The sequence below is a fragment of the Mustela erminea genome, chromosome 5 (assembly GCF_009829155.1).
Source record: "Mustela erminea isolate mMusErm1 chromosome 5, mMusErm1.Pri, whole genome shotgun sequence".
In the NCBI taxonomy this organism is placed as follows: Eukaryota; Metazoa; Chordata; class Mammalia; order Carnivora; family Mustelidae; genus Mustela; species Mustela erminea.
In genome coordinates, this window is record NC_045618.1 from 91,870,670 (window position 1) to 91,942,758 (window position 72,089).

Genomic DNA, 72,089 nt, shown 5'->3' on the forward strand with positions numbered 1-72,089 from the left:
GATAGCCATTCTAACAGGTGTGAGCTAATACCACATTTTGGTTTTTACTTGCATTTTCCCAGTGTTGAGTACTATTGAGCATCCTTTTATATGTTTGCCATTTTGATGTGCTCTTAGGAAGAATGTCTATCCAGTTCTATTTTTTAATCAGATTTTTGTATTAAGTTATGTAACTTCTTTATAAATTTTGGCTATTAACATCTTATGTGATATATGGTTTTAAAATTTTTCTCCTATTCTGTAGATTGCATTTTCATTTTATTAATTCTCTTACTGTGCAAAAGTTTTCAAGTTTGATGTAGTCCCATTTGTTGATTTTTGTTTTTATTGTTTGCACTTTTGGTGCCATGTCCAAAGATAATCATTGCCAAATGAATATCTAGGAACTTCTTCCACACATTTTCTTTGAGGAATTTTATGGTGTCAGATCTTATGTTTAAATCTTTGGTCCATTTTGAGTTAACATTCATGAGTAGCATTAAATAGGAGACCAATTCTATTGTTTTGTATTTTTTCCTGTATTCCCAGCACAATTTGTTAAAGAGACTACATTTTCCTCATGATTTTCTTGGTTCCTTGATAAATATTAATTGATAGTATATGCCAGGGTTTAATTTAGGCTCTCTATTCTGTTCTGTTGATCAATGTCTCTATTTTTGTGATAGTACCATACTGTGTTTATTACTATATTTTTGGAGTATAGCTTCAAATCAGAAAGTGTGACACCTTTGGCTTTTCTTTTTTTTTCCTCTCAGGATTACTTTGGCTATTTGGGTCTTTTGTGATTTCACACAAATTTAAGGATTGTTGTTATTGTTGTTTTTGTTGTTATTTTTTTATTTCTATAAAAAATGCCTTTGAAATTTTGTTGGGGATTGCATTGAATCTGGAGATGGCTTCAGGTAGTTTGGAATATTTAACAATATTCTTCTGGGCTATGATCATGGGATGTCTATCTATTTGTGTCTTCTTAGATCTCGTTCAATGAAGTCTTATAGTTTCCATTTTCATATATTTCACTTCCTTGATTAAATTTAATTCTACATATTGTTTTTGATACTATTGTGAATAAGATCGTTTTCTTCATTTCTTTTTCAGTTGTTTCATTACTAGTGTAAAAAAGGCAACTGAGTTTTGCCTGGGTGGCTGAGCTAGTTAAGTTGCCCACTCCTGATTTTGGCTTAGGTCATGATGTCAGGGTCCTGGCAGAGAGCCCCATGTTGGGCTCTGTGCTCAGCGGAGAGTCTGCTTCAGGATTCACTCTCTCTCACTCTGGCCCTTCCCCTCTTACTGTCTCTCTCTCAAGTAAATAAATCTTTTAAACAAAAGTGCACCTTATTTCTATTTTGTATCCTGTCACTTCACTGAAATTGTTGAGTAGTTTCAAGTGTTTTGATTGATTCTTTGAGATTTTCGACATATATTACTAGCAGATAGGGGTAATTTTACTTATTCCTTTCTGATTTGAATGCCTTTTACTTCTGTTGTCTTGACTAATTGCTCTCTCTAGTAATTTCAGTATAATAAGGAATAGGAGTGATGAGAGTGGGAACCCATGCCTTGTTTCTGATCTTAGATGAAAAGCTTTCAATTTTTTCCTGTTGAATATAATGTTACATATGGGTTTGCCATACATGACCTTTATTATAATGAGGTATGTTTCTTCTTTACCCATTCTGTTAAGGATTTTTAATATGAAAGTATGTTGTATTTTATCAAATATCTTTTGTGGTGATCTTGTGATTTTTATATTTTGCTGATGTATTACATTTATTGACTTACATATGTTGAATCATCCTTGAGTCCCAGGGATAAATCCTAATTGATCATGGTATATAATACTTTTAATTTATTTTTTAATTCAGTTTGCTAATATATTTGCATGCACACACACACACAACACACACACACACACACACACACACACACACACGGCTAAGTCTTATCACAACAAAAAAGAAACAGAAAGAAAATACATCCATTGGGCAAATTCTGTGGAAAAAAATGTAGGTTTCTATGTTCTTTCATGTCTGGTATTGGATAGAATTCATTTTTCTCTCTAACCCTGAAATTCAGGGACAAATGCAATGTGTCACTTCCCGGGGAAGCATGTTTGAGCTTGATTCCCTGGTGTTCCTGTAGGACAAATCCCATAAGCACATGCTGCTATGTGATCAGCCATAGTAACTGAGACTCAGGACCCTCAAAATGAAACCTAGTATACATCCTTAACCTTGGTGTTAATCAGATCAACAATACCTTGTGCAAAGCAATTCTAACAAGTTGATCAGAACAACCTATTACTCCAGATTTAAAGAATTATTAATCATTAACATAAAGAACTTTCTAAGGAGAACATTCTCAGGTATTAGCCAAGGTCCATTGTGGTTCCAGGGAGTTTTGAGGACAAGCAAGAACTAGAGTAAACAGATTTGTTACCTTACTTCTTTCTTCATGGGATTCCTTCCTCACACCAAACATTAATTTCTAGTAGAGTGTAGGTCTAAATAGGAAAGTAAAGTAACCAAACTTACAGCAGATAATAGATATCTCCTTTATCATAGGATTAGGACAGATTTCTTAATTGGGGAACATAGTGTATAACCATAAATTGGAGAGTGATAGGTTAGATTTAAATTGATAATTTCTGTTCACCAAAAGATGGAGTTAACATATATAAAAAGAAAGGCACAGATTTAGGGAGGCATTTATAAGACACATTCCCAATGGAGAATTTGTAGCCAGTATATATAAAGAATGCCTATAAGTAAATTATAAGTCCAGTAGAGAAAATGCAAAATACTCTGGCTTCACAAAAAAAAATATCCAAGTAGGCAGTAAACATGAAAGTTTATTAAACCTCATTACTAATCAAGAACTGCAAATTAAAATCACAGTGAGATATTACTATTTATCCACCAGAATGACTAAAGTTCAAATGCTTAAAATTAAGAAATATTGGTGACAGTATGGACATATTAGAATTCTTGGGCACTGCTCATTGAAATGGGATTTTATGCAGCCATTTTGGAAAGGTAATTGTCATTTTTTACTAAAGTTAATATATTAATGTCCTTTGACTTAAAAATTCTATTCCTGAAACTATGGCTAACATAAATGCATGCATTACCAAAATTCACACACCAAAGAAATATCCATATGTATCCATATGTAGCAAAAAATGAAAAAAAAAAGAGGTACATCAGTTAGAAGAATAGGTAAAGAATTATGGCTTATTTATGCAATATAAGTTTACACAACAATAAAAATAAATAAAGCCCACTTGCATGTTTCAGTGTGGGAGAGAATTTCACAAACATAGTGATGAGTGTAAAGGTAGTCAGCTAGGTACAAACATATGTTATGTAATTCAATTTTTATAACATCAAAACAAGTAAAATTATTAATGCAATATCGATACATGTTTACTGACTGCTTTATGAAGGGAGAAATGATAAGTATTGGATAAAAGAAAGGAAATTTAGAAATGCTAGCATTATGTTTGTTACACTTCACAATAGAAAAATGTTTAAAACATTATTAATAACATTAATTAAAATACTAGTGACCATCTTTTACTGAGCACGTTGCCTGATTTATCTCATTTTATTTTAGAAATACTCCGGGAAAGTATATATCCATGCTTCTTTAAATGCAGGAAATTCAAAACAAACATAGTTATTTTAATTAAAAATGAAATTCATTATGAGTACATGAAGTAGTTTGAAATGCTGCAGGAAAAACAACCAGACTTTGGAAGGCACACAAGCCAGAACAACTATTAGGATTCAGTTTTCGGTAATGAATCAACATGTTCTTCTGAAGGCAACACTGGAAAAAAAATCAGCTCAAGTAATTTCTTTCCTTTTGTCACTATATTAACTTCTTATTGCAGCTGTAACAAATTACCACATACTTAGTGGCTTCAAGCCACACATATTTATTCTCTTATAGTTCTAGAAGTCAGAAGTAAAAAGTGTCTCTACGAGTCTTTGCTCTTGTACAGGCTAGGGTGGGAACTCTTGTTTTCTTACCTATTCCAGTTTCTAGAAACCACCTACATTCCTTAGCTCAAGACCATTTCCTTCATCTCTAAAACCAAGAGTATGCTTTTATCTCTCCTCCCTGACATCTACTTCCATCCTCACATATTTCCTCTAACTTATCTTCCTGCTTCTCTTCTAGAAGAAATTTGTGATTGTATGGGGATGGCCCAGACAATGGAAGATAATCTCTCCTTCTCAAAATCCTGCAAGTCTCTCAATTTGCAAGACAATATATTCACAGGATTCAGGGATTAGGATATAAATATCCTGGGTGGTAGGAGTGGGGTATATTTTCAACATGCCACAGTCATTTTGATTAAAATGAGCCTTTTAGAAAGAAAATGTATTATGATTATTTTATATGCCTAAATTTTTGGCAGGGCAAAGTGCCATGATTGAACAGGCCATCAAATCCATATGATGGTATTTCAGGAATTGCTGTTATCAAACAGAAAATATTAGGTTAAATTCAGAGCAGATCAACAACACCTGCACAAATCACAGATTTTTATAGGGTGTGATTTGGATAATATTGGGTATTATGTTATGGTCATTTCAAAGTAATATGATAGTCATACTGCACAAAATTTAGTATGGATATCAAGGCTGATGCCACCGTTCATGCTTTAAGAGGGTAGATAAAGGTCTATTACTAACTAATGAGGTTTTCTGGGAGAAGGAGTACTGACTCCCAAGCAGGTCTGAAATGGATTGTGATCCCATGGAAGAGAGATTGGCTTAGATTTTACTGTGGTTAGAGGGTAGGAATGTGTTGATGATTTTCATGTATATGCTGCTTGTGATGAAGTTCTAGAACCTAGGTGAGGTTCAGTGGGCTGAGGTCTGGAGCCGATGAACAAGAAAGAATTCTTGAGACATCTTTGGTGCAAAATGGTGGTTTATTAAAGCACGGGGACAGGACCCATGGGCATGAAGAGCTGCTGCCCAGGACCTGTGAGGAGTCGCTGGTTATATACACAGGAGTTGGGTAGGTGAGGACAAAGGGGTGTTCAGAAGTGCTATAGGGGTAAAGAAGACTGTCAGGATATTGAAGGCCTGGTTACTATCAAGCCAAGGCCACTTTCCCTCTAATGAGGCACTAACATAAAGACAATTGGAGTCTCCTGGTAGAATGTTATATTCCTGCTATCAAGCGTCCTTGTTAGTGAGATTTAGGTTTAGAAGAAATTTAACTTTATTTACTTTCCTTTCTACCTCCGCCTCCTTCAGTTTTTTATGGAGGGGAGGGTGACGTTAGGGCTTGAGGAACTGAGTTATGTGTCTTTGGAAATTGGTCTATTGATAAGGTAACTTCTTTGTTGTAAATCTCAAGGACATTTGTAAACCAAGGGAGACTCCTGCCTTACAGGACTGTGATCTCTGCAAGATAACCATTTGTTCTTCTTTTAGGGCAGTCAGGGTTGCCGGAGGAATGTCACACATATTACCAAGGGGAGTGAGTGGAGAGGGGGTGCAAGGCACCAGCCGCTGCTGCTCCCGTTCTCAGCCAGCCTCTTGCTCCCTCTTTACCTGGGGCCAAAGGAGAGAGTATGCAGGGTCTTTTATCAACTTGCCCAGGTATAGGGTGGAAGGGGAAGGTGAGTATAGGCTTGAAACCTGTAAGAAGTTAAAATTAACAAGTAAAGTCACATGCTTTATTGCTTATAGTGACATTTTCCCAATAATACCCATGTCTTCTATTATATTAAATTCCCTTCTTCACGAGATCCCTGAGGGAAATTTCTACACAGAGAAATAAGATGCAAGTTAGAAGTATCTTATTAGCAACAAAAACTATCCTGGTGATAATGTGGTGACAAAATACTTAATCCTAAGGTAAAATATTTAATGTCACCCTTACCAAATATTTTAGAAATAAAAACAAGACCATATTAAATATGCATCATTAGACATTACTGGGACTAATTCTTTTCTTTGATTTTGCTCTATTGACTTCCCATTAACTTTTCAAATCATTCGTTGATGATTTTACTGGTTGATTTACCAGTTGGTTCACAGACTTGACCTTTTCATTATCAACAGCTACTCCACTTTGGAAATCTGATTTCAAGTTTTCAATGTACAAGTAAGTCTAAGATTGGAAACTACAAAATGTCTAAAAGAAAAGAGGAAAAGCTTCATGACAATGGTATTTGCAATGAATTCTTGGATATCAAACCAAAAGCACAAGCAACAAATCCAAATAATTTAGTAGGGCTATATAAAACTAAAAAGCTCTGCACAGCAAAGGAAATAAGAGATCCTCTAAGAAATAGAATAAAGTATTTGCAAATCATGTATTTGAATAAAGGCTACTATTCAGGATATTAACTCCTACAATTCAGTAGCAAACAAGCTACTAACCTGGTTAGAAAATGGGCAAAGGACCTGAGTAAACATTTCTTCAGTGAAGATACACAAATGGCCACCAGGTATATGAAAAATTATTCAATGTCTCTACTCATCAGGGAAATGCAAAAACCACGATGAGCTAGCACCTCACATGTGTTCGGATGGCATATGTATATATGTATGTTTGTGTGTGTGTGTATATATATGTATACACATATAGATATGTGTATATATTTACATATAATGTATATATATATATATGTATATATGTATAACTGTATTTGTATACAGTATTGGCAAAGATGTGGAGAAATTTGAACCCTTGTATGCTTTTGGTGGGAATGCAACAAGGCTGCAGCCATTATGGAGAATAGTATTGAGGCTCCTTAAAAAATTAAAACTACCATATGATCCAGCAATCCCATTTCTGAGTAGACAGCCAGCGGAATTGAGATAAAGATATCCAAGAGGGGTATCTGTATCCCTGTGTTCATTGCAGCATTATTTATAGTAGACAAGATACAGAAACAACCATAACATCCATTGATAAATGAATGGATAAATAAAATGTATTATGTACATGCAAATGGATATTTTTAACCTTAAAAAAGAAGGATATCAACGTGAATAAATCTGGAGGACATGCTAAGTGAGAGAAGACAGTCGTAGAAGAACAAATATTAAAATTCTTTTTATATAAGGTGTCTAAAATAGCATTATGGGAACAGAATAGAATGGTAGTTGTCAGGGACTAAGAGGATGGGGAACAGAGGATTTGCTGCTCCATGAGTATAAAGCATCAGTGATAAAAAATGAGTAAGTTATAGAGATATACTGTACAAAATTATATCTCTAATTAAAAATATTATATTGCTTCCATAAAAGTCTGTTGAGGGTACATCTCATGTTAAATATTCTTAGCATAGTAAAAAAAATGGACAAAAAAGTTAATTGAATATTAATAAAAGGTAGAATGATAAAAAAAAAAGCTATGAAAGTCATGAAATGCTGAGCACAGAATAACAGCAACATTGTATGGAAAGTTAGAAATACAAGTAAACACATGAATGGTACTTAAAGTTCATGCATTAGTGTAAGTTAGGAAGATAAAAATAAATAACATGAAACACTTGAATTATTTAATGTTTGAATAAATGTCTAAAGATTGATATATAACCTTATGCCTTAAGAATAGAAATGCATCTTCTCAAGCATGATAGATCATTTATAATTATTGATCATAGTCTAGAATATACCGTATTTCAGTTCATTGCTAGAGTAATAATTTTACAACTCTTATTTTTAAATTCTACATCTTAATATTGGAACTTTAAAGGAAAAAAATTACTTGGGTATTTAGAAATAGTTGTATAAATGGCTGAGTTAAGCAAACTAGAAAATAATACAGGTAAGAACATTAACAAAACCCGTAAGATAGAGTCCAAGCTGTTTTCTGTAGTCTATTCATAAGTTAAGTGCTTTTTAATGAAAAGAATAAATAGGGGGTGCCTGGGTGGCTCAGTTCTTAAGTGTTTGCCTTCAGCTTGGGTCATGATTCCAGGGTTCTGGGGTTGAGCCCGACATCAGGCTCCCTGCTTGGCGGGAAACCTGCTTTCTCCCTCTCCCACTCCCCCTGCTTGTGTTCCCTCTCTCACTGTGTCTCTCTCTGTCAAATAAATAAATAAAATCTTAAAAAAAAGAATTATTAGAACTAAGCATTCCATTCAGGCATGTAGAAAAAATAAAGAAAGGTGGAAGAAAAATAATATAGAAATAGAAACATAGGAAGATAAAAATAAGTCAAATTTCTATAGAATTGATAGCTAAAACCAAGAATAGGTTTTCCAATAAAACAAGTCTTTGTCCAATTTAATCAAAGAAAAATAAATTATAAGATATATATAATCACATAAAGAAAATTAAGACAAAGTATTTTATTTGAATAATAAAGAAGAAAATGTGGTGAAATAGAATTATCTGATAACATTGGAAATATAGCTGTTTTCTTCACTGAGAAGAAAACCAGAGATAAATTGGAAGAAATTGAAACACTTTAAAACAAACAGAAAAACAAAAACAAAAACAGCTAAACAGCTAAATGTTTTATTATATATATGGTAACAAAATTTTTAAGAGGTCAAGGTAGAATTCCACTTTTAACTCTAAATGTCATGCTCCCAACCACCTCACTTTTGATTTGGGATCCTCACCATTACTATTGAAACCAGATAAAGTAAAATCATCCCAGTCAGAACCAACATTTTATATTAAGTAGTGGAGGACAAAATGACTCTATCCAAGAAATAATAAGCCAAATTACAGGAGATGACTCATACCTGACAAAGTTTAGCCAAATATTGAAATTCCATAATTAGTTCCTAAAAACTGGAAGTCAAATGTTGACTATTGGGTGTAATGGATTGTGTTGATAGGTTACCTTATACCAAGCCACACTTTTCTGTAGTAAATTCTTTGATCAGAAATTTTATTTTAAGTTTTGCCTCTATAAGGTTGGACTATAGTTGTTTTGGAAGATTATCATAGAAAATATTGATTTTAAGTTGTAGTAGTTATTTTATAATATGAATTTTTATACTTGTGCTGAATTTAGGAAATTAAGTGGCAAACATTTCAAACTTTTATATGATAAACATTACAAGATATTCACTATTCCTGTTTAACGTTCATAAGTGGTCATTAAGAAGGTCGTTTGGGAGAAAGAAAGTTACATTTCACAAAACATTTTCTACCTTTTGCTATTAAAAACTATCTAATTAAATGTCCATTTTGCTCTTCCTAAGAGGCCTTTTACACTTTTGTAGGTTTAACCCCCAGATCCCCACTAGGTTCTGAAAGTAAAGACTGGAGAGAAATCTCCCTCCTGTTGCCAGCAGGAGACAGGAAAACTGACCACCGTTAATATACCAGGATGTTAAAGGTCTGGCTTCTAAGGGAAATTATTTTAGCCAGACTTCTATGACCTGGGAGAAAACAGACAGCTCCTGTCTCATTCAGCAGTGTTGGGTGTGAGAGGTGACTCTAGGGAAATTTCTGCAAGTCACAGTTCACAAACTTGGGCCCCCTAGAAAGCTAAGATTTATTCTTAAAACTATAGTTTGTTTTCCATTCCCTTACACCTCACTGCCAAACCAACTGTTAGTGGATTACTGAGAGCTGCAAGACACTATTTAAGAAGTTCTAATGAAACCCAAAGACAACAGGGGAGGAAAAAAGAAACATGTGAGGAAACTTAAGCCTTGGGCATCTATACTTATTCATCTACCGTTGCATACCAGCAACAAACCACATTAATGTAAAATCTCATATTAAAAACCTAATCAACCTAGTTCTTACTTCCTGCTGTATTCTGTTCAGCACTCACCAAAAATGTATAAGGTAAACTAAATAGCAAAGAAAAAGCCCTGGTGGTTTCACTAAGCTGAGGACCAAGTACACTGGACTACTGGAGCTGATCCGCTTCAGTGCACAATGAACAGAGTGTAGTTGTCCCACTCCTTGAGTAGATTTGTTGGTCATCTCATATTTGCCTCGATTAACTTTGGCTGTTTTTCCGCTGATTCCTAGGCTATTCCCAATTGTCTCACTGGTGTGCTGCTTAAAAAATAAAAGACTGACAAATAAAGACAGCCCTCTTTGGGTCCATGAAATGTGGAAACAAATCATGGCTACTTACGAAAATGTGGAGGCCAATCAGGTGGGAGTCCACAGTAAAAGATGTCTCTTGGATGCAGCTGACTGTGATTAAGTTGCTGATCATGTTTGTACTCCTCAGATCAGTGTCTAGATCAGCCATCACAATGGACATGGCAACACATCCACCCTTATAAAACTGAGCTACAGGGGTGCCTGGGGGCTCAGTTGGTTAAGCATCTGCCTTTGGCTTGGGCCATAATCTCAGAGTCCTGGGATCAAGTTCAACCTCAAGCTCCTTGCTCAGCCGGGAGCCTGCTTCTCCTGCCTGCAGCTCCCCATGCTTGTGTGCACTCTCTGACAAATAAAATCTTAAAAAACAAACAAACAAACAAACAAACAAAAAACAACAACTGAGTTACCATTGTATGATAGACCAGTGACTCCTACTAAAGTTTACCAAGTTGCTCATGTTGGAGGATATCTTCTTGTAGTAGCTGTTTCCCATGCTTGCTCCACATCTGCAATTGACTACCGCAGGTCTTGGACCCTAGCTCAGGGATAGAGATCATGTCTTACCACTGCCTGTACTTTGCCAGGTTATTATTATTACAGTCTGACCAACTGACCCCAGCCTCAAAATGGTGCCCCTTGAAATGAATCTTTATACTTTTTCTAGTATATTAATGATTTACAGTCTGACAGTGGTACTCTTTTATCACAAAAATGATTCAACAATAGGCTGATAGAGGATTCAATGTTCCTTCCATACTTCCTGCTGTCTACTGGTATCTTTTATTGTTGCACATGGAATATGTTTCTCCAAAATTAACTCAAAAATATTTCTTACTCTACATACTTAACCCTCTTCTGGTCCATACACTTTGTTAGCCGTTTGCTCACTGAATGCAGGTGCTTTCAGAAAGTCATAATCTCTTCTCGGTTGCTTACTGGGTAATGATATATATAATGTTGGAACATTATATAAGCCTATTTTTTAAAAAAATCATTATTTCAGGCTCCCTTCTTTCTGATAGGGAAACCAGTCTTATATTTGTTCCAGTTCTTATTTTTTTCTTGGATATTCTATTAAATAATACAAGTAAGTGGTAATGAAGAACTTTATATAAGCCACTAAATGAATAGATCTTTACAAATTAAGCACAAATTATTACAATTTTTTGTAGCTGTTTCTCTTGATATTTTTGCTTTTTACTCTGATTGGAAGTAGTCTTCAGAAAAATATCACACATATGAATAACAGTTTAGATTTCTGAACTCTACCAAATGGTGGAACAAATGGGCACATAAATACTTGCATTTTTAGGATGCAGAACATAAAGCCAACCACAGAGTAGACACGACAGGCCATTAGCTTCTACAAACATCAGTTTCCTCCTTTGGACCCCAATATTAAATATAATTAAATAAGGTGGCCATTAGTCATTTCCTCACTTTGACATAGATATGTGCCCCATCACTACTGACAGTGACCCTAGATTTTAGAGGTCTATTTCTGTTTGGACGATGCATATTTTTTTCTGTACTCATTACCAATTTTAGTTTTTTAGAAAAACCTGATTTATTCCAGTCTGGGTCCTTTTATTTCACTTACTTTTTGTTGGCTTATTGCCTTAGTTTGGCAGTTAAGATTCTGGATCAAGTTGTGTGATTCTTAACTAGATATGAACTTGTAAACAGCATTTGAGTCTCATTATTTCTTGGCTTTGGTGTCCTGGTTACACCTGTTTGGATTCATCCCGCCATATTTCCCTACTTTTATGGAAATAGATTAAACAGTGCTCAAAAAGCCATTTTCTTAATGCATTAATGAGTTAGTAAGAAAATCCTCACAGGTGTTTGACCTTCTTTCTTTAATTTTTCCCAATTAGCATGACTGAGAGGCTAGAGTCTTATTGTCCCAGGAAATGATTGGACCCGTAACTATGAAGGAGGAGAGTAGATTTCAAGGACGTTAGTTTTGTTAATAAAGCTAAATCTGTCAAGATACTTTTTTTTTTTTAAATATCTTGGCATTTGTGCATCCCTTGTGCACTTCAGCAAAATTATGTTTTGATGATAGAGAATAAGAGGACATAGAGTCATTTTCTGTATGTTCCTTAGTTCATACAGAAAAAAGAGGGAGCATGTTTATTTACCAGTCAGTATCCTTTGTAATGCTTTATTTCAACAATGCATATATGCTTGAAGGTTTATAAGTCAGTATATCAAAAGTTAAAGGTATATGAATTGATGATGTATTCTGTTCAAGGATGATCTTAATAAACTTTGAAAATTAATCTTCAGACTCTCTCTATCCTTGGGATCCCACTCTACTAAAGTACATAAATCACAGATGAAATACAGTCTGATATATATAGCAAGGGGAAAACCCTAATATAGATTACTTTGCAGCGGTTTTCCATATTCTATTCCCTTTTATTTGTCATGATTTACCTTAGTACAAACACTGAGAGTCTCATAATTTTTTATAGCAATTTAAACATAAATTAATTTATGAAAATTTGCTAATAGTTTCTTTCCTCTGATGATATAATTACTTTTGAACAGGGTCATTTTAGAGACCTAGTAGCTTACATCACAAGAATAAGAATAGCAGGGAATTTACCATCTTACAGTGGATCATGTAATATTTTATTCTTTACAAAACGTGTCCCATAATGAGAAGTTACTCTGTATCTACAACTGGTTCTTTTCTAACCGCATAACAAATTTCCTCCTATTATCCAACTCTTGTAACTTGAATGGCAACTGTTTTGTTTTTCTAGGCACCTTGATTCATCTCTCAAGACTTTCTCATAAATTATTTCCACATAAATATATATATATAGGAAGAAACATTAATGGCTATAAAACATTTTAAATATTAACCATTAGGCAAATTAAAGACATTACATAAAATAACAAATATATTATATTTAAAATATTTCAAAAATATTTTTAATTGTTACCAAATAGTGAAGACAACTGATAAATTTCCACTGAAGAGACACTCTCCTCCTCAACATTTTTTCTGAATTTTTATAAATAACAATGCTTCTAGTTAAGTTCCTACATTTTAAAATTTATTAGAATATACTTGACATACATTGTTGTATTTCAGGTGTATGATATAATCCATAGTTCATTTTATGTATTAATGCTCACCATGATACATGTAGTCCTGTATAAAGTTATTCAATAGGATTGATACAGTCCCTATGCTTTTCCTGTCATCTCTATGACTAATTTGGAAGTATTTACTTCTTAATTCCCTTCACCTATTTTGCTCATCTTCCCCATCCACCTCCCCTCTGGCAACCATCAGTTTTCTGTGGTTTTTTTGTTTGTTTGCTTTTTAGAGTCTACATATAAGTGAAATCATATGATATTTGTCTCTCTCTTACTAATTTCAGTGTAATTCTCTTTAAGTCCATCCACCTTATCATAAATGGCAAGATATCATTTTTTAATGGTGAAGTCATATTAAATTGTGTGTGTGTGTGTGTGTGTGTGTGTGTGTGTATGAATGTGTACCATATCTTCTTTATCAGTCCATCAAATGGACTCTTGCATTGCTTCCCATATTTTGGTTATTATAAATAACCTTGCAATACATAGGGATGCATATTATCTTTTGGATTGGTGTCTTTAGTTTTGGGGAGAAGGTAAACACCCAATAATGGTGTTACTGGATCATATGGCATTTCCATTTTTAATATTTTGAGGAAAATCCATACTGTTTTCCACAGCGATTGCACCAATGTAGGTTTCCACAGAAAGGCTTAAGTTTCCTTTTCTCTACATCTTTGCCAACACTTGTTATTTCTTAACTCTTTGATACTGAGTATTCTGACTGGTGTGAGGTGATACCTCACTATGGTTTTATTTAGTATTTCCCTTATGATTAGTGTTGTTGAGCATCTTCTCATGTGTCTGTAGACTCTATGTCTTTTTTGGAAAAATATCTATTGAGGTTATCTTCCTATTTTTTGTAGGGTTTTTTTTTTTTTGATGTTGAATTCTATGAGTTATTTCTATAATTTGGATATTAAACCCCTTATCAGATATATCACTTACAAATATCTTCTCCCAGTATCTTCTCCCATTCAGTGGGTTACCTTTTAGTTTTGTTGATGGTTTCCAGTGCTGTGCAAAAGCCTTTTATTTTAGTGTAGTGCCAGTAGTTTATTTTTGCTTTTGATTCCCATTCCTAAAGAAACATACCATAAATATGTTGGTAAGGCTGATGTCCAAGAGGTTACTACCCATGCTTTCTTTTATAAATTTTATGGTTTGGGGTCACACATGGGTCTTTACTCCTTTTTAAGCTTATTTTTGTGTATGGTATAAGAAAGTAGTCCAGTTTTCATTCTTTCATTTATTCTTTTGCATGTAACTGTCCAGTTATCTCAACATCATTTATTAAAGCGACTGTCTTTTCCCCACTGTATGTTCTTGCCTCCTTTGTCATAGAGACCTGTTTTATTCTAACCTTTAGAAGATATAATTCATATATAAAAAATCACATGCATTTAATGTATACAACTTGATTAATCTGGTCTTGTGATACTATTACCACTGTCAAGGTACTAACCATATCCATAACCCCCAATATTTCCTTTTGTGCATGTGTATGGTAAGAATATTTAATATGAGATCTACTTTTTATTTTAAAGTACACAATACTGTATAATAAATTTTAGGTAGCACTGTGGTGTAGCCCATTCAGCTTGGTTTGGTTATGTAATAGAGTTCTCATAAATGATGTGTGAAGGCAATCGTGATGATCTGATTTTAGTTAAGGCTACTAAAGGTAATATATTAGCAAAGTTCCCTAGAAAGTACTCCTCTCCGTTTGTCCTTCCTTCTTGCAACCTGGAAAATATATGTAACATGAGAAAAGCCTTCTTAAACTTGAAGATGATACTCAATAAATCCTAGGATATTATAGCTGTGAGAACAAAGGTGTCTGTGTTTTTGATAATCAAAGAGGAGCCATAGGAGCCTTGTGCTTCTTCAGGACTTTTGTTAGTCTTTATTTACACACATGCATATATAACATTTACATGTTAATTATACTTTTCTGTAGGCTTTTTACTTTCTGCAGCTGCCTAATTCAAATGCATGCACTAATTCTGGACAAATAGATTAAATAATCTCACTGGTGGGAGTTTCTGTTTCTGCGTTTAGGGACAATTAATCAAATGTATTAAAATACCTAAAAGTTGTGCATATTAAGTACCCCTATGCACACATGTAGGTTGTTTTCTTTTAACTCTTTAACTTCTTATCCCCTAGACTTTTTTCTCCAGTTTCATTGAGATATGATTTACATTAAATACTGTTTAAGGTGTATAACATGTTGACATGATATATTTACATATTGCAAAATGTTTACCAACACAGTGTTAGTTAACACCTGAATCATATCACCTATTTGCCATTTCTGTTGTGTGTGTGTGTGAGGATATTTAGTATCTATCTTCTTAGAAACTTGTTAAGTATAATCTTTATGATGTACCTTAGATCTCCAGAACTTATTAATCTTATGGCTAGACTTTTATACTCTTTCACTAACATTTCCACTCTTCTACTAGCCCGCGGCTTTGATAACCACCACTATAGTCAATTTCTATGAGGTGGACATTTTCAGATTCCACGTATAAATGATACCATACAGAACTTGGCTTTCTCTGACTTATTTCACTTAGAATTATAAACCCAAGCTCCTTACTGTTGTAAATGACAGGATGCCCTTCTTTCTCATGGTTAATGTTCCATTGTTTTATATACCATATCTTCATCCCTTCATCCACTGACTGACAGTTTGTTTCCATGTCTTGGCTATTGTGAATAACACATCAGTGAACATGGAATGCAGATATCTCTTCAAGATCTTGTTTTTCCATGTCATTTAATAATTATTTTGGCTTCTCCTAGTAATACATTCAAATACCAGTCCTTCTTTATTATGTTCCATGCTGCCACTCTGATTTAAACCCAAAACCACCATAATTTTTCTCCTGGGCTAGTGGAATAAAATAGTAAGTGGTCTTCTTTCTCTTATTTCTGCCTTCTCTTATTCATAAAGTTTGGAGATGTTGGAGTTGTTATTTTAAAACAGCTCCCCCCAGAACTGCACACTTGTTTTTATTTTTATTTGATTGCCCCCTTTTCACTTTAAATTTAGTTGTCTCATACCTCTCTCCCTTAGTAATTATTAGCATGTTATTACGAGGACTCATTTCTATTTTGTTGTTGTTGTTTCTGAATCTAAAATCTTATTATAGCATCTGGCACATAGGAAGTACTTAATATACATCTGTTAAGTGGGTGAATGGATCTTAAAACTTAGAATAAACCTGTATATTTAATTTTTGCAGAGTGTTTAAATTATGGGGAAGCCGTTTAATAGACACTTCGTTGCTGTATAAATAATTATGTAGAATCTTTTATTTTATATATACTTTCTAGAAGAGTTTTACTTTCATTAAAAAATTGTGAGGATTGTGCAGGGTTTTCACATAAGCGACACACAGTTTGGACTATTAACATTATTCCATTCATACGGTATGGTACATTTGTTATAAATAATGAATCTTTATACATTATTATTAACTAAATATACTTAACTCAGATTTTTAAAAAAATTACTGAATGTCCTGTTTTGCTTCCAGGACATCCGGAATACTACTTTATTCATATTATTCATCATTCAAATTCATTCATCATTTCTCCTTTGACTACATTTGGCTGTGAAAGTTTCCCAGATCTTCCTTGTCTTCAATGATCTTGACAGCTTAGAGGAGCACTGGCCAGGTACTTTATAGAATGTACTTCTCTTGAGATTTGTCATATGTTTTTCTTACTATGATTCCAAATTTATGACTTTGGGAAGGAAAAACACAGAGGTTACCTACTATTTTCATCACATTATATCAAAGGTATGTATGTACTATCAAATATAGTGTTTTTAGCAGCACTGATGACCTTGAATACTGGGCTGAAGTGGTATTTGTCAAACTTCTTTACCACAAAGGGAGTCTTTTTGTTGTTTTTCTTTTTATGCTCTACTCCTTGGAAGGAAATTACAATGTGTAGCCCACATGTGAAAAAGAGGGAATTATGCTTTGCCTCCTTGAAGAAAGAATACCTATGTAAATCGTTTAAAAATTTTCTATATTGTAGATTTGTCTTTTCTTCTCCACTTTTTATTCAAGTTATTTGTTTATGTTAGTATGGACCTGTGTACTTATTTAAAATCTTGAGTTAGAATTCGATGCAACATTATTGATTTTGCTATTCAAATTATTGAATAGCTGTGACCTTGGATTTTTCACTTATTTCCTATCCTTGTGGGTATTGTTTTGTTTTGTCCTGAGTGCTTCCTTCCTTTCTGATCCTATAGGATTATCCAAACTCATGTTGTATATTCCCTATCTTCATCCAGGTATCAGTCATTTCTCCAAGGATACATTTTCTTTTTCTTTTTTTTTTTTTTTTTTGACTCATTGAATGATGTTAGAAATCAAAATTTAGTTGCTAGGTTTCTTGTTAGCCATGTGGTTGTAATTGCTTTTAGATTTTCTCAGCTAGCAGAGTAAGGAAATGTGTATGTATACCAACCTGTGTGTATACACACATATCTTTCAATATATCTTTATGTAACAATCAGTATTTATGTTAAGCTAAAAGTGAGGTCATAATGATTCTTAAACTCTAATGAATCTATTATCAAATGAATCATTCTTGTCCTCTCTCCTTGCTTGTTTGTAATTTCCCACTTCAATAGTGAGAAACCTGGCTCGTCATCTGCCGAACATATACTTAATGTGTCTCTACGTCTATATGTATATATGTATAGTAGTATCAGAATTGTCAGTCTATACTGTCTGGGGTTTAACTTTATCAACTAGAGTACAGTGTTTATGAGCAGTTTATTTGTTTTCTGTTTTACAAACCACTCATTTCCAAATGTAGTTTGGTACCTTTTTTTCTTACTTTCTTCACTGAGATTACTTCATACATTTATAATATATTTTGGTTCTTGCTTACATCATAGAATGAGTTAGAATTAGGAAGAGTTCGCCCTGCTTCTGTTTTTTTTTTTTTTCTGAGTTGTTCTTTACATTTGTAAAACAATCTGGGCCTGTTTATTTCTTTTGGAGGGTGTATTCATTACTGAATCAATTTCTTCAGTAGGTATTGGACTGTTAAGATGATATATCTTTTATTATGTGCTATTTGGTCACACATATATTTCACAGAATGGGTTCTTTTTACCTAAGTATTAAATTTGTGGACATTGTGTTGTACACAGTATATTTATTGTCAATTATTTTTAATAAATATGTACAATTGATATGTACGTTGAGGGGGAAATGGTCAACACTGTCTTTCTTTCCACTTTCAATTGATGCATTAGAAGTGACGGAGGAAAATGTCTCCATTGGATTATGGAAAAACTAAGGTTTAACCTGGATTCTAAAACAAATTTTGGTCACCGGTAATTTTAAGAATGATAAAAAGCTCATATGTATATATTCATTCTTCTAACAGTATAAAAAATTAGTAGGATTTTTAAATTAAAGCAAAGTCTTTCAAAGGTGTCTCTGGCATTTACATAAGGGAGTAGTCACAAGAAATTCATGTTTAAAATTGTAACTCCTTTACTAAATACAACAATTGTCAATATGGAAATCCTGCTAAATTGTTTTCATTCAAGACTAAGCATATACTGCATAAATTAGAGTGATATAATATACTAACATAGCAGTGCAAGAACTTATGTTTTGCAGCTGAATTTCTAAATTGAAATAATGAAACTCAGCAGTCATTTTAATTTTCACAAAGTGGTCAATAAGATTCTTATATTTCTTATTTGCATATAACATAAAACCTACATTTGTGTGTGTGGCAAAAAGTCTTACTACATTTTAGTTAAGTAGAGACAGCATAAATGATGAAAACCATCAAATACTCAGAAGCTTTCTTGGTTAAGTTTAGAACCATCTCTACGTGCAAGTGTGTCAGTTTATGTTTCTAAATATACAGCTATCTATAGAAAAAAAAAGAAAAATGCTTACCATTTATTGTGTACTGACGGAGCTGAATATCATCTTGTTTATTTGAGAGATCACTTTTAATATTATCGGCAAAGATTTATGTTAGAGATTATCTCTATAGGCTTAAATAAGTATGACACTGAACAAATTCGTACACTAAATAAATCTATGAGCTCTGCTTTAAATTCAAGTATGCTTGATTTCAGGCACAAATTATAAAGCACTATGTAGTCCCACCTAATACAAGAGGTTTTCCAATGGTTCTGTAGTATATATTCACATAAAATAGGAATTTAAAAATTTATACATATAATCTTAAAGTATAAAGCTTAAAAATTCATTATAAATGAGTAATTAATGTGACATATTACTATTAGAATTTGGAAAACAACTTTTTGAGAAAATTTTTTTATTAAAAAGGTAATATTTTTTAAATGTATATTCGTATAGAAGATTTGTTTATAGAAGACCATGGCTGTACCTTTCAACAAATTCTATGCTCCATTCCCAGCTTTACCACTTACTAGTTAGGTGATATGAGACAATTTATGCAAATATTTTTTTCTTAGTTTCATCAACAACAAATATATACATACATATACAATAAGCATATACATATATATACACAGAAATATATATATATAACACAAAAATACACACACATATAATAAACACAATAAACATATGGATATATATGCACACAGAAATATACCTATAATGTACAAATTCACACACACACACATAAAAAATCTAGAAAACTGTACAATTTTCAGATCGTGGTCTTCAAACATTGAACAAGAGTCTGAGGGAACTGTGATATATTACTGAGAAGAGGAAAACAAATGATGGAAGAAGGTATAATAAATCCTTGGCTTTTTGCCTGGAAACAATTTCTAGAGATCAGAACTAGAAAGGAGGAAAAGATAGAGTCCAGCAGTCATCTTGAATTGAAGAACTAAAGAACAGTGTTAAAGGAGGCAGGCACAATGAGAATTTTTAGGGCATAGTGTTGGGAAGGAGGACTATGCAGAGAAAGAGCAGAAATGAGTAAAACATCGAGTCCCACATCGGGCTCCCAGCTCCTTGGGGAGTCTGCTTCTCCCCCTGACCTTCTGCCCTCTCATGCTCTCTCTCTCTCAAATAAATAAATAAAATCTTAAAAAAAAAAAGAACTAATCACACAGCTAAGCAGAAAAATATCTCCCTTAAAAATATAGACACTATGGAAAATACAATGGTTCAAAATCTGTGGGACACAACAAAGGCAGTCCTGAGAGGAAAATATATAGCGGTACAAGCCTTTCTCAAGAAACAAGAAAGGTCTCAGGTATACAACCTAACCCTACACCTAAAAGAGCTGGAGAAAGAACAAGAAAGAAACCCTAAGCCAAGCAGGAGAAGAGAAATCATAAAGATCAGAGCAGAAATCAATGAAATAGAAACCAAAAAGACAATAGAGCAAATCAACGAAACTAGGAGCTGGTTCTTTGAAAGAATTAATAAAATTGATAAACCCCTGGCCAGACTTATCAAAAAGAAAAGAGAAAGGACCCAAATAAATAAAATCATGAATGAAAGAGGAGAGATCACAACTAACACCAAAGAAATACAAACTATTATAAGAACATACTATGAGCAACTCTACGCCAACAAATTTGACAATCTGGAAGAAATGGATGCATTCCTAGAAACATGTAAACTACCACAACTGAACCAGGAAGAAGTAGAAAGCCTGAACAGACCCATAACCAGTAAGGAGATTGAAACAGTCATTAAAAATCTCCAAACAAACAAAAGCCCAGGGCCAGACGGCTTCCCGGGGGAATTCTACCAAACATTTAAAGAAGAACTAATTCCTATTCTCCTGAAACTGTTCCAAAAAATAGAAATGGAAGGAAAACTTCCAAACTCATTTTATGAGGCCAGCATCACCTTGAACCCAAAACCAGACAAGGATCCCATCAAAAAAGAGAGCTATAGACCAATATCCTTGATGAACACAGATGCAAAAATACTCAACAAAATACTAGCCAATAGGATTCAACAGTATATTAAAAGGATTATTGACCACGACCAAGTGGGATTTATTCCAGGGCTGCAAGGTTGGTTCAACATCCGCAAATCAGTCAATGTGATACAACACATCAATAAAAGAAAGAACAAGAACCATATGATACTCTCAATAGATGCTGAAAAAGCATTTGACAAAGTACAGCATCCCTTCCTGATCAAAACTCTTCAACGTGTAGGGATAGAGGCACATACCTCAATATCATCAAAGCCATCTATGAAAAACCCACCGCAAATATCATTCTCAATGGAGAAAAACTGAAAGCTTTTCCGCTAAGGTCAGGAACACGGCAGGGATGTCCATTATCACCACTGCTATTCAACATAGTACTAGAGGTCCTAGCCTCAGCAATCAGACAACAAAAGGAAATTAAAGGCATCCAAATCGGCAAAGAAGAAGTCAAATTATCACTCTTCGCAGATGATATCATACTATATGTGGAAAACCCAAAAGACTCCACTCCAAAACTACTAGAACTTATACAGGAATTCAGTAAAGTGTCAGGATATAAAATCAATGCACAGAAATCAGTTGCATTTCTCTACACCAACAGCAAGACAGAAGAAAGAGAAATTAAGGAGTCAATCCCATTTACAATGGCACCCAAAACCATAAGATACTTAGGAATAAACCTAACCAAAGAGGCACAGAATCTATACTCAGAAAACTATAAAGTACTCATGAAAGAAATTGAGGAAGACACAAAGAAATGGAAAAATGTTCCATGCTCCTGGATTGGAAAAATAAATATTGTGAAAATGTCTATGCTACCTAAAGCAATCTACACATTTAATGCAATTCCTATCAAAGTACCATCCATCTTTTTCAAAGAAATGGAACAAATAATTCTAAAATTTATATGGAACCAGAAAAGACCTCGAATAGCCAAAGGGATATTGAAAAAGAAAGCCAACGTTGGTGGCATCACAATTCCGGACTTCAAGCTCTATTACAAAGCTGTCATCATCAAGACAGCACGGTACTGGCACAAAAACAGACACATAGATCAATGGAACAGAATAGAGAGCCCAGAAATAGACCCTCAACTCTACAGTCAACTAATCTTCGACAAAGCAGGAAAGAATGTCCAATGGAAAAAGGACAGCCTCTTCAATAAATGGTGCTGGGAAAATTGGACAGCCACATGCAGAAAAATGAAATTGGACCATTTCCTTACACCAAACACAAAAATAGACTCAAAATGGATGAAGGACCTCAATGTGAGAAAGGAATCCATCAAAATCCTTGAGGAGAACACAGGCAGCAACCTCTTCGACCTCAGCCGCAGCAATATCTTCCTAGGAACAACGCCAAAGGCAAGGGAAGCAAGGGCAAAAATGAACTATTTGGATTTCATCAAGATCAAAAGCTTTTGCACAGCAAAGGAAACAGTTAACAAAATCAAAAGACAACTGACAGAATGGGAGAAGATATTTGCAAACGACATATCAGATAAAGGACTAGTGTCCAGAATCTATAAAGAACTTAGCAAACTCAACACCCAAAGAACAAATGATCCAATCAAGAAATGGGCAGAGGACATGAACAGACATTTCTGCAAAGAAGACATCCAGATGGCCAACAGACACATGAAAAAGTGCTCCATATCACTCGGCATCAGGGAAATACAAATCAAAACCACAATGAGATATCACCTCACTCCAGTCAGAATGGCTAAAATCAACAAGTCAGGAAATGACAGATGCTGGCGAGGATGCGGAGAAAGGGGAACTCTCCTACACTGTTGGTGGGAATGCAAGCTGGTGCAGCCACTCTGGAAAACAGCATGGAGGTTCCTCAAAATGTTGAAAATAGAACTGCCCTATGACCCAGCAATTGCACTATTGGGTATTTACCCTAAAGATACAAACGTAGTGATCCAAAGGGGCACGTGCACCCGAATGTTTATAGCAGCAATGTCCACAATAGCCAAACTATGGAAAGAACCTAGATGTCCATCAACAGATGAATGGATCAAGAAGATGTGGTATATATACACAATGGAATACTATGCAGCCATCAAAAGAAATGAAATCTTGCCATTTGCGACAACATGGATGGAACTAGAGCGTATCATGCTTAGTGAAATAAGTCAAGCAGAGAAAGACAACTATCATATGATCTCCCTGATATGAGGAAGTGGTGATGCAACATGGGGGCTTAAGTGGGTAGGAGAAGAATCAATGAAACAAGATGGGATTGGGAGGGAGACAAACCATAAGTGACTCTTAATCTCACAAAACAAACTGAGGGTTGCAGGGGGGAGGGGGTTTGGGAGAAGGGGGTGGGATTATGGACATTGGGGAGGGTATGTGCTTTGGTGAGTGCTGTGAAGTGTGTAAACCTGGTGATTCACAGACCTGTACCCCTGGGGATAAAAATATATGTTTATAAAAAATAAAAAATTAAAAAAAAATATAGACACTATGGAGACATAATTCATAGTTATAAATTCATAAAGATTACAGATATGCCCAAAGGTTTAAATAACAATAAGTACAATGAGAGAAATGTATATATAGAAAAGAACCAAATATCTGAAAAGAAAACTATGTTGTGGTTTTAGAGTAGACACCGTAGAGTAAATATCAGTGAAATGGAAGATTTATAAATAGAAATTATCCAAATAATAGAAAATGATAACCTGACCTTAAAATGCTGAAATATAAATACAAGCTTTGTTGACTTGTGCAACATTGTTAAGTGTTCTAAACCATGTGTTATTGGAATCCAGAAAAGTTGAGGGAAAGAGAACATATTTGCAAAATAATCACCAAAAATTTTCCAAATTAGGTGAAAACTTTAAACTTATAATTCTAATTTAGATAGTAAATCCCAAGACAGATAAATATTTTTAAGAAATGAACACATACAAATCAATAAGGATCATAAATGAGTTCCAGGAAACCACTGATAAAGAGTATTTTTTTTTAAATAACTGTTAAACAGAAAACATTTAAAGGCACATGAAGTTCAGAAACAGGTAACAAAAACAAAATATTCTTATCAGAATCAATGCTACTATATTCAGAAAACAGTACAATCACATATTTGAAGTACTTAAAGATTAAGGAAAAAGCCTAAACTTATCTAGTATTCTATGGTTTAATGAACATATGGTACAACCGCATTATGGAATAGTACTCAACAATTAAATAGAAACTAACTTTTTTTTTTTAAAGATTTTATTTATTTATTGGACAGACAGAGATCACAAGTAGGCAGAGAGGTAGGCAGAGAGAGAGAGAGGAGGAAGCAGGCTCCCTGCTGAGCAGAGAGCCCAATGCAGGGCTGGATCCCAGGACTCCGGGATCATGACCTGAGCCAAAGGCAGAGGCTTTAACCCACTGAGCCACCCAGGCACCCCTAGAAACTAACTTTTAAAACACATAACAAGTTACATGAACCTCAGGGAATTATGATATGTGAATAATAATTTCAAGTGAATACATGGTATATGATTCCGTTTATATAGTATTCATGAAATGGTGATATAGAAAAGGGGAGTATATCTGTGGTTGTTAGGAATTTGAGTTGTGAGTGGGTGGAGATGCCTGTGAAGAAAAACCATGAGGGGAGGATTTGGTGATGGTAGATTGGTATCTTAACTGAGGTTTAAGTTATATGAAGCCACACATGGAATAGCAGTACTCCACCCACCCCGCCCCATCATATACACAGGATTGACTGTATAACTAGTGAAATCTGAACACACTGTGTGAATTCCCTGGCTTTGATGTTCTACTATAGACATGCATGATGTTAACATTGGTAGAGCCTGAGTGAAGGGTGTATACAACCTTGTTGCACATTTGTTGGTTATTTCCTTTGAATCCATTATTATTTCAAAATAAAATTTTTTAAAACTGAGGCATGTAGAGATGGAGGGGGAAAAAAGTCAACCTAGATTTCTATATGCAAATAAAATCTTTCAAAATAATGAAATATCAAAAGTTGACAGAATCTACTTTGATCACTAGATCTGAACTATAAGAAATGTTAAAAATATGATGTAGCTCAAACAAAAATAATATCAAGTAGAATCTTGGCTTTATGCAAAGAAATAGAGTTCAGAGGTAGAAAGTATGCCAGTAAATCTAAAAGATATTTTCACATTTTTAATCTCCTTGAAAGATAATTATCTACTTAAAGCAAAAATAACTATCTAAGTTTTATAGCCTAGGTATAAGAAAAGTGTATGCTAAAATTAGCACCCCATTTCAGATATACTGATAGAAATCTGCAACAATCTATCTCTTATATGGTTGTTTTTAAGTCCTGTCAGCCCTACTTTCAACTCTCTTTCCATTGCACTCATCTGTCTTACCTGTATATATTTAAGGAGTAGACAGTACTGTCGGACTCTTTCTTTTCACCCATACAAATCAGAGTGTGTAATCAGATTTGGGTCATTTGTATATCTAAGCCTCAGCTTCAAATGGCCAGGACCCATGATACCTTGGTTTTAACTGCTCTACTTTAGGTGATACCTTAATCAGGTAATCTTTGATTAGTATCATACTAGAGTTGCAAATGATAAATTAAGTGAAATTATTTCTGGTTGTGTGTTAGAGCCAATTGTTTAAGGAGAGGATGGTGAGGACCTCCTGAAATAATTTCCAGGGTGACATTTATTATTTACTGATAATAAGGTTTGGTGAGATGAATATACCAGAACAACTTTCCCCCAGTAAGAAAGTCTCAGGTTATAGAAAGGGAGGGGGGAAAACAATATAGAAAAGTTGTAACAATGAATGATTGCCTTGCCATTTTTCTTATGTTTATATATTTTCTTAAAGAAAATGAATGCATCCTACATTTTAATTAAGAACGATGGTAAAAATAACACAATGATAATTATTTAAAAATAAAATACTAAGCTGTATGCTCATTTTTCTTTCTTCTTTCATCTTTTATTTTTCTCTCTTTTTTCTTAAGATTTTATTTACTTGTTTGAACATGTGTACGGGTGTGGGGGAGGAAAAAGGGGGAAGAAGAAGGAGAGGATCTCAGATAGATTCCACACTGAGCACAGAGCCTGACTTAGGCTCAATGTCATGACCCTGATGACCTGAGCCGAAACCAAGAGTCAGACACTGAGACACTGAGGCACCACTCTTCTTTCTTTCTCTCTCTTTCTTTCTTTCTTTCTTTCTTTCTTTCTTTCCCTCTTTCTCTCTTTCTCTCTTTCTCTCTTTCTCTCTCTCTTTCTTTCTTTCTTTCTTTCTTTCTTTCTTTCTCAAGATTTTATTTATTTGCCAGAGAGAGAGAGAGAGAGTACACACAAGCAGGCAGAGAGGCAGGCAGAGGCAGCGAGAGAAGCAGGCTCCCTGCTGAGCAAGGAGCCTGATGCGGGACTTGATCCCAGGACCTTGGGATCATGACCTGAGCCGAAGGCAGCGGCTTAACCAACTGAGCCACCCAGGTGTCCCCCCTCTTCTTTTTCTTAATTTAATTTGATATATATATCAAATTAAATTTTATATATATATATATATATATATATATATATATATATACACTTTTTTTTCTTCTTGGAAAATTGGAAGACCAAGAAAGTTCTGCTTTACTTCAGACAGTGAAAAGTTGAGTTCATAAGAAAGGTTGGGTCTGAGGTTTGAGAGAGGTGATGAATAGTAAAGAGATCAGAATGCTTTTGAAAAAGAATTTTAGAGAAGAAAGGAGTGATTTGGGGATTGTCAAAAAGAGTAGAACTTTGAAGACAGATAAAAATACTTTCCAACAAGATTTGCTGCTCCTTATTTTGTGTAAAGTCCCCCAAATCCATAGAAGAATTTCAGTACAATGTTAACAATGTTTGTTTTTACAATGCTTATTATTTTTTCAGGCTTAATTTATATCCACTAAAATTTGGGCAGAGTTTTAAAAATACCGAGCTATAAATTTTGACAGATGTATAAACCCATAGGATTGTGACCAAAATCAAGATACAGAATATTTCCATTAATGGCTTAAAAAGATTTTCAAGCTCCTTTACAATAAAATCAACCATAGCGAAATTTGATCTACTTTCTATTGCTATAGGTTAAGTTTGCCTTTTGTAAAAATTTAATTTTGATGAAATAGTGCTGTTTCCTTTTTTGGCTGACTTTTTTTCCTTTGGTAATGATACTGAGATTCATCCAAGGTATTATATGTTATCAGTAGTCCATTAATTTTTAATTGTTAAGTGTATCTTCATTATATGCTTACACTATTTCTTTATCCATTTCTTTGGTAAACATGTTTTCTTCTCCCTGGTTTTTAACCGCTATAATTTCTAAATTTAAACAATATGTATATAAAAACAATTTTGCTATTAACTATATATGTACAGACTTGTTACATTATCAGTTTACATTAATAAATAAGGATGCTATAATTAGAATGTTATTTTTAAATATATGTATTGGAATAATTTAACTTGAAATGCTGTAGGTGTCAATTGTATGCCCTTGACCTATACAGAAGCAGAATTTTGAGTTTTACATAAACCATTGAGGGAGTATGAAAGAAGTCAATAGACTTCTTGAACAGGGAATTCTCATTGGTATTCCATTTTGCAGTTACTTTACTTGAACATAGATTAGAGAAGATTCTGATGTGACTGTTAATCACTAACATTTTTTTGTTTTAGCATAAGGTCTGGTGATTCTTCACACCATGAATTTCATGAGTTGAATGATAATTGACACCTTGACCTCATTATATTGAAAGGGCTATCAATAAAAATAACATTGCAGTGTTTTCTAAGAAAATATTTAAATGCAGCACTATCTGCCTAATTCTGCATTGAACCATCAGAACCATTTTGGTCCAATGCCACCATAGGTAATTTAGGTTTTATATTGGTCATGCCACACAATCTATATAAGTTTCAAAACTAAATCAATCACTCAGTGACCCAAATAGATCACAAAGATAGCCAAACTGCAGTTAGCAGAGTCACAGTTCATTTGTATGTGTTTAGACCAAGCAAATGCTAATTAGAGGTCAGTAGAATAAAATTCTCATTGTAAGTATCGTTGCTCTATAGGAAATATGAATTAGTTTTGGTCTCTGTGTCAGTTTATTTGCAAGTGATTTATTGGGACTCTAAATGAGTGAAACAGTGGTTCTCTTCTGTGTATCTCTCTTTAAAAGGTTAGAAATACATAGTATACAATCTTCATGTGAACAGTATTACCCAAACTTGCATGGATACCTCATTAGTTTATTTAAGTTTTTATTTTAACTCTAGTTAGTTAAGATAGTGTAATATTAGCTCAAGAAGTACAGTATAATGACTCAATAATTCCATATATCATCATGACAAGTGCATTCCCTAATCTTCATCACCTATTTAAACCATTCCTCCTCTCTGGTAACTATCAGTTTTTTTCTCAAGAGCCTATTTCTTGATTTCTCTCTCTTTTTCACTTTGCTCATTTGTTTTGTTTCTTGAATTCCACATATGAGTGAAATCATATGGTATTTGTATCTGACTTATTTTGCTTAGCATAATACCCTCTCACTCCATCTGTGTCATTGCAAATATCAAGATTTCATTCTTTTTTATGGCTGAATAATATTCCATTGTACATGTATACCACATCTTCTTTTTCCATTCATCAGTTGATGGACACTTGGGCTGCTTTCATATCTTGGCTATGAAAGTAATGCATTGGGGTTCATAGTCTCCCTTTGTATTAGTGTATTGTAATCTTTGAGTAAATACCCAAAATGATTGCTAAATTGTAGGGTAGTTCTATTTTTAATTAGGAACCTTCAAACTGTTTTCAAGAGTTGGTTCACAAGTTTTCATTTCCACCAAATGCTGTCTATATTTCTAAGATAATACTTGGATTGCTATGATTGATTAAATCACATCCCTAATTCCCAATACTTTTACAAGTCATAATTCTCTGAATCAGATATATAAGACCCAAAAAAATCTGACTTCCGGTAACTATCCCATCACTATCTTCAGTCAACTTTGGTTCTAGTCTTTGTACACCATTCTCTTGATGGGCTTTTTCACACTGTGGGGCTTAGCATCCTAGGCTTTTTCAGAAATTAAAAGGACCACATTGAATGATAAGGTAGTAGTGGAATGAAGGTGATATGGATGAGATTTGCTTTCTACTCATGCCAGCCCAAAGAGAGTTTTTGTTGTTGTTGTTGTTGTTTTACACTCACTTATTTTTGCCTTTTTCCTTTTTGCCTTAGTTTTTATTCTGGACTTTCTTTGGGTAATAAAGAAGATTCTATTTTCAAAATTTAGATTGAAAATATGCATTAGCTAATTTTCCCATTTCTGTTTATTCACATTAACTTGTATGTTTTCTATAGTTTTTTACAATCTCTTTTACTTTGAGAGAGCATGGATTTTATCTTAAAGACACATAATTTGTTTTCAGATTAACTAACATATGCCAGAATGGATGTCTAAGAAATTTATTTATTCCATAAATATTTAATGATGACTAAGTGCAGGCACTGTTCTAGGTGTCGTGCATGCCCCTCCTGTCTTGGAGACTTTCTAGTCTAGCAGAGGGAATATAGGTACTTCGACATGAGCACAATAAATAAGTAAATAATATAGTGAGTTAAAAGAAGAAAATGTTGTGAACAACAACAAAAAAAATATAGAGAAGGGTAAAAAGGGAATAGGGAATATTGGTAGAGAGAGATTGAGGAAAAGCTAGTTTTATCTAAGATAGAACAGACCTCATTTCAATAGTGATCAATAAGCAAAGACTTGAGAATGGTGAGAAAGCTAGCCTATGAGGGAGGAACATTCCAGGCAATAGGAACAACCCGTATAATTTGCCAAGAGCGGATACAGTGAAGGTTCACCTATGCACCCAATGCATTGAACTTTTAAGACAATTTTCTGTTTGTTATGTCCAGATACATAATCATAAATATTAGTGATAAAAGGGAGCCAAAATAACTTAATTTAGAGGAAGGAATTCAGTCCAAGTGGTTAAGCGACACCTAGTGGCAGGACCAGGACTGACGTCAGTTGCTAAGTCTAGAGCAATACATTGCTCTAAGGTTTCTGAAGTGGTTGAAATACTCCCCCCACCACCCCACCACCCCCCGCCCGCCTTCGGAGTGACAGTTTTCAGTAGACTTACACAAATTTGAGTAAATGGCTTGCACTTGAAGGATTACTTGACTTTCGTACATCTAATGCCATATCTACTGAATGTTAAACTGTTGTTCTGTTTGTGTGGTAGAGAGAAGGTGGATATATGCTATCTGTCATGGACCTGAGTCCAGTGGCATCTATGAAAAGTTCTGCATCCTGGAGGGACTAGATTAAGGCAATATCTACTCACTGCCTTCAAATTGTCTAATTTACCTGCTCTCAGGAGTAATAGCTTATTTTTAATGAAATCTTGTAAAATATTTGATTGTCAACTGACTTATTTTCTTAAAATATAAAACATATGGTTAATTTGAAAATACAAGAAGACAGGTGTAGGGCCACTAGCATCTAGTTTGGTTATTTTTAGAGGAAAATAGAGATTTACACAAGTAACTTTCATCATTGCATAAGAGAAGAGCCAAGGCATGTGTTAGTCTTACCAAATATTCTCATCCTTGACACATTGAATGAAACAACAAAGAAAAGCACTTAAAAGTCCAGATAGGAGCTGATGTACATACTTGGTTGCAATATGTTAAGCACCATGTAGATGTAGAAAGTGCTGTGAGCTAGAAAAGATATAAAATGCTCTGTACTGAAAGGAATATAGTACCACTATAAAACAGATACAAATAATGTGCAAAAACCAAATATGAAAGGATTTACATTTTATAGTGAGTAGCCATATATTTCTGATTCAATAATGTAATCTGTTCTACAGTGAATATTTTAAAGTAAATAATACATACTAATGTCTGATAGAAAATTAAATTAGAGAAAAATAACTTCTGAGAAGTGAAAATAGATAAAACTATTAGAAGGAGGTTAAAATTTTTAGGATATGTTTTTTGTGGATTGTAAAAAGATTAAACATTATCAGAGGGGCGCCTGGGTGGCTCAGTGGGCTAAAGCCTCTGCCTTCGGCTCAGGTCATGATCCCAGGGTCCTGGGATCAAGCCCCACATCAGGGTCTCTGATCGGCAGGGAGCCTGCTTCCTCCCTCTCTCCCTGTCTGCATCTCTGCCTACTTGTGATCTATGTCCGTCAAATAAATAAATTAAAAATCTTAAAAAAAATTATTAGAAACACAGGAACATTTAATAGCCCCAACAAATAAGTTCAATAATCCTGAACTTTTGGAAAGACTGTCAACAAAGCCAAATGATGGGTCTATGTACTCTCTAGTTATGCTGCACAGCTCCCAGATGCAAGAAAAACCTCTAGGAAATATACCAGTGTGGCAATAGTTTAAAAACTTTCTATGAAGTAGTAAAATTATCTCTTTTTAAAATTTTGCAATACTGTATAAACAGTCTATCAACTATCAATTAGTATGCCTCAAAAAATGTTAAACATATTGTTTGGTATTAAATATATGAATATACTGTATTAGTTTAAAACTCTGTCACAGAAAAGTAAATTTAGGAACTGTCAATTAAGTATTTAAGTATAGATAAACAATAGATGTATTTAAGCCTTTTTATAATACAGTGCTTGGCCCTGTGGGTAAAAACAATGAATACTATATTGTCTTTGCTCTCTAGAAATGTAATGAAATGTAGTGGAAGTCGTACGTATAAAGTAATCACTATAATACAATTAAAGTATTTTAGAGGATATTTATGCCAACTAGTCTTAGAGGAGCACATTCAGTTTAAGGGTCTGCAAATGTTTTATGATAATGAGAGATTGAACGAGAGATTGTTTTATGATAACGAGAGATTTAGTTTTCAGAGATTGAAAACTTTCCTTTGCCCTCTACTTCTGGCTCTACTCTTATTCAGTAGGAAAGCCTATAATGGATTATTTGATAAAAAGCCACAAATAATGGCAAAGAAGACCATTCCAGCATGTACTCTTTGTAATGAGTAAAAAAGAATTCCCCTGTGGCCCAAAGAAGAGGACATGGAGGGCAGTTACTAAGGCTCTAGCATCTTCAATATTCTAAAGGGAAAAAAAACAAAACAAAACCCTCAACTATTGACTCTTTTTTTTTTTTCAGGTAAAATTTGTCATCCTTTTTCTCAGGGGAAAGAAAATGTACTATAAATTATTTTAAGGTACCATCCGTTATTCTCTCACAGTGTTGTAATAAAAGAATATGGTCCTTTAAAAGCACAAAATATGACTGCATGATAATTTTAAACAGTAACATTTTTTATTTTTACTTGACACTCTAGCAAATATTTTTTAAATAAATCTGTATTACTGTAGCTTCAAAAGCTTCAAAAGTTTCTTACATACTCAATTATTAGGATGACTGGATATATATTCATTCAAAATGTCAATCTTTCAATTTAACTTTCCATGTTAAGATCTTCAACAAACATGAAAATTCGTGTGCTGTCAACTGTTACAGCACATGATTTTTTTGTTGTTGAAATGTAATTGACATGCAGTGCTTTATTAGTTTCTGGTATTTAGCATATTGGTTCAACAGTTCTATGCATTACTCAATGTTCACCATGATAATTGTAGTCACCATCTGTCACCATTAAAGGTTATTACAGTATTATTGATTATAATCCCTATAGTGGTTGCCAGTGGGGTGATGAGTGGGAGGATGGGTGAAACAGATAAAAGGATTAAGAGGTACAAACTTCCACTTATAAAATAAGTAAGTCATAGAGATGAGTAATAGCACAACATTGTTTTGATTTCTGGTTTTCTAATTCTCAGTAAAATTTTCTAGTATTGGGAGTTGTTAAGACAGTCTCATTTATGATTATACTTTTGGACTGAAGAGATTCTGATAAAATGTCAGTGATGTATAAAACATGCATTTTGAATATTTCCTCAAAGTATTATAATTATAGTAAATTAAAGTTTACTAGGATTCTTTTTCTTAGGCCTTTATTATTTCATGTAAATTATGTCACTGTTTACCTTTTTTCTTTTCTAAATCCATGTTTCAATATTTCCATTGCTTAATCCTCTAGTTAGGAATCTTTGGTTATGAAAAAACTGGAGAAACAAATCAAACTCCCTTAAGCAGAAACGTAATTTCACCCTCACTTGGGAGAGCTAAAAATAATGTGCTTTCAAGCAAAATGTATTGCAGGAACTTAGAGAAAACATTACAATCCATTATTTTTCTTTTTCTCTCCTCTGCTTCTCAGTGTGGGGAGAGAAATGTGGTTGATAACATGATTATCATTCGGCTAGTTCTAGTACCCAAATCTGCCTTTTCCTTTACCTCCTAAAATGAAACAAAACCAAACCAAACCTGAGGAAGTATAAAGATCTGTCTTAATATAACAAATTAAGACACTATTAGACATTATCTGACAGTATTTAGCTACTACTAAGGTACTATTAGACAATCAACTGTGGTAGTATAACTGTAATGTCCTAGAACATGGTACATTTATGGCCAGGGATGAAGTATACAAGGAAGGCAGCTGCTCCTCCTTGTTCTACATTCAGAATATTGGGTAGGGAAGGAGCAGTGACTCAAAGAAGGAAGGAGTTTAGGGAGAGAGAAATCAACATTAAGCGTGATGTTACAATATAAATCTTAAAGAGTTAGAAGCGTGACTCTGATAAAAATAAAAAGTAAACATGCCAACCTTTTATTAACTAAGTCATTGAGTAAACTAGTAATATGGTAAAGCTGGTTCAAATATTGAGGGACTGAGATACATATAAGTACATCAAAATGGAGCACGATAGGGAATCTAGTTTGTGAGACTGTAATAGCTTTGTATGGTGACAGATGGTTGCTACACTTGGTGAGCGTTGCATAATGTTCAGAGAAGTTGAATCACTAGGTTGTGCATCTGAAACTAATGTAACATTGTGTACTCCTCAAGAAAATAATTGCACAGAAATATTTTTAAATAAAGAAATTTACAGTTAATGTACTCCAGTGTTGTAAACCATAACCTTTATAGTTCTCTTTTTATTAGGGAAGAGTCATTTACATTGCTGTTGGGCATGAATCATTTACTTGGCTACCGGTAAATACCAATGGATAGAAAATCCAACAAAGGTGTACACCCCTAGAGAACGAGATAATCCTTATTTGGGCCTGCTAGATAACATCCAGCAGAAACTGAAAGAATAATCACAATCCCTTGTCCTATATCCAAATTTGGATTTTTTCCCCCTCCTAATTGTGTAAGACAGATAATTTTGAGTCAGGATATCTTGTTTCTCAACTTGGCTTATTACTTTCAACCATTCACCGAATCTCTCTGATACCTACCTGGTTCTCAATATCTAAAAATCTGTTTACCAAACTTTGAATACATTATGTATCTTAGGAAGAATAATTCTGTTTTAAACTATGGTGTATATAAACTTATTTGTTGTCATTATACAAGACAACTATAGTGTTTTCCTCTATACCAGCTTTACCTGGGTCTAAATAACAGATGCGTTTTGAGAACAGTTAGTTTTTAGGCACTACGCTATATTGGAAATCAGAGGTCATTAAAATGTGAGAGTTGCTGTAAATGATGAGGTCAGTTAAAAGAGAAATGAGTAAATTACTATTATGTTACAGAGTTATAAGTACCATAAAGAAATTTTGTCAAATGTTTTCAAATGACATTGAAGTTTAAGATTAGACATGATCAATCCTGTCTCAGTGTTTGAGGATGAAGGGTGGGTAGGTGCTTTGTAGGAATTGACCCTTGGACCCAGGAAAATAGATATATGAGGTGAAAAGTGTGGACAACCATTCTGATTCTGTCTTCTATATTGGATGGCAGACTTTATGAGATCAAGCTGTCATGTATCTTTTTTTTTTCAGTTTCAATATTGTTATTATGATGGCAAGTGGGTGCTCAGTATTTGTTCAATGAAAGGGTCATAGCAAAAAGACCAACAGAACAAGCAATACTCATTTTATACTTAGTGCTCAATAATATTTCTTTATTCAAAATGAGAGTGAAAACTTGATGAGATTACAGTAGTGGATATATTTATTTAAAAATAAGGTGAGAACTCCCCAAAGGATTTAAATTTTTATAAAAAAACTAGCGTGTTAACTATAGCATGATCCTTAATCTATATTCAAGGTTGCATATGTGATACTATTTATTAGAGAGAGAAAGATTGAGTGGAGTAAGTGGGTGGGGAGAGAGGGGCAGAGAGAGAAGGAGAAAGAACCTGAAGCAGACCCCTGTTGAGCACTGAGCCCGACATGGAGCTTGGTCCATGACCTGAGCTGAAATCAAGAGTTAGATCTTAACTCTGACTGAACCACCCAGGAGCCCCTATTAATAATATATTTTAAGAGCAATATTTAGAATGATAGATTTGTTCTATTTACTTCCAAAGGCAATGAATCATTGGTTTTCCTCCTTTTACTTGACAGTGTAACAAATAGGCCTCAACTACTCATCAACATCCATAAACCAGACTTGTTAACTAGCAGAAAGGTTATTTTTTTGTTTTTGTTTTTGTTTTGTTTTGTTTTGTTTTGTTTTTTTAATTATGGGATGTTATCTCCAATCTCACGTATTGGTTTGATTTGATGAAAATAAAAATCACTTGGAAATGATTTTCTCAGCTGGAAAATCTTTCAATATAGTTCTTTGTCCTACCATGTTAGATCTCATTTTATCTCTATGTCCTTAAACACTTCAATGCCTTTTTACTCTCTTTCCATTTATGAGCATGCCAGTGGCATCTCCAAGTTCCTTCTCATCTCATTTTTGATGTTCCTATATGACTGTATGCCTCATCTTTTTCAGTGAACATAGGGAATATTTTCAACTAAGTTTTTTCTTAATATCTTCAGTTTAAAATTGGCAAAATGTATTGTAAAATAAGAGATGCTCTACCTAAACTAGCAATTCATTTTATTTGATAATCATTAGTTTTAAGTGCTGTAATTATTTCACTTTTTTCTGTAAAATGATTTCTGCTTTGGCATTTGAGTAAAAATCTTCTAATTTTGACTACATCTTCATTAATTTTAATTAATTTAAGGATATATGTTTATAAGAATTATTTGCTTCCTCATGATCATTTCTCTACTATAAGTTGTTGGAGGTTATTATTATAGTTTGAAGTTGATGATTGCACATAATTTGTCAACACTCTAATAAAATACAGCAAAAGGAATATAAATCGGTGATTTTTAAAGCTTGAAATATTATATTTTTTGTAGACTTTCTCTCTTTCTCTCTCTTTTTCTTTTTGTTTTCATTTCAAGTTTTTAACTTAAACTCCAGTTAGTTAATATCTAGTGTAATATTAAATTTCAGGAGTAGAATTTAGTGATTCATCATAGTCATCATTTATGTACAACACCCAGTGCTCATCACATGTGCCCTCCTTAATACCCATCACCCATTTAGTCCATCCCCCTAAGCACCTCCCTTCCAGCCACCCTCAATTTATTCTCTATGGTGAAGAGTCTGTTTTATGGCTTGCTTCTTCCCCGCCCCTACTATGTTCATGTGTTTTGGTTCTTAAATTCCACATAGGAATGAAATCTTGTAGTCCTGCTCTCAGATGGAATTAAATATTCTTAGATCTGAGTTTAATTTGATACTCATTTTCTACTTTTGGTAGTGTTATTTTCATGCCACTGCCAAATAAAACCAAATTTATTTTTATTCTTTAAGATTATGTTGTGTGTATTATCATATTCAAAACCAGAAATGCATCTTAAGGGAATTACCAAGCTTCATTTTTTGTCTTTTGTGTGCAATGGAACTAGATGGGCTGTCATCGACTATTCATAAAAGCAGTGTATTCTTTTTTGGATTTTTCCCTATGAAATGTTCTTGCCTTTGGCAGTAGAGCCACATTATTCATTTTTATCACTGAGTCAATGAAAACGATACCTATAAAATAATTAAGGGATCTTATAAATCAAAATGTCTTTGGCTATCAACAACAGTAAAAATATAATTTACATATAATCTTCATTTATAAGTATGGTATTTCCCTAATACCAAGTAAGTAGCTTTGGAAACATCAATGTTACAATGTTAAAATATGAGTGTCTTTTACAGCTTTTACCCAAAAGTTTTATATTTTGAATTTGTAGCTTAATGACTATGGGTAATTGTCCCCCTTTAGGTACAGCTTCCAAAGGAGGCTTGATAAGTAAGAAAGTATTACTATCCTGGAGAGAAATTGGGTTAAACAGATGGTTGGGTGAGAAATTAAAACTAACTTTTGGTGAACTCTTTCATAACAAGGGCTGTGCTTACATAAACTCTTTCAATACACTGAAAACTTCTTGAGGTGACTTTTTCTCAGTTTAGAAATAGGATACTCAAGTTGTAGCTACACTTCCTAAATTATAAAACTTGTAAGTGTGAAAGTATCAGAATTTGAAAATGGAAATTTTGTGTGGTGTTTTTGTTTTTGTTTTAGATTTGACTTTCAGTCTTTTTTCATTTTTTCTTTAAAAAACCTGGTATAATTAATTATACAAAAATATATTAATATACATAAAAATATATATTTATATATATCACCTCTCTTTAACCATTCATCTATTGTTAGATGCTGGGGCTCCTTCCATATCTTGGCTCTTGTAACCAATGCTACAGTAAACATAAGGGTGCGTATATCTTTTTGAATTAGTGTTTTCATATTCTTAGGGTAAATGCCTAGAAGTGGAATTAATGGGTCATATGGTAGTTCTGTTTTTAATTTTTTGAGGACCTTCATATTTTTTTCCACAGTGGCTACACCAGTTTGCATTCCTACCAACTGTGCATGAAGGTTTTTTCCTTCCATATCCTGGCCAACACTTTTTTCTTGTGTTGTGTTTCAGCCATTCTGACAGGTTTGAGGTGAGTGATATCTCCTTGTGGTTTTGATTTGCATTTACCTGATAGTGATTGATGTTGAACACCTTTCCATATGTCTGTTGGCCATCTATATCTCTTCTCTGGAGAAATGTCTATTCATGTCTTCTGCCCATTTTAAATTGAATTAATTGTGGTGTTTGGGGGGATGTTGAGTTGAGTTTTCTTTTATTTTCTATTTTTTGGAATAGTTTGAGAATACTAAGTATTAACTCTTCTTTAAATGTTTGGTAGAATTCACCTGTGAGGTCCTCTGGTCCTAGACTGCAGTTTTTTGGAATGTTTTGTTTTGTTTTAGATTTTTCATTACTGATTCCATTTCATTTGGTAATTGGTCTGTTCAAATTTCCTATTTTGTCCTGCTTCAATATGTGTTTCTAGGAATTTATCCATTTCTGCTAGGTTATCCAATTTGTTGGCATATAATTTTTGATAACATCCTGTTATAATCCTTTGTATTTCTGCAGTATTGATTGTTACTTCTCTTTCATTTCTGATTTTGGGTCCACTCTCTATTTTTTTTTTTTATGAGTCTGTTAAAGGTTTATCAATCTTATTGATCTTTTCAAAGAACAATTCTGAGTTTCATTGGTCTGTTTTATTGTTTTTTTAAGTTTTTATTTCATTTATTTCTGCTGTAATCTTTGTTTCTTTCCTTCTACTGGTTATAGGCTTTGTTCTTCTTTTTCTAGCTTCCTTATGTATAAAGGTACATTGTTTATTTGACATTTTCTTGATAATTGAAGCATGTCTGTATTGCTATAAACTTCCCTCTTAGAAGAGCTTTTGCTGCATCCCAAAGATTTTGGACCATTGTGTTTTTATTTATTTATTGTTGTCTCCATGTATTTTATTTCCTTTTTGATTTCTTAGATGACCCATTCATTATTTAGTAGTAAGTGATTTAACCTCCATGTGTTTGTATTCTTCCAGATTTATTTATTTATCTATTTGGGCAGAGGGGTTGATTTCTAGTTTCATACTGTTGTGTTTGGAAAAGATACATGATCTGACTTCAATCTTTTTGAATTTTGAGACTTGTTTTGTGGCCCAAAATGTGTTCAAATCCAGAGAATGTTCCATGTGTACTTGAAAATAATGTGTATTCTTCTGTTTTAGAGTGGAATGTTCTGAATATATCTGCTAGGTCCATCTGCTCCAATGTGTCATTCAAAACCACACTTTCCTTGTTGATTTTCAGTTTGGGTAATATATTCATCAATGTAAATGGGATGTTAAAGGTCCCTACTATTATTTTATTACTATTGATTACTTCCTTTATTATTATTTGCTTTATGTATTTGGGTGCTCTCATGTTTGGGTACATAAATATTTACAGTTGCTATACCTTCATGTACAATTGTTCTCTTTATAATTATATAATGTCCTTCTTTGTCTCCTCTTACAATCTTTGCTTTAAAGTCTATTTTGTCTAAGTATTGCTACCTCAGTTTTGTTTTCACAGCCAGGTGCATGATAAATGCTTCTCTATCCCTTCACTTTTTTTTTTTTTTTTTAAAGATTTTATTTATTTACTTGACAGAGGGAAAGAGATCACAAGTAGGCAGAGAGGCAGGCAGAGATAGGGGAGGAAGCAGGCTCCCTGCTGAACAGAGAGCCTGATGTGGGGCTCGATCCCAGGACCCTGGGATCATGACCTGAGCTGAAGGCAGAGGCTTAACCCACTGAGCCACCCAGGTACCCCATCCCTTCACTTTTAATTGCGTATGTCCTTAAATCTGAAATGAGTCTCTTGTAGGCAGCATATTGTTGAGTCTTTTTTATTTTTTTTAAGATTTTATTTATTTATTTATTCAAGTAGGCAGAGAGGCAAGCACGGTAAGGGAAGCAGGCTCCCCACTATGCAGAAAGCCTGATGCAGGGCTTGATTCCAGGACCCTGAGATCATGACCTGAGCTGAAGGCAGAGGCTTAGCCCACTGAGCCACCCAGGCACCCTGAGTTTTTTTTATCCATTTCATCATCTCATGTCTTTTCACAGGAGTGTTTAGTACATTTGGTAAATATGGACACTTTGAAACTTATATTCCATGCCCTTTTGTTCTTCTGTTTTTAAGATTTTATTTATTATTCTTTTTTTTTAAGATTTTATTTATTTATTTGACAAATCACAAGTAGGCAGAGAAGCAGGCAGCAAGAGGGAGGCAAGCAGACTCCCCGCTGAGCAGAAAGCCTGATGCGGGGCTGGATCCCAGGACCCTAGGACCATGACCTGAGCTGAAGGCAGAGGCTTAACACACTGAGCCACCCAAGCGCCCCTAAGAGTTTATTTATTTATTTATTTATTTGTCTGAAAGAGAGAGCACAAGCAAGGGGACTGACAGGTAGAGCAGGCGGAAGGAGATGCAGACTCCCCACTGAGCAAGGAGCCTGATTCAGGACTCAGTTCCAGGACCCTGGGATCATGACTTGAGCTGAAGGCAAATGCTTAATGAGCCACTCAGGCATCTTGCATTGTTCTTTTTATTAACAGCTGTCTCAAACCATCTTTCTTGTCTCCATGTATCACCCATATGCTGTTGTTTTACTTTCAGGATTGATAGTATAATAAGGCTCATGTTTTCTCTTCCAGCAATATTTTAATTTAAAGGTAAACCTTTATACTTATTTAATCAACTGGTAAATGAAGAAGAGCTTAATTTGTTTTGGAGCTTTTTTTTTTTTTTAATTTCTGTTTGTCATAGACACATTTCTTATTGTAGGATCAACTATTCTATTTATACAGACACTAGAATTTCTGAACCATCCTCCTAATAGAATAAGCAATATGCATCAGTAATTCTAATGTGCTCTCTATGAGGAAATCATGCAAATCTGAACTCCACAAACTTATTGCTGTGTGAACTTTGGAAATTGGTTTGAATTCTCGGAGCACCCATTGCCTTTTTTGTTTAATTTATCAGATGAATCCCTCAAATGGTTCTTTGATTTGTAACAACATATTAAAAGTGATGCTGCTCAGTAGAAGCATCCTGTACCCAGGGAAAGATAAGAAACAAATGTACCTACTATGTACTAGGCGTTATTCTAGTCTAGGTAACAGATGCTAAAATATGTGTCCTGTTCCCCCTTTAATTTTTTTTTCTTTTTTCCTTCATTCCTTCCTTCCCCTCTCTTCCCTTCCTTTCTTCCATTTCCTTCCTTCCTTTCCTCTCCTCTCTTCCATCCCTCCCTCACCCCCTATTTCTTTCTTTTCTTTTGATGTCATTGGCACAATGTTACATTAGTTTCAGGCGTACAGCTTAGTGATTTGACAAGTTTATACATTCACCACAAGTAAGCTACAGTCTGCCCCATTACCTTGCTATTACAGTATCACTGACCGTATTCCTTATGCTCTGCTTTTTATTTCCATGACTTACTCATCCCATAACTGGAGGCCCATGTCTTCCTTTCTCCTTCACTCCTTTTGTCAAGCCCCCCATCCCCCTTTCCTATGGCAACCATCAGTTCTCTTTGTTTATAGTTCTGATTCTGTTTTTTTGTTTATTCGTTTTTAAGAGTAGTATTTAAGAGTAGTAGTAGTCTGTTTTGATTAACACATACTTAAAGGAAACCTAGTCCCAGGATTTAGTGTTGTAAGAGCTAATATTGCCCTCACCCCTCCCCATCCTCCCTTTGTTCCCATTTTCATTTGACTATCTCCAGCCTTCAAATTAACAGTCCTAGTTAAAATCATACAGACTCGTAGTTGAAAAATTAGATACAAGGAAGTATAATTAATAGCCTGAAAGTGGACAAGAAATTTGTTTAACAACCTTCTCCCCCACATATGAAACATAACCTTTAATATATTTTAAATTATATACATATATAGATAATATATGTATATATGCTATATACAGTATTTATGTCTGAGCATAATAAGTATGAGTTCTCTTTTGCTATGTTAACCTATTTATCTTATGTGCTCTGACCACAATAATTTATTAAAAATAGCACTGTAGAATATTGTGATGCCTGAAAACATAATTCCCTCTCATTATTCTTAATATTTTTTATTTTGTTTTGTTTTGGTTTGGTTTAGGCATAGAGAATAATTGTGTGATAAACTCATTTTTAAAATGCCTTCAGAGGAAGGAGTGGAATCGATGGTAGTGGTTGTAATATGAAGAATCCTATTAATGACAAGCCCTGCAATTAGCAGAACCTAAATTATTTGGATGAGAGAATTCCTAATAATAATCTATCATAATCAGAATTAAACTGTGGCTTTAATAACCAACTTTCATAATTAGAGTGGGTTATTAGCCCCATACTTATTTCATGATATTGACAAGTGTTTTAATATATTTCATTAAAAACCTACCTCACTGTCTTCCAGTTTTTCAACTAAATGTGTTTCAGGAGTATTAAAGTCCTTTTTACTCAGGACTGATAGAAAAATAAAATGCAGATATCAGATTCATACAGTTTCCTTGGGGATTTGTTTTACATTTGCTACCACCTATTGTGGTAAAACATATGCTAATATAAAAATTCATCTAAATAATTTATCAATAAGTTGTTCCAAGCACAATGATTTTTGTTACAGAATTTGGTGAATTCTTATTTATCATGCTGAACACTATGAACCGGAAATTTTAGCAGGGGTTCTATTCACATATTTGTCAAAATAATTGAATAATGGAACATTGGGAATTTGGGTCATCAGTTCATTTCTTATAATAACATTGAGGGTTAGAATCAAATACAGTTGTTTGCTTCTGCACAGATAATTATTAGTTTTTCTGTTTTTAGGGTTTTAAGCTAATTTTCATTATTTCTTTCAAAATCAAGATAAAATTCCAATAATTATCTTTCTTAAAAACATTTTTATCATTACTGTTTAATTACTCATTTAATGTTGATGAACTCTTAGCTGGAATTATATCTCTTGATTTATTCACAAAGGATAATTAGCACTTTATAACAAACCAAAGGCTTATGGGAAATAAAATTATTATTTAAAAAATGTATGCTATGGGAGTGCGTGGGTGGCTCAGTCAGTTGAGTGTCCTTGGTTTCAGTTCAGACCCTGAGTCAGGCTCTGTGTTCAGTGGGTAGTCAGTTGGGTTTCTCTCTCCCTCTCATGCTCAGTCTCTCTTCCTCTCTCTCTCTCTCTCTCTCTCAAATAAGTAAATAAATCTTTTTAAAAGAGTGTGCTGTATGTTTATAGCTATATCTAGATCTGTATTTATAAAAGCACTTGTGCATGGCAAAACATATGATAAAGCATTCAGCAGAGAAATGGTAGATATTGCCAAATATGTTTGTGATATGAATGGCAGCAAAAGGTGCAGTCTTATAGAAAGATGTGGGATTTCATTAGTAGTAAGAGATAAGAAAATATGGTCAACTGTAGCTCTTTCAATATATGAGTCTGGAAATAATGAAACAAAAATTATGTATTGCTCCCAGGGACATGAATTAGAAAGTATTCTCTTATGTGGCAGGTGCAGTTATTTTAAAATTAATCAAGGAACATCTTTTAAATATAAAATTGAAAATAACAAAATAGTCTGTGAACTAGTCTATCCCAACTATTGGAACCTATATATTAAAAATAATGGCACCAAGGTGTAAAGACATATGTGCAGTGATATTTGTTAAATGTTGTGAAGAAAAAAATTGAAACAAAACCCATGCCCTTCAAAGGGCTGTATGTTGTATGTATGGCCTCTACATTGCAACATATTTTGAAGTCATTAAAATGAAACAGAATATTCTCAACTTCAAAAATTTTCTTCATGGTGTTATTAAGTGAGAAATAATATGGATAATAAAAGACTTTTTTTTATTTGGTTTATAAAAACATCTTATAAAACTCTCCCCGTGAGTAGAATGAGTCTAGAAAAAATTTTTTTGAGGACTACATGCTAACTAAATCCTTGCTAACAAGGATTGAGTGTTTGGAAATTGACTAATGTGAGTGCACTTGGGATTTGAAGGAGAGTTTAAGAGAATAAGCCAAGGGCGTATTGAGATAACTCAGTTGGCAACTGAGATAACTCAGTTGGTCAGTTAAGTGTCTGCCTTCTGCTGAAGCCATGATCTCAGGGTCCTGAGAAAGAGCCCCACATTGGGCTCCCTGCTGAATAGGGAGCCTGCTTCTCCCTCTCCGTCGGCCTACTGCTCCTTCTGCTTGTACTCTGAATCTGTCTCTCTCTGTCAAATAAATAAAATCTTTAAAAACATTTTTAAAAAAGAATAAGCCAAGCAGTTGGGGGGGGAGGTTAAGGGATGTGAGAAAAATGAAAGGAAAAAAAGAAAAGAAAAAGAAAGATGCATTTGATTATTGTATACATTAGAACATTTATTTTATCTTTTAAATATATTTTTTGTTCACTAAATAGATTATATTCTGTAAAGTATGTTAAATGTGTATGTGTGTGTGTTAGATGGAGAACAAGAATGTGTATAAAGTTATAAAAATAAGGAATAAAATAAAAAATAATGGTTGAATAGAAAATGTCCTATATTTACTCATGTAATTTCTAATACTGCAAAGTACCTCTCCAGTGAATCTTCTCCTGGAAGGCTAAGACATTAAAAGAGGAATTATTAGTGTTTATGCGGGCGTGGATGGTATAAACTGAGGTTAATTTTACATTGACTCAACTTTTTAAATTTTAATTAGGGAGATGATATTTGGCAAGAGAAATAAAATCATCACTCTAGTCGGAATGAGCTAACCAGTTCTGATTTATCTCCATTCGATTGTGGGCTTACTTACTATTAGAACATGAAAATGTGACCTCTGCTTCTATTTTTCAGGATTAGGAAAATAGAAACAATATTTTCAGAGTTAAAAGGCAATATTTGTTTTACTTTTGATCACTGCCAAGATCAGAGAAACACAGGAAAACTTAAGTAAATATACTTTATATGATCAAAATTTCAATAACTTACATATTCAAGTAATAACCATTAAGGAACTATTCTGCAGAGAAAAAATAAATAAATATACACTTTCTTCTCCTAACACTCAAGAAGAGTTAAAATTTTTGTCCTTTTATCCATGAACTGAAAAGTCAGAAGGAGGACCTGATAGCATTGTCTTTCTTTTAAACGGCCTCATTCTGATGGAACAATGAAAAAGTGACAGAGGTAGTATTTGCTGAAGAAAAATGGTGGTAGCTTCAAAGATTAGTCCTCTCAGCAACCTGCTCCACATTTCCAGATGTTGATGTGAACTCTTAGGGTTATTGGAGATCAGTCTTCTACAAAAACAAATAAAAGAGGTTATAAGCAGAATATTTTACCCAGATAAAAGTATGGAATTAATTCTCGCAGAACTACAAAGATCTCTAGAGTTTACATTTATTGATTAGCTCTATTTACATATTTATATTCTTATATTTTTAAAGTGAGGCTAGAATTCCTTAAATAATTAAAATATTTAATAAATGTTATTGAATATTAAATAATTTTATAAAAAGATTATTTATATAGCAGCCTTAGAATAAAGCTTTGAGTTCATAATATGTGATTTTACTCACTAATTATGCCTTTTCATTTTCATTAATTCATTAATTTATTAATTCATTACTTTAATGTATTAAAAAATGTGTCCATATATTTTCTTCACTGTATTGGCTTACAATGTTACATTAGTTTCCAGTGTACAGCATAGTGATTCAACATTTCTATATGTCATTATGTTGCACGAGTATAGCTATGAAATGTCATCATACAATACTTTTAAAATACCATTGGCTGTGTTCTCTATAATGTCAAATGTATCCATATTATAATTACTTCTGGCTTGTAGAATCACAAATTCATAGTGAGCTTTCTATTGTTTGCAGTACCCAAAACAGCATGATAATATACATGATGAACAGAATGCCATTTACAATTACTCAAAAATCTTAGAGCCAAATCCAGTATGTTAACAGCACTACCCTGAACTGAATAGATTGCATTAGGAATTAAACACTATTATAAATCTCTTCTCCATCCTACATTTCATCTTTCAATTCTGTCTTTAAAAATACCTATTAAGACGTTTCATAAGTTTATCAGCATGGCATGTCAAAGTATTTACACTGTTTTTGTAGCAGATGCATTTTTCTCCATTGTAATGAAAAAATAATAGAGTCAAAACAGTCCTATAATTGGTGTTCTATAGCAGAAGGTACATGGTTATTGATTTGTAGTACCCTAATTTTCTCTCTTTCCCTCAAGATAACCTTCATAAAAGGTCATTTCTTTCATTGAACAGGTAAATGGCATATTTACAAGTTGACAATACGTAACCTTGTAGTAGGATACCAAATGGACCATGGCAAAAGCAAATGAAACAATTTGACTGGCTGATAGCCATTTCAAGCTATGCTAGTTTCAAGGCAATTATAGCAGTTAGAACATATCCGACTATTCAAACATTAACTGTATTTCTGTTAGTGCAAATCTATAACGATTATGTGATTAAAGTAATCTCCAACACTATGAAACAATTCCCATTACCTCATGTGACACGTATAGCTAACTGACAAAGAAAAGCTATGAAATTCTGAGAAATTATTTTATAAATTTGACCAAGTGAATTCTTCTGGTTTGTCTCAGGAATTTAGTTCAATTGACTAAGCACATTAATTTCATCAGAAAATCAAAGGGAATAGCAGAGAATAATCTTTAGAAACAAAGAATTTCTTTACTAAGAACTTTTTCTTCCTTTCAGTAAAATGACAGTACGTAACTTTGTATAATCATAAATACAGGGTTTGCATAGAAGTATTAAAAGTCTAGGGGCGCCTGGGTGGCTCAGTGGGTTAAGCTGCTGCCTTTGGCTCAGGTCATGGTCTCAGGGTCCTGGGATCGAGTCCCACGTCGGGCTCTCTGCTCAGCGGGGAGCCTGCTTCCCCCTCTCTCTTGGCCTGCCTCTCTGCCTACTTGTGATCTCTCTCTGTCAAATAAATAAATAAAATCTTAAAAAAAAAAAAAAGTCTAGAGCAGTGGCACTACTTTTATAAATATATTAAGAATTTTATTGATAATACAAAAATCTCTCCTTTGGTTCGTGGTTCAGTGGTAGTGTACTTAATTTTCTTTTCTAAAGACAGTGGGCTGGTACCTATAGTGTGAAAAAGTAAAATTATTAGGCAAAAACTTATATAACACTGTAGTGTTGTGATTATACAATTCATTGTTTTAAATTCTTTTTTTAAAGATTTTATTTGTTTATTTGACAAAGGGAGAGAGATCACAAGTAGGCTGAGAGGCAGGCAGAGAGAAGGGGAAGCAGGCTCCCTGCTGAGCAGAGAGCCTGATGCAGGGCTTGATCCCAGGACCCTGAGATCATGACCTGTGCTGAAGGCTTAAACCACTGAGACACCCAGGTGCCCCCACTGTTTTAAATTCTTAACATTTTCCAGCAATTCATCTAGGCACCAGAGAGAGAACAAACAAGTTAGAGGACTTATCCTTAAAGTTTTTATGTTCTATAGGAAGGAACACACCAGAAAATAAATATCCCGATGCTTTCTATAATTTAACATATATAAAACTATAGTGAAAATAGGATGAAGATGAGCTGGTGTTAATTTAGCTAGGAAAGGTAGACATCTTTTATTAGGGGAATTTGAGATGAGACTTGAAAAGTGGCAAGGAAGTGGCCACATAAAGATCTAGCGGAAAGCTTTCACAAAGAAAGAAAAGCAAGAGTAAAGGCTGTGATATGGTAATAAACTAGGCATATATCAGTAACATTTAAGTGGATCCTGTGAAGAAGCATCAGTCAGGTTCTACTGTCCGTGGGCAGAAGCATTTTCCAAGCTGCTGGGAATTGCTGGGAATTTTGCCTGAGAAAGTTGATTATGTCTCTTTATTATGGAGTTAGATCAAAGCTCTAACATGAAAGCAGAGCTTGGGGGAGGGCAAAATGCAAAGGCTTAGAAGAGCATTGAAAAGTTTGATGAAGAAAAGGAAAATTAAAAAGAAAATTGGGAAGGAGCAAATAGAGAATTATTAGGAGCATCGGTGTGGCGGTAAATGTTTAACAGCTGACTTGCACAGGGTTGGGAGTGGTGATTTGTAGTGTTTGTCAATTCCTGGGTTGCCAACTCTCCCTCTCTGGCTTATTTGAACCTAGGAAAGCAATATCACTGAAGGCACAGTTGGACAGAACATGTAATTGGACATAATACAGCCATATATATGCAACAGACCTGAACAACCTCAAAAGCATAATAATATAATAAAATGTTTAGGACTAATAAGTTTTGAGGATGTGTTACTTTTGTTTTAGTATTTATTTATTGTAAGTTTAAATAGCTTCATTTTTTCATAGCCATCTTCAATGAGTGGCTTAAAAAATACATGAAAATTAAAAAATCAGCTCTGATGAGTCCTTTAAAACCAGCAAGCACAACAGTGGATAGAAAGCAAGTGAGTTACTGATGTAGGTTCCGTTCTCTGGCACTCGGGCACTCAGATGAAGTTAGGCGTTCAAACGTGGTTTTTTTGGGGGAAAAATATCTTTAAAAGAAACAGTAGAGGAAACAGGGTTGTGCAGGGGATGCTGCTGGACTGTGATATGGACCTGACAAAACAACAACCAGCCCATTGGTGAGCTTGGGAGCAAAGATTGCCTGTCAGTGGAGTCCTGTGTTGGGAAGAAATGGTTTGGCTCTGTACCTTTGCTATTCTCAGTTGTTGGCGGGGGATGATTCAAGAGGAGCATGTGCTGAAGGAGCTAACAGCTAGAAGCTGTCAACCACTTTCATACCTCACAGCTGCTGGGCAACCATTTCTTTCTTAAAGGGACATCAAGGGACACATCTGTGTGGGTGACAGTTGTCATGAAGTAGGGAATGACCACCTGTGATCAGTTATGCTCTGTAATCGAGTCAGACAAGGAGAAAAATAAAAGATAATTTACTATAGAGAGTAATGAGATGTAGGTCATTGTCGGCTTTCGTAAGAGGTATTTAACCTGACATGAGAAAAAATAGGAAGTGAGGAATGGAGATTTCAGGCATAGGTATTTTTTTCAGGTACTAAAAGAGGGTGTATTCAATCTGAGATTGTTATACTGAAACTGAGAAACGGTGGTTATAGAGAAATTGGAAGCATAGGAAGTTCCTAAAAACATTTGAAAAATTTCATAAGTAACTTAAATTAATAGAAAAAAAGGAAATGTCTTTCAGGATACAGATAGTTTGGTTGCAAGCAAACATCTTCAGTCTATTTAAAGAGATGGATCAGGGGGTGCCTGGGTGGCTCAGTTGATTAAGCACCTGCCTTCAGCTTAGATCATGATCCTGGGGTCCTGGAATGGAGCCCTGTGTTGGGGGTCCCTGCTCAATGGGGAGCCTGCTTTTCACTCTGACTCTGCAGCTCCCCCTGCTTGTGCTTGCTCACTCTCTGTCAAATAAAGAAAATAAAAATCTTTAAAAAAATTATGAGATGAATCAGTAAATAGTTCTTGGTTTTTACTATATGCATCTTTTGAGGTAAATCCGGAAGGAAGAGCTAGAGGTTTTTGTCAAAAAAAAAAAAAAAAATGATGATAGACTAGAGTAGAAACAATGGAGAAACGGTATTTCCTACTAAGGTTCTAACACTTCTGTGAGTTAGAAATCCTTTCAGGAACTTGGGGAGGGAATGCCTCTGTATTTGACAATTGTTTCTACTTCAGTGGCCTTTCAGTGTGAAAAGAAGTTTTAGTGAAATAAGTTTTCATTGAAAATTTTTAACACCTGTTCTGTCATTAAGTGAACAAGCCACTAAGCAGATAGTAAAAAATGTTAGTCCCTCAGTTGATGTTTGGAGAGCTCCCAGAGTTGCGAGATATATAGGAGAGATATGTAGGTCTTGGTGAATGAATATTGGTAGAGTCAGATTTAAAAACTATGGAAATGAGAGGCGTCACTGTGCATCTCTAAAAATCTAGATCTTGTTTCTTTAAGAATGATTTTCATTTGTTCCTGCGACATGCGAAGCTTGCTCCTTCATTTGATGTTGCCTCGGCCTGCCTAGAATGCCCCAAACAATACCTTTGCGTGACTGCCTCCGACTCAGGGACTAGCTCTTCCTTCATCTCCTCGCTAAGCCCTATATATCATGAAATTGAGTTCTCCTCCTTCCCATTCAAGTTGTACCATATTCTGCCAGCACTTACCAGTCTCTGAAATTATTTGGGGCATTAACTTTTATTCTTAATTATCGGAAGGAAAACAACGACCTTCTCCCCTTCCATTGCTGTGTGAATGCTGCTCCCAGAAACATCACAGGACCTAAATAAAGAAGTGCTGAGTAAATGACAACTCATTTAATCCTTTCTTTATAGTATAAAGTTATTAATATTTGCTGGTTTTTTAAAATTAACTTTATAAACACCCCTTTCTTCTCCTCTGAGAAAGGGATATTGTCGCTTCTCTACTGACTTCTTTGACACATGCCATGTTGTCTTCATGTTTTCAACTCCCACTTACTCTTCAAAATACTGCAACCAGCCTTAAACCATCAGTAACCACAAAGACTTCTGAAAAAAGTCAGCAATACCGCTAGGTCCAACTTGAACTGGATATTGTGGTGCTTGTCTTATCTTTCCTACTCTACCTTAAGTTTAGCACTGTAAATCTGCTTATCTTGTCTTTCTTCATTGGTTTCTGGGATACTTCATGGTCATTTTTCTCTTCCATCTTGAAGTAGTTAATCCAGGTTTTTATCTTAGACTGTTTTCCTCTTTGCCCACGTTTAGATGATACTATTAGTACTGTCCATGTTCATCTTTGATTTTACTTCGCATTCTCGATGGTTTCTTATCCTGTTTCATATCCCTTCTACATTATAAGTTTTCCTAAATAATTGCAGTAGTTACTAAACTGGTCTCTAATAATCTCTGTTTGCCTCTCATTCTTTACAAAGTTGCCAGAAAAAATTTCTAAAATAATAGTCATACTTTAGCTTGAAACTTTTAAAAGTGTTTTTCTTAACCAGATAATAAACTTGTTGACAATAGAAAATGTGAATGGTTTTGCTCTGTATCCTCCTCAGGAGTTCACAGAAAGTGTTCAAAACACATTTTTAGAAAGGGGTACATGGGTGGCTCAGTCTCTTAAGCACCTGCCTTCAGCTCAGGTCATAGTCCCAGTGCTGGGAACACGTCCTGCATTGGGCTCCTTGCTCAGAGGGGAGCCTCTTATGCCTCTTCCTACTGCCTCTCCTGATTATGTGCTCTCTCTCTCTCTGTGATGAATAAGTAAAACCTTTAAAATAATATTTTTAGGAAAAAAGAAAGAATGAGAGGAGAGACAATTGTTCAGACAATGCCAAATTACTATGAATAATGACTTTTCTCATCCCCTTGAAGTATGAATTTTGAAAGAGAGCTTTGAGTAAAAGGTAACGCTCTGGCATTTACAACTAGTGAGATAAAAAACTTGCAAAAAATAAAAGATGTAGTCTCTAAAGATGCATTTTACAAAGCTTGTCCTCAGTTAATTATAGTAATTAAGGTAAATAATATATGTATATATTTATTTACATGCATATATACATTACACATCTTCTAGAAACAGGAAACAAACATCATAAAGTTCTCCTTTTCTACTTCCTCCATTTTGTATTCAAGGAAAGCAGTCTCCATGAAAAGGAAAGAGAAGAATGAGGCTAGAGTAGCAGAATTCTGGAAGGGAAGACTGGGACCATGGGGGGGAATGTCTTGTTTTAAATGCAGTGAATTGAGCAGGTTTTAATGCTGTTGGGAAGGTTCCTTTAGAAATGGAGCAAATGAAAAATAGAGATAATTTCACCCATACCTATGGCATCTAATAACTATTTTCTTAGCAAGTTTCTAATTGTATCTAAAAATACCTTTCAATCAACAGTGATCCTTAGACAACATGAAGATATATTTTTACCTGTCAGTATATATAACCTTTCTAAATTATTATGTCTAATAGTTTATTTTGTGTTTCTTGGACAGGTCATAAGATACAGATACTAATATATTTATTGGAAAGCAAATATGGCTTACTAACTCAGAGTAAAAATCAGTTTGAGAAAATAATTTTCCAGGATAGCAATCTCCTAATGAAAAAAAGCAATATAGCTTTCCTTAAAACTCAAAAGGTAATTTTCTTTTGGCTCCTTTTAATTTTAGGGTTACGTTTTCTGGGGGATTTTTAATGTTTTTAGAAATTTTATATATAAAATGATTAGATTGTTTTCTGTCTCGTTTGAGTACTTTAAACAAGAATGCTTTAAGAAAAAATAACAATAAATATTAGTAAAGATGGCCTCTTTAATAAACTAGACATTTATACATAAATGACAAATTTTCTCCTTATGGTCAAATATATAACAAATGATATGTTAACACAGTTCCATGGACTTCCTCATGATGATAATTTTTATTAGTAAATTTATGGGAGATAGAGATGAACCTAAATTCAGAAAAGTAAAATACAAGCCATAATGTTTTATTCCTAAACACATTGTAATGTTCAGAGCCATGATAAACATGCGCTCAGACTTGATAAAATAAATTCAAATGTTAATTTCCCAGCATGAAATACATTTGTCATCATTGAAATGCAGGGAGTAGAGACTGTTTGTAGTTCTTCCCGAGACCTACAGTTGGATATTGGAATAATAATCAGTTCTATGTATTCTGTGCATTTTATTCCCAGCTGAACACCCAATAAATAAATAAATAAATAAATAAATAAATAAATAAAAATTTTTAAAAAGATGGCACAAATGTTGGTGTTTGAGTGTCTTTTTATTTTTTATTTGTGAATTTGAACTACTAATATCTAGTAATAGATGTCCCTGTGTATATATTTAGGCCATCCAACAGACTGGTTCTTTAACAATTGACATGAAGGACCATTGAGTTCAAAGTTATTTATTATAATTCTTTCTTATCTGAAAACAATGATACTATTACTGTAAGATGAATATGATAAATATTGCTAGTTCACATCTCTAGAATTACATTTTATAGTAAAAAATAATAAGTGAATGATACTTTGATTCCTCTCTTCGACTTTAGCTAATGAAGACATTATACAGACATTAGTAAGAACTATACTAAACATGAGATTCAAGCAGTAACTATTTGTTTATTTGTTTGTATTCTAGTTTCATTATTTTGGGGGGGAAATTACCAACTGTACTTTAATGATTATTTATCTTTATAATTGTAAAACATTTTAAAAGATAGGACATATAATGGGTATGGTTTAAAATTACCTTATGAAATTAGGAGGAAACTGCACATAAATTTTTAGTTTAATCATAGTTAAATTCAACTTGTGGATTAAATAAAGCGGTCTGTGCTAATTCTCATCAAATAGGCACATAGTGTTTTTCAAAAGTATGTGCAAAAAGGGAATGAGATGTAATTTGGAAGAGGTTTCGAGTTTTATAATAATTTTCTAAAATGTAAATGATATAAAAGTATTATTCATATAATGAAAATGATAAAATTATAGTCCACAAAAATCTCACTAGCCTTGTGGTATTAGGCAAAAGGTACAAAAAGGAGGCCATTCAAAGCAAAATCTACAATACCTTGATCCATGGATGATGCATGTAACACAGGCAGTGGATTCAGATAGAGCTGATTCTAATTCCTGGTCTTTCCACTGACCATCTTTGTAACGTGGAGTAGTAACATGGATGACCTTATCTTCTACCTAACTTTCCTTATCTTAAAATAAGCCACTGTGGATCCAATGGGTAGTGCACATAAATGACTTAACATCTTTCTTGTCTGTGAAGAATGTTCTATGAAAATTAGTTATTTTAAAAAAAAATGACAGGGGCGCCTGGGTGGCCCAGTGGGTTAAAGCCTCTGCCTTCGGCTCAGGTCATGATCCCAGGGTCCTGGGATTGAGCCCCGCATCGGGCTCTCTGCTCAGCGGGGAGCCTGCTTCCTCCTCCCTCTCTCTCTGCCTGCCTCTCTGCCTACTTGTGATCTCTATCTGTCAAATAAAATAAATAAAATCTTTTAAAAAGTGACATTAAATGCGTTGGGTATGCTATATTTAGTAGTATAATATACTTTTTTTTAATTAATTTTTTATTTTTTATAAACATATATTTTTATCCCCAGGGGTACAGGTCTGTGAATCACCAGGTTTACACACTTCACAGCACTCACCAAAGCACATACCCTCCCCAATGTCCATAATCCCACCCCCTTCTCCCAAACCCCCTCCTCCCAGCAACCCTCAGTTTGTTTTGTGAGATTAAGAGTCACTTATGGTTTGTCTCCCTCCCAATCCCATCTTGTTTCATTGATTCTTCTCCTACCCACTTAAGCCCCCATGTTGCATCACCAGTAGTATAATATACTTTTTTTTTTTTTTTTTTTAATTTCCAGCATAACAGTATTCATTATTTTTGCACCACACCCCGTGCTCCATGCAATCCGTGCCCTCTATAATACCCACCACCTGGTACCCCAACCTCCCACCCCCCGTCCCTTCAAAACCCTCAATATTAGAGGTTTTTTAAAAATTTTAAACCTAGATTTTTACATTCTAGTGGTCACTAAAACGGGTTTCAGTACTCCAAGTTTATTCTGTTAATTTCCCATTTCACCTCTTCCATAGATTTTCAACTGTTTTTTTTTTAAAGAGAATATTTAAATTATGATTATTTATATTTGCTGCATACTCCGTCAAGCTGTGGTGGTCTTATGGCATCAACAGGTATTTCATGAAAGTAGGACTAACCCTTGACTACACAGATGAGACTATTTATGAAACTGCCAGGCTTCATTTACCAGGCTGGTATATAACTAGTATCTCTTGTTATACTCCCTTAAACTATAACTTTTGAATAATGAGGACTTAAAAAAAAATCAAAATTTTATGGGCCATGTAAGTACTTTCTCAAATTTTACAAAAAAAAAAGAGGTCCAGGAATCTAGGAGTGTTGCCTATCAAAAATAATATGTTTTAAAGTGAACAGTATTTTGGATCAATATAACATTTATTTTTAGGAAATCAGAGGTGTTTTTTCCTATAAAGTCTATGCCATTTGATATTATGGGCATACATTATTAGAAATGATTTATACATTTTCTTTCATATCTAAGCCATAACTTCCTTGTTTTAAAGATAAAGAAACCGTAACATTTGGAATTAAAGTCACTTCTCCAAGGTCAAACAGAAAGTGGCCTACTGAAATTTGAAAAAAATTCTGTCTCACGGCAAGACTTCCGTCTCCTTCATTTCACTATAGAGCCCCTGCAAGCCAATAAGCTATTTTTTTTTTGTTACTACTTAAGAAAATATGGAGATTTTGCCTATTCTGATTTCATCAGTATAGCAAAATAGTTTTATAGAATAATCATGGTTTGATTTTGAAAATATAACCTGGATATTTCAAAGCTACACCTCACAAATTATTATTTACAACTTCCTTTAAGTTTTGTAGGCATATCATAATTTTTGGTCATGATTTTCAAAAACACTTTTCAAATGAAGTCCTACTATTTTCTTCCTTATAGTTGTGAGGAAAATGTGACATCTAGAGGTGAAGTGACTTGGTAAAGGCCAAATAAGAAGTTAATGGCTCAGTCAGAACTTAAATCCTTATTATTCAGTAGGCTATTTTCTTATAGCAAATTTAGACATATTAGGGAATAGAGAGAAAAAGAGAGTTAGGGAAGGGAGGGGAAAGGGAAAGAAAAGGGGGGACGATAGACTGAGAAAGATTTAAAGGAAACACTTTAAAATCAGAGCAGAAATAAACTTAATTGCCTTCAATGTCAGTAAAGCTGAATGTGTTTCTAATATAATGTATAAGGGAAAAGGAAGAAAAAGATCACCTTTCAAACACCCACAGGAGAGGAGATTACTTTAAAATGCCAGAAATAGGGGCACCTGGGTGGCCTTCTGCCTTTGGCTCAGGTCATGATCCCTGTGTCCTGGGAATTGAGCCCCACAACAGGCTGCCCACTGGGCCCTGGAGGCTGCTTCTCTCTGTCCTTCCCCCTATGCACTTGCTCATGTGCTCTCTGTCTCTCAAATAAATAAAATCTTTAAAAGTAAGTAAAACGCCAGAAATACATTATGATACAGAGTCATGCAGAAAGACAGAAAAAAGTATTCAAGTATATGAGAAGGTCATGGAGGATTTGAGACAGTGACGTTTATTTGAAGTCCAGTGCTCCAGGAAACAAGAAGGGTAATTATACTTTTGAAGGCTTCTACAGGAAGAGTTGACTCAAGTCAGAACATAGGTGCTCTGATAGTAATAAGGCAAATAAACGAGGGCATTACTATTTTTACAATGTTACCTCCATGATAAATATCTTCCGTAGCTTGGAAACATGAAGGCAGTTCACAGTAATTTAAATAATTGAATATTTTTCCAAACAATCTTGTGACTTCCTCCTTCCATGAATTTAGGTTTTGTTAGTGTGTCTCCAAATTATTTAAGTATAAATTGTTATTGGGAGTTACATGGCCAGTGAGGAGAACACAAACACTCTTCCTGTTTCGTTTATCACCAGACACATTTCTGAGATTATTATATGACTTTCTACAAGGTATTTGTGATATAACTCTGTGATGATATCAAAGGCAGAAATTAGTAGTGCGGATCAAAGAAGTAGTACATGGAGGGGATAAGACCTTTAAGTCCTCCTGAATTAACCTAGCCAGATCCTTAGAAGTAGAGTATATAGAGTTTAGAAATCTGTGACTTAAAAGCAATCAAATAGGAGATCTGATTTCAAAGGTAGGAATTCAAGAAAAAAATTACAGAAAATGGAATTAGTTGAAACCTAGCAGATACGATATATCTTTCAATTAATTAAATAAATTGACTTTTGGATCTTGCCTGCAAAACTTTCAAAAGTCAGGTTTGAAAGTGGAAAAAAGAGAAAAAGGCTTTGAGCTAGAACTTTGGACTTTATTATCTTATTTACTAATAATTGACCTTATGACCTTAGAAAGGAAATTGCCTCTCTGAATATTATTTTTTAATCCATATCTATAAGATAATTTTATCTATCTCATAGTATAGTTACTGGAATTGTATTAGATAATATGAAAGTCTTTTGCAAATTTTGTAATACAAGAGAATTATAAATTCAGGATGTTGTGGATACTTTGTTCTAAAACTGAGCTTAAAATCCACCAGCTAGAATGTTGTAGATGCCTCATTTTTCAGGCTAGACGCATGAGGTTTCTAGAATTATTCAGTTATTCCAAGATTTTCCCTTTTTGCTTTATGATAGGTTTCAGTTTACTGCCAGAAAGGATTAATAATTGGCCAGAAAATATGACAGTTTTTAGTTGAAGGTAGTGAAAAGTGTTCCATAACAGTTAGAAAAAAAATGGAATATCTGGTTTAGTGAAATATTCTATCATAGACTAAATTTCTAGTCTTGGAATAGCTAATAAAGACTTGAATGCTGATCTGAGGTAGAAACTTTAAATATACATATATTGGTCTCCAGGTAACCTTGAGTATTTAGGGGAAAATGTTATAATTGTAGTAAATAAGAAAAGTGATTGGAACAATTTTGGATTTTTGTTCCATGTGATTGATATAGAATTAGCAATGTAATGTGTGTGCACCTGGAACTTCATGCTCTTTGCAAAACGTTGGCAGGGTCTGAGGCAGCAGCCTGTAGGACATGTGGCTTCAGTTCATGGAACTGCTCCGACCACACATAGACTATGATAATTGTGTGAACATGAATGCTCTATTTAAAGGAATGTGACTGAATTGTGCCTTTGCATGGTTGGTGTCAACAGGAACAGAAAGTAAGAGTCCTTGTCATTTAAATATATTTGGATTAAACTCTCCCCAAATGTCAGGGCTCTTTCATTTCTCAACGATTTTATATAGAAGCCCATGAGTGAAACAGCTGTCATTTTGCAGGAGCAGGAATATAGTTCTCAGCAGGGAATATCTTTAAAAAAAACCAAAAACTATTTTAAAGAGATTATCTTTTATTGTAGGCGAATTTATAATTCAAATGTTTGTGTTTATCAAATTAAGACCCTAAGAGTCGCAATTCCCTGTAAAATGGACAAAAAAATTATACTGCAATAATTTGTTCTCTATGCTTTTATTTTAATGCTACTTTGATTGTTTATTAAAAACCTGCCTATGATCAGAAGCAGTAGTATTTTGTAAAATGAAACCAATAGCTACATCTTTGTAGGTATTGAATACCTACCTTTGAAGGTATTGAATACCTTCTCTTATATGCCATGGTTTTCCGAAAATAAATATTTGAATTCTAGAAGTTAAAGAATAATATTTCCTTCATCTATGAAAATGCAAGCAATACTCAGTCTGAGGATAATTTGGCATTTTGACATGGATCTCCAGGACAATCCAATAGACTTAAAAGAATACAATGGCCTAATGACTTGAACACCATATACCAGGGTAACACATAGGACTGTGTGGATCTACATATTTTAAGGAAGTTGTAGTAAAGACATAAATCCTGATTTGATAACAGTGGCATTTTAATATGATGCCACAGCAATTTCATCCTTATAAATTAAATCCCAGTAATTGGTGATAATATGAATATCTGGGATATTTGTAAGCTGAATACAAAAATCACTGGCAATTTTTCTGAAAATAAGTTTTTCCTGAAAATTTTGTATAGCAGTATTTTAAAAAGTTTTAACAGTATCATATCACTGATCACAAAGCTAACAAAAATAATGTATTACTCCTATAAAATATATTTATAACTGAATTTATATTTCTAAAGCATTTCTGAAAGAAACTAGCTAAGCTGAACGTACTTCAAGATATAGTCTCTTTTTTAAAATTTTGTTTTGAATCATCAGCTATTTTGTAAAGGTCAAAATAAATTAATTAAAATGTACATAACTAATTTCTCCAGAGATTAGTTTTGCTGGTTAGCTTTTTAAAATGTCTGTGTGCTTACCATGACCTTTGCAAGGAACAAGATTTTCTGGAAAGTGAACTTACATGAGGATCTTGAGTTGCCTAGATTATAAGTTGATAGGAGGAGGGCCAGGTTCTTCCAAAAGTAGAGTTGTTGCCCAAGCTTAGTTTCCCACAATACTCTTGGTTTCCATGTTTAGACAAGCTGAGATTCCAGGAAATTCCTATAAACACCTGCTACCTAAGTCAGTACTGCCCAATGTGAATCTGCCAGTATATTCTCCTAATGTAAATTAGCATTCTCTTGATTTCCATTTGAAGAGGGAGTTCACAATGGGAAAGGTTTGTCCTCACTAGAACAAAACCATGTTCAACCATGTCCAACAGTTGGCCTGGTCCTGGCACCCCTCTTAATGAGGTGGAACTGAGATTGGGGGATCCTCTTGCTATGGACCTGACCTGTGTTTTTCCCCTTTTTCTCAAAGAAGCCTACTCCTTAACCCAAGCCAAAACTCTGACAGATAGTGGCCCTAAAGGGGCCCACCTACCTAGGAAATTTAGCATGTCTGCCTTAATTTTATAAACATTCCCACTTTATGAGGTAGATCCTATTTTTAAGGAAAATATGATATTAAAAATGTGAAGTTCAGTGCTACATAATCTGAATCCTTGAGGACATTAAAATCACAGGAAGATCTTCTGTCATTGAAAGTTCATTTGATTAATGGATTTTTTCTATTAAATAAATATTTTCAACATAAAAATAAATTCAAAGATAGTAGCTACTTTTACCCTTTGTGTGATAAAGGATTGTCTGTGTTATACACACCTCACAACTGTACCTTAAATTAAATAATGTTTATGTCACAACTAAGAGTCTGTGTATATGATGCCCACAGTGAAAAACTTACCAAGTGATATTTGTGGAGAGCATATGCTCTTCCTAATAAAGTCAAATAATACTAAGTTTTATCTGACCCGCATTTATGTGAATTATTAAAAAAAAAAAAAAAGCGCTATCTTGTTTTACTTTAAGACACTCTGGGCCAGTAAAGCAAACAACATCACATCTCTGCATACAATATCACATCTCTGCATATAATTTTGGGAAGATTAAGCATGCCAAAATATTTTGTGATTCCAATATGTGGAAATTAATATATTCCTTTTTAAAGAATTTCTATTTTGAATTGAAGATGGTTTAGTACCTTCAAAGAGTGATTAATAAATAAAAGACATTGTATTAATTTTTGGTCACTCAAAACCAGTACTTTAACAAGTCACCTTTTGATATTAAAATAAAACAGTGGAGACCAGGTTTGAGAATCTCCCCAGCAGAAAAAAACATTTAAGCTATGTAAGCAAAAATAAATCTGGCTTTTTTTTTATGAATATAAGTAAAACTTTATTTCTTATAACTCTTCTGATAACCATGAAAAAATCTTAAGTCATCTTTTTTTGTTTTAAGATTTTATTTATTTATCTGAGAGACAGAGTGAGAGAGAGCATGAGAGGGGAGAAGGTCAGAGAAAGAAGCAGACTCCCCATGGAGCTGGGAGCCTGATGCGGGACTCAACCCCAGGACTCCAGGACCATGACCTGAGCTGAAGACAGGTGCCCAACCGACTGAGCCACCCAGGTGCCCTTAAGTCATCTTAAAATGGTATGAGATAATCACTTTTAACCAATCCTCTGCCATCTGGAAACCCCCATTATAAGCCAGTTATTGTAAAGGTTAAGTTACTTCCTCATTTTCCCTTAATAAACCATTCTTCAGTATCATGTCCCTGAGCTTCCTAGCAGTTTTAGATTTGAAAGCTGCCAGTCCACAAGCTCTTCTTATATGCACGTTAAACTAACTAAATACTATTTTATTACTCTAGTGTTTTAAATTTTGCTATTTCTGAATTTTTGACAGTATGTCAAAATGAATGAAGAATGGTAAGGCGATACATACGTTTATTGGAAAATAAAGAATCAGATTCCATAGGTGTTAACTCATTTCATTTTCATAAACAATAATTCATATTAAATAATACATTTCAGACATAAAGTACATTTTTGGGTTATATATCTAGAAAGGTTCACAAATAGAAGATAATAACTATACAAATATTTTAATATATATCTTGCTATATAATTTCTTTAAATGTGTTAGCACAGGAAAAATGAAAAAGAGATACATCTTGGTGGAATTCTAGAAATAGATAAATATTTTTCATTTTATTTTTAAGAAATAAAAGCTAATTTATGAGCCTGGCTCTTTCCTACAATGTGGAGAGACTCCCAATAGATTTATGTTGTAGCTATTCAATCCAGGAGTATGTATTCTTTTATAGCACCTGATCCAATACACAAAATATATGCACATTCTTATGACACATACAGAATAATAGATTACTGGTAAAAATATGTGAGCTTTTTTCAGTATATAGTATAATAGATTAAGTATATCATTTTATAGCATGCCTTAAAAAAGTAAGAATTTCAAGAAATATATTTTGAAACTATGCTTAAACAAGTCAAATTGTATTAGCTTCAAGCAATTAAACTTGGACCCTAGTAGAAAGGTACCATTTCAAAATACAAACTTGGGGTCACCTGGGTGGCTCAGCTGGTTAAGCGTCTGCCTTCAGCTCAGGTCATGATCTCAGGGTCCTGGGATGGAGCCCCGGATTGGGCTCTCTGCTCAATGGGGAGCCTGCTTCTCCCTCTCCCTCTGCCTGCTGCACCCATTGCTTGTGCTCTGTCTGTCAAATAAATAAATAAAATCTTAAAAAGAAAACTACACATTTGAAATCCTCGGTAACTTCAGAAAACTCCTGGTCAAACTTTGGTCTCTAAGAGCAAAAACATACTTGTATCTGATGGCCATTATGCCAAGTGTTTTGTTCAATTTAATAGAAAATGCAGAGCTGAATATACAGAAATAAGATAAAGTTTCAGCTTAACTTGACTTTGATTTGATGAAAGCAGTCAAGTTTCCAATTCCAGTTCAGTGTGTATTTGGATCTGGCTTTTCAGTTCACTAAGCCCAGCTAGCAAATCAATACAAATTATCAGTAATTTGTCAGCATGTGATAAATGACTTAATGCCAGTGAGCTGCCACTGATCCTTATGTCATCTCTCTCTGGCTGGGTCAGCACATTCTCTTAATGCTCTAAGAATCTTAAAGACAGTACAATAAAAATCATGTGCTTAAGACCTTGACCCAAGATTGTGCAGTAAAATGTGCTTAACTTAAAATAGTACATTATATAATGCAATACATTATGCTTGACTATATGATATTCTAGGGTCAACAGTAATGGTGAGCTGCCAGGAAACATGTAACAAGCAGGAAAAAAGATGTAGCAATGACGTTTGTTATTCATGCATTTCTTTCCATAATTGTTTACCAGACAGCAGGGTTTTTTTTTTCTTCTAGTTATCTTATTTTTTAGCATTTTATTCATGACTGGCTGAATCATTTATCTTAGTCACCTAATAGAGATGATTAATGAGATAATGAACAAAAAGGTCACTATTTTATCACTATATAGATTAACTTCCTTCTAAAACAGAAAATCTCCCTTTTAACACAACAAACTCTACCCATTAACCCTGTTGTCATTGTTCAGAGGAGAGGCTAGAGAAAAAAATGGCATGAAGGATGATTTAACCCCCGGGTTCCCTAAAAGAAACATAAATTCACGCGCGCGCACGCACACACGCGCGTGCACACACACACACACATACACCAGTGCCTGAAGCCAAAGCTTACATGATAATGCTCTCTTAGAGGGATGCAATCCCAGAGAAAATGGATTTAAAAATTGTGAAGAATAGCAGAGAAGAGCAAATATGATGTGGTATGTTTACCAGCTGGCTATATCTTCCCAATAAACACATCTGCTTTCTCAGTTAAGTGCCATGTCTCCAGAGAGGTATTATGGAACCACTGAATTTCTGGATGACCCCACTTTCCCTTCTCACTTACTCCGAGTCACCCCAAGAGATATTATCTCCCTGGCACTGCTCTGTTCCATCGTATAGCCCTTCCAGGCGCTGCTAACGTCAGAAAGTCTGTGTATGCGGTATGCTCAGAGATAAAGCAGAGCAGTCTGTTTTGTCAGCTGGCACTGCCTGTGAGGGCTTCTAGTGCTGTGGCTATAGCATCGCAGAAAGCAGAGGTGGCCTTCCAGCTACTGGATGGCATGAGCCGGTGAAAGAATTGTTCTGACCTAGAAGTAAGGCAGTTGGCTACGGCCCGTCAGCATGGTGGGGGCACATGCTTGGAATAAAGAATAAGCTGAGTTTGGTATAATGATATAACAAAACCCGTAAATGATTTACCCGAAGAACTCAGTGCATCTCACTGTCAGAAGTGAAGGACAGAATTCAGTGTAAGTGATTCTAAGAGGAAAATAAAAGTGAAGAAAGGGAGCTAGTGAATATTAGGGGGAGGAAGAAAAAGAAAACATGAACTTTTCAGATATCTTGTACGTGTGCTCAGAAGGAAAATATTTTTTATTACATTTTGGATGCTGAAATTTCTACTTACCTTCTTTGCACATGGGGGCTAGGACTGTTCCTGCAGAAGACTAAACAATCTCGGGTCCATGAGGCATTCCAGCTCCTAAGACTCCAAGTACTTTCCTATGCATTACTTTATTTCTTGCTGACTGGAGAGACAGACTGCTTTCACTGTGGGGAGCACTTCCCCCTCTTCTTGGCCTGATTTCTTTCTCCCTATGGTGTCTCCAAAAATAAAATGGGCACAACTTCATAATTTGTTCTATTCCCGATAACCCCTAAATTGGCATACCTCTTTAAAAACTGTTTTGTTGGCTTAGGTAACTTTTTTATTGACTATAGTGTACATACAGAATGCACCAGGCATACTTGTACAGCACAATGAATTATCACAAAGCTAGCTAAAACCTAAAATAAGAAGTGAAATACCAGTCTTGTGATAATACTCCTCTCAATCATTAACCCTTCTTCCATTCTATTATTATAATTAATATAATATAATGCAGCCATTATAATATGATATATTTTATAAATTTATAAAATTGCACATCTCTGTTTATATATGTATATATACCTTGATTATTATATAAAATTTTATATAATTTATGTATACATATATATGTAAATAAAGGTATTAACTATAACCCTAGTTTCTATCACTATGGGTTAGTTTTGCCGGGATTGTCTCTTTTATGTACATAGACTCCTATACTTTGTATTCTTTGTGTTTGGCTTGCTTTGCACAAAATTATGTTTGTGAGATTCAACTATGTTTTGCGTTTTTAGCTCATGCATATCTAGTAGCCCCTAATATATATATATATATATATATATATATATATATATAATATTTCATTGTTTAAAAATATCATGATTTATATATCCATCACACTATTGATAGATCAAGTTGTTACTTTCTAAAATTATTATGAGGCACATCATTGCAAAGAATCTATACATGTCCTTTGATGCATATGTGTCTGCAATTCCACTGGATATCTCTCCCAGGAATGCAATTATTAAGTGACAGAATATGTATATTTTTAATTCATCAGAAAATACCAAAGGATTTCTCACAAAAATTCTAGTGGTTTCCATTTTGAGAAGTGTATTAGTTTCCATAGATTTTGCCAAAACTTGACCTCAGACTTTTCTGGGGGCCATCCCACTGCATGTTCAGTGGTACACATCAAGTGGTTTCACAGTGTGATTTCAATGGTTTGAACATCTTTCTCTAACTTGGTCATTTAGATATTCTGTTCTTTGAAGTGCCTATTCAAGACTTCTCCATTATCCTATTGGGTTATCTTATATTGATATTTTGGGGTTTATTAAATATGGATAATAGCTCTTTGTTGGTCAGATATTAGGCAAATGTCTTCCTAGTCTGGATTTATTTTTTACTCTCTTATGGGTGTCTTTTGATACCTGGATCAGTTTATTAGTGTTGTTTATAGTAAGCAATTCTTATGTATTGTTTAAGAACTTTTGTATGCAAGGTTATATTTTAGAAGCTGAGTGGTTTTTACCTTACACATTAGAGAAACAATCTCCTTAGGATTGTTTGGTTGTCCTAGAGAAGAGAAGAGAATGGGTTTGGGCTAAACTTTATTCTTAAAGCTTTTTTGAAGTATAATTAATTTTTTTAGTTTTTCAAAGTATAATTTATATAAAATGACCTGCACATTCATGTGTATATTTTGATAAATTTGGTAGTTGTATAAACCTGAAAATCATCGCCCCAATGAAGATAATAAATACAGTCATGGTCTATTAAGAACTTCTTTATTCCCTTTTGCAATCCGTACACTCTTCCATCCTAGATGGCCATTGGTCCTTTTGTGTCACAATACATTAGTTTATAATTTCCAGATTTTACATTAGTAGAATTATGTAACATGTAGTTTTTTTAATTGTTTGTTCTGGCATCATTCATTTGACATAATTGGTTTACGTTGCATTCATGTTACATTATATATTTTTTTTCACTAGGCTGAGTTATATTTCAGTATTTATCCATTCACTGTTGATGAATATTTTGGTTGTTTTCAGTTTCGTGTTACCAGATGCCCAAACTTGGTATAAACATTCATGTTAAGTCTATATGGACATATATTTTCATTTCTCTTGTACAGACACCTAGGAATAGTTTAAAAATATATTTATGGAGTCATTATAGGCTTAACTGTCAGACTCTTTTCCAAAGTGATGGTACCATTTTTCATTTCTGCAAGCAATGCAAGAGAATTAAAGAGTTCTTATCCAATTATTCCAGCACCATTTTTTGGATAAAAAACATTATTTACTCATTGAATTGTTTCAGCATTTTTTTCCCAAATCAGGTGATGAGATATGTGTGTGGATCCATTTATGGATTCTGTATGCTATTACTCAATTTTCTATATATCTACCTTTATGCCAATAAGATACTACCTTGATTACGGTGACTTTATAAACGTCTTGAAATAAGATAATAAAAAATTCTCCAACTTTGTTTTTCTTTTGGCTCTTACAGAACCTTTCTATTTTCATATAAACTATACTATCAGCATGTTCTTTCTTACCAAAAAAACCTGTTGTGGTTTTGATCAGGATTTCAATCAATTTTGGGAGAATTGACAAAGCCACAATATTGAATCTTGTAATCCATGTTGATCATATACCACTCCATGTATTTAGGTCTTTAATTTCTTTCAGCAACTTTTGGGAGGGTTCGGTGCACAAGTTTTGTTCATCTTTTTTTTCAGATTTACTTTAAGTGTTTCATTTTATGGTATGACTTCATAATTTATTTTAATGTCCTCTTATTTGTTATAATATATAAATTGTATATCAAATATATGTATATAAAATATATATATATTAAATTTTATCTTTATGAAAATCTTATAATCTGCAACCTTACTAAACTCCCCCATTGGTTTTGTTGCTTTTTGTGGATTACTTAGATTTTGTACATAGACAATGGAGTCTTACTTAATTTTGCTGTTTTTGGCTGTTTGTTTTTGTTTTTTTGTTTTGTTTTGTTTTGTTTTTTTGGTCTGTATGACTTCTGTTTCTTTTTGAATCCCAAACTATACTTTAGTATAATAATGAAGAGAAGTAGCAAAAAAAGAAAGAAAGAAAGAAAGAAAGAAAGAAAGAGAGAAAGAAGAAAGAAAATTCCTTTCCTTGATACTGATGTTAGGCAGAAAACATTTATTTGAGTTTTCTGCAGATATTTGTGGTCATTGCCTCATTTTTACCAAAATGTATCATCAAAGTGATAAATTGTATGAACGAGAGACTCTTCTTTAACCAAATAGTGAGATCTGGATGAGCTCTAGTTATGCTTTTCATCTTATTTTAATTTAGTTTATACTAAGTGAGAATCTTTAGAATTATGTAAACACTTTCAACTCATTAATTTAAACCACCATAGAATTCCTAGCAACAAAGAATTTCAACTTTAAAGGTATGCTAGATGCAGGTGTACCCATACTCATAAATTTGCTATCTAATAGTTCAGTATGGTCTATCAGGAAATGTGATTGATCCGAGAAGTTAATTGTACATTATACAGGACTGAAGACTGTCACATTTCCAGTTGTGTCAGTTGATGCAATGAACAGAAGGATATTGTTATTCTGTGATTAATAGACTAATACATGCTTTTGAATGCTTCTCTCACTCAAAAAAAATGCATTTTGCTTTCACATGAAGACAGATTGCAATACATACTTACTGTTCTCTTATGTGAATATTTAGACTATCCTGTTTGTTGTTATAAATCAGAGAAAATAGACTTAGTTGTATTTATTATTTTTTTAAGATTTTATTTATTTGTCAGATAGAGTGCAACCAGGGGGAGTGGCAGACAGAGGGAGAAGCAGGCTTCCAGCTGAGCAAGGAGCTCAATGCAGGACTTGATCCCAGGACCCTGTGATTATAACCTGAGCCAAAGGCAGACGCTTAACTGACTGAGCCACCCAGGTATCCCTATTATTATATTGATAAAATAGTGATGGTATCTTAGTCTGAAAATCAATCTAAGACCAAGTTACAAATGCTTGGTAAATACTTGATAACGATGTTAGGCTGATTAATCTGGCTAAAATATGGGGACCTATACAAATAGTAAAAATTTTTGGTATAAGTTAGGTTGGAATAACTAGAAATATTTTACTTTATTTTTAGTGTCTGTTTCTATGTTGAAATTCCCCATATTTTCCATTAGAGACTTAAAAATGTTAATCATAAATTAAAATTCTTTATCTGATGGCTTAAAGATCTGTGTTTATTGTGTTTATGCTTACTGCTGTCAGTATTTGTATGCGGGAATTCCATAATTTTTTATTGTGCGCAGAAATCAGTTTTAGAACAGGAAAGATTCAGACAGCCCCCCCCCCCCCCCAGGAAATTGTTACATGTTTCTTATACTAGGCTGATAGTATTGGAATTTAAGTTATTAATGCACTCATGGGTTAAGCTGAGTTTGTGTCATGGTTGTTATAGTTAATTTTAGGGCATGGATGACTTTACATTTATCTTGCAGCTGGGATGATGGAAGATTTTTCTCATTTTTCTGACTGCCTCCTTAATTTTTAACTTTTCATGTGCACTGGTGCTTCAGAGGAGGTCTCTCTCTCTCTCTCTCTCTCTCTCTCCCCCTCTCTCCCCTCTTGCCCATGTTCCAGTAGTGGTCTGCTACTTCTTGTTCCTGGTGTTTGCTAGTAGGCAAGGGGTGTTCTCTTTTATGTTGTCCAGCCTAAGTGTCAGGTAAGCTCTGTGTGTGTGTGTTTATATGTGTGTGTTTAATTAAAGATTTATTTTTAGAGAGAGAGTGTGACTTGCGGCAGGGCAGGGGTAGAGGGAAAGGGAGAGAATTTCAAAGACTCCCCACTGAGCAGGGAGCCCACTGTGGGGCTTAGTCTCACGACCCTGAGGTCATGACCTGAGCCAGATGCTTAACCCACTGAGATACCCAGGTTCCCCCAGGCTCTGTGTTTTCAGGTCTCAAAGATGCAACTTTCTCTCTGACTATGCTTCTCTTCCCCATTGTAGCTGAACTCTGCTTTGTATTATTTATAGATTTATATTGAGACTTTTCCTGCTACTCTTCAAAGGTCAGGGACTTGTAATAGTATTGCTGTAGGATTCTGAGCAAACCCAAATCACAGAGATGGTTTTTCTTTTACCTTCTGCCACTTTCAGAGTCACCACAACATAGCCTCGGAGTATGGGTTTCACTAATTTTCTTTCAGTGGTTTCAGGCTTATTTTCTGTCAGGAAGTGTCTAAGGGAAACTTTTTGCCTTTCCTGAAGACTGGCTATTTTATTCCTCCAGGCTGTACCCCAGTAGAGGCTTTCTTCCAATTCCCACCTCACCCTAACTTTCCTGGTGAAGGTCTGTAGAATAGGTCCTTTGAGTAGGTATGAACTGCCCTATGTCTCTGTCTCCCAGTTTCTATCCTCTCCCTTTAGTGCACACTCAGCTTTAAAATATGTCTTCTCTAGCTTTATATAAAAATTCAATGTCATCCAAATAAAACTTTTTCCTAGCTAGTTAAGTTAATTTCAATTTGTGTATGGACAAGTAAGTAGGAAAGTCATTAAAATATTGAAAATGAAGAGGAAAGGGGTAGCTCCATTACATATTAAAATTTAAAGTTGATAAAAACAGATAACTGAATAGGAAAGTCATGTAAATATTGAAAATGAAGGAGAGGGGGTAGTTCTGTTACATATTAAAATATAAAGTTTCTTTAAAACAGCCCAATTGTGGGGCACCTGGGTAGCTCAGTGGGTTAAAGCCTCTGCCTTCGGCTCAGGTCATGATCCCAGGGTCCTGGGATTGAACCCCATATCGGGATCTCTGCTCAGCAGGGAGCCTGCTTCCTCCTCTCTCTCTGCCTACTTGTGATCTCTGTCAAATAAATGAATAAAATCTTAAAAAAAAAAAAAGCCTGGTTGTAATGTCTAAATAGTCATGTCAGCAATGAAACTGAATAGAAATCCAGCAATACACTGAAGTATATATGAAACTTTATGTCAAATATGGCCTCTCAAATAACTGGTGAAAAAATGGAAGTACTAATAAACAGTATCAAGACAACCAGGGAGACAATATTCTATTTATGTATTACAAAATGCATTGGAAAGATGTCAACATAGATTAGACATAAAAAATGTGAAAATATGAGAACACATGAGTATTACAAATAGGTATGCCTGGCTTGCATTATAGCTCCAAGATTGTGGTCAGAAACTCAGTGGAGAGACAAATTCACTTTGGCATATACAAGTGGTTAATGTTTATTTGTTGTTGCCTGTAGAACATATACTCTCTTTTGGATACACCCCTATCCCTCCTTATTATCTTTTAGGAACTTGCTTTACCTAATTTCCTGCAGGGTCCCTGAAGTTATTTTAGTTCTCTGACTCACAAATATATAAAATTATACATATATATATATATATATGCAGAGAAGGAAGAGGTAAATGCTCACTTATAACATCAGTTTATTCATTCTGAAGAAATAATACAGGTATTATTAGTAGATAATATAAAAACTTCCTTAGAGGGAAAAAATGTTTGTATAAAACATGGTAATACTTAATAAGAGAGATTATGTTTAATTTTAGATATGCGTTGGATAAACAGACACATTCTGGGTGGGGTAAAGCATCTGACCATACCCAAACTTAACACTCTTGTCATGCAGTGAAAATACAAGATTCCCCTTCCTGCTAGTATACTTCTATCATGTCAGGAGAGCCACAAAAACTAGAAAAAAAGCAAAGACAATGGCAATAACTTCTGCCGTGGGATGTGAAATTTGCTAGGCACATACATGAAATGAAGGAACAGGAGTTAAGGCAGAGTACTACGGACAGTAGAAAGTATCATTTAATGGAATTAGAGTAAAGAAGAAAAACTAATTACCTTCACAACCTCTCATCTCCCTTTCCCTTTGTGCCTATGACATCTCCAGATGGCAGATACTTAAACTATATGCAAAATCAGAATTTGAATTTAGCCTTGTCCAGTTTTAGAAGCTAATGATAGGAAGTGAGTCTGGGTAGCTAAGTCTGTTGAGCATCCCACTCTTGGTTTTGGCTCAGGCCATGATCTGGTGGGTCATGAGACCAAGCCCCACATTGGGCTCCCTGCTCAGTGGGGTGTCTGCTTGAGATTCTCTTCCTCAACCTGCCCCTCTCACTCGCATTCACACTCATACACTCTCTCTCTCCCAAATAAATAAATAAATAAATAAATAAATAAATACATGAATGAAAGCTGATGATAGAGTTTAGAAGAAAGCATCCAGAAAGCTATGGGATCTGCTTGAAGTTCCAGTGAAAGAGTTGGATAAAAAATTCACTGGAATGTGATTAAAGGTAATGGAGAAAATCATGTATTTAACGATCCAGACATGGCCTTGAAGTAAAAACAAGCCTGAAAATAAAATAATTTGGTGAAGTAATTTTAGTATTTTTATAACACCAATTTATGTAATTGGATCATTCATCATTATTCTATGTAGAATTTCCAAAATGAAAGTATCCTTTTAATTATAATGGCCCAGTATAGTCATTTTGTGTAGTTTTGTGTAAAAATCTCAAATTCATGAGAAGTTATTTATAAAAGCAGACACACAGTTTTGATTGTAAAAATTATATTTAAACTTTTCTGTTTTCCTTAATCACTTAGGCAAATGACAGAAAAAGTTTCAGTACATAATGATAATTTCTTCCATAAAAGTCAATATTACTGTACTTTAAAATTTTATAGTAGTGATATTTTTTTAATGATTTTGTCTTTTTTATCAGAAAAGGGTCTGCCCTTTAGTGATAAAGCCATATGGATGTCATTATGTCACATAGATTCTGGAAAGCATAAGGTTACATTATTAAGATGTTTAGAACAATACTGTAGTGCTGTAAGTCTTAGTGGGATTTCATTGTTAAGAAAATGCTTAGTCTCCATTGAATATTTATACTTCAATTTCACACTTTTTAGGAAGAAAAAATATTGCTAATTCTGAATTAAGTGACAACAGCATACTTGATTTTTTTTCTTCCAGACTGATGAATCAGTAGCTAATTAATTACACACTACTTAAAGAGTTGGCTTTGAGAAATATTTACTGTTATTTACTGTGTTAGGAAAATTTTACATTATAGAATATTTAGAAATGATAAAGGATATTTCTATACTAAGTATTAGGTATGCTTAGATAGGAAAAATGAATAGTTTAGAAAATTCATTTTGGGAGGTATTTAAGTAAGATATGGAGAAAAGTACAATTTCTAAGTTATAGCAAACATAATAGACATGCACCTATATATGATTAGAAAAGATCTGGAAATATTATTGCACCTCCCAGATAATCTCAATTTAAGTTTAAAAATGCATTATAAATCACTTAAATTTTCTCATTTGCTTTACTGAACTTCAGGAAAGTAGTTACTTACTAATTTGTCTATTTTTGCCTTGGATCAGTCCTACCAAATGAAATACAAAGCCCTTTACAGAAGATTAGAATAATTGCAGATCAATTAAGTACACACAGAGCAGAATATCCTGGGAAACTTTAGTAGAGTCATGCTCAGACTTTAAAATTCAAACTT